This window comes from Leptopilina heterotoma, unplaced genomic scaffold (genome assembly GCF_015476425.1).
Source record: "Leptopilina heterotoma isolate Lh14 unplaced genomic scaffold, ASM1547642v1 Lhet_627, whole genome shotgun sequence".
NCBI classification, from domain to species: domain Eukaryota; kingdom Metazoa; phylum Arthropoda; class Insecta; order Hymenoptera; family Figitidae; genus Leptopilina; species Leptopilina heterotoma.
Window position 1 is genome coordinate 539,305 of NW_025111147.1, and position 72,089 is coordinate 611,393.

Consider the following 72,089-nt stretch of genomic DNA (forward strand, 5'->3'; position numbering starts at 1 on the left):
TATAAATTATCAAAAATTAGGGTAAATTTTTAAAATATTAAAAAATGAAATACACCATTGGAAAGAGGACGAAAAAACCTTTCAAAAACATATTCTAAAAAATTTTTCCCATTACAAGTATGTTCAGAAAAAATTCACAAAGTAGCCGATGTTGGCAAAATTGGTCAAATTGACCCCGCTCTACCCCCTCCAATTTTTCGAAAAAATCAAAAATATTTTTTGGGTCACATTTCTACTTGATAGAACAACAAATTCCTCGAGTTTCAATTTTTTTCAAGAAGTTGAAATTTCAACTTAGGACATTTCACGTAAAATGCCTCATATACAATTCTTATTGAATTTCTAACGGAAATTTCTTAAAAATGTTATATAAAAATTCGTCATTAATTCACACGAATTTTGGGCAAAATTAGTTTCGAAAAGTGGTCAAATTTAAATGGAATAATCTTCTCAAAAACATACATGTGCAATAGTACATAGTGTGAACTCAACCTCATAGATTTGTTGTTCAAAATTATAGTCATGTTTTGTTATTTTATCTGACAATTTGGTTAGATTCACTCGTTTTCTTTCTTCTAACACAAAGGACTAAAATAAAAATGTATTATTTGGTACAATAGTCGACGATTAAAGAAATAAGTGTTGTAGAGAAAGCAGATGTGGTCAAAAATACGAAAAATTGTTCCTTAATAATGTGGAATGGTAAAAGCTACAAAGCGAAAATCATAACGGTCAATGGTATTTATATTTATTATTTATTTATTTCATTATTAATTTATATTTAATATTTATTTTTGTGTCTACATTTTGTGTGTTTTGTGAATGTATTTTGTGTTTTGTGCGTTTATTTTAAAACATTTTATTTTTTATTTATTTATTTATTTATATTTACTATTTATTATTTTAGTAATAAGTTCTGAAATGTGACCTACATTGATATCCCCTATCTATATTTATCCTAGACTGGTCCTAACTTGGTAATAGCTAGGAGATCCAGTTATGTGTTATAATTTTTTTTAGGAAAATAAAATAGGGGAGAGTCTCCAGTTGTGAGACAGTCAATTTTTTTTAACATGCAATATTAAAAAGCCGATTGGTTTATATAAAAACATTTCTTTTTATGTGAGCCAACTTTTTCGTGTACGCCGAAGCGGATATATAAACTGTTTTTGATAAATACCAACACTGTGTGTGATAATCGACTAAAAAGCGTTTTTTCAATAAATGCAAAGTAATTTCTTTCCAAGTTAATTAATTGGAAAAGGTAAATGTAATGCATTTTCTTTTAGTGTTTTCCTTATATTTTGTGATGCAATATTGCATTGTTCCAATCTACGGTTGAAAATAATTTAATTTTCCTTTTTCAAAATAGCGCCAATTTCTGGGTGTAAGACACAGCATATCACCAGTTGTGAGACGGTGTCAACACCCATCTGGGCAGCATAAAAAATACGACTTTGCAGGCATACTATTTAAATGTTGTTTTGATTTCTTTTTCTAGTATTTTTGGGCATGTCAAGTGGAAAAAAGTCAATTGATTCAGAAGAAATCCATTTTAATACTCTTGTTGAAGCTATTAAATTGTGTTTATTTGGTAGTCATATTTTGGCGAATAAATATTATTATTCAGTATATAATAATATATATTATTAATATATTTAATTATTTCTACTAGACATAACGTTTTATGTCAAACTTATTAAATTTTAGCAATTTTTAATGAGTGTCTCACAACTGGAGACATTTTTTTTTTTGAAAAAAGCGATGTGCTCGGAAAATGTATCGTAAAATTTTTTGAGTTCATCGAAACACTATACTTTCTTTTAATAAAAGTTGCGTATTTCTGTTACCTTTCGAACGGTGTATTTTATTTACAATTTCGTTTACCCGTTTACAATTTACGGGTCAAAAATAAAACCCGTCTCACAACTGGAGACTCTCCCCTAATTAAATCCAGGACCATGAATTTATTTATTTGTTAACTTATTAAGGCATAACGGTTTCTCATACATTTAAAAAAAATTTTTAATAAATAATTATTATTAATTACTAACTCATCACACAAAGCACTTTGAAATTTGCATTTTCTTCTAATTTTGCAATAAACTAATCTCAAAAGTATGAAATGAAAATATTTTACGATTTTACCAATTCAGCCATTGTTTAAATAAATAATTGTTGTTATTTACACAAGCCATCTGGAAAATTGGATTTTATTCTAATTTTGCAATCAACTAATACGAATAATATGAAATTTATTTTTCTTTAAGATGTATAAATTGAGGATAATTTATGATATTAACTATTCAGAAATTGTATAAACATACAATTGTTGTTATTTACTAAATTTTCACTCAAATTACCTTGAAACTATCAGTTTTTTATAATTTTGCAATAACTAACTACACTTGACTCTCGGATCTTTTGCATTCAGTTATTTTACACTCTCGTGTCTTTTGGAATTTTTCTCCCGCACCTTTTACCTTTTACATTAAATAAATAAATGACTATCAGAGTGTCAAAACATTTATTTTACGATAACTTTGGTTATCTAAAGTAAATTATAACAGTTCCTCCATTAGGTGATTAAAATTATATTAAAATTTTAATTGTTATTAATGTAAATATTAAAACTAAAACATAAATACTGTCATTAATTTACATATTTGGTTATACATATTTTATTGTTTTGCGTTACCATGGCATTTGTTTTGGTTTTTGTTCACTGATTTTAAGTTTCGTTTAAGTTGGTACAAAACTTTATGAGATATTGCAATTTGAATGTGGGCTAATCCATCCAGAGGCTAGCCAGGTCCTACCTGGACTTCCTAGTTTAATTACCAAATATTTCTACGACCAAAAAACAAATATTTTTTAGTCCAATAAATTAATGTTTACAATGATTTATAACAATGAAAAACGCGTTGTTAAGAAAAATGTATAGACATTTTTTTCTTAATATTATATCAAAATATTGATTCCCTTCGGGTATTTGAATTCGGGCGCATGTTTTCAGGCGAATGGGCGTGACATTTCGGGCGTACACTCGCCCGAAAACACGCGCATGAATAGACATTTGCCCGAATACCTATTACCCGAAAAATTTTACCCGAATGAAAACGCCCGAATTCTATTAAGCCCGAAAATAAATAAAATGAAAACACACATAAATCTTAAACAAATCTTTGAAATTGCGATGTAAATTTATTTATAAAACAGGCTTATGAAATAATTGAAATGTGAATATGATAAATTAAGATAATTGTATGTTGTGTGCTAAATTTTTTAAATAATCCATTATTTTATTATCTTCCTTATAAGTATTGTAATCTTCAGTAATTAAAGAAAAAAGGCGTTGCAGTGCAAGCCAATTTTTGCGCGGTGCTGCTTTTACAGACCGACAAAGACTTATTTCCACTAGAGAAGTTTCTGTATCCTGTTGTTCCTTCTGAATCTGCTTTAGGAACAAATATAGGTCAGGGTGATTCTATTTTGACATTAAAGTTTTTATAAACAAATGATTTGATATTTATTTGTTGCTTTTCCTTTTTCAGGCGAATATATTCAGGTGAATGCTTTTGGGCAAATGGATTCGGGCATAGGTGATCGGGTGACCCCCTTAACTTTTACAAATCTCAACCTTGTGAGCTGAAATTCGGTAGGGATCTTCAGTTTTAAGTGCAGATTACAGGAAAAATATAGCGAACCCAATTGATCGACATATTTGCGAACTAGGAGGAAAAGAAATTGAATTTTTACGAAAAAATTGCAAAAAATGACCCTGTCCTCCCCCCTTAACTTTTACAAATCTCAACCTTGTGAGCTGAAATTCGGTAGGGATCTTCAGTTTTAAGTGCAGATTACAGGAAAAATATAGCGAACCCAATTGACGGACATATTTTCGAACTAGGAGGGAAAGAAATTGAATTTTTTCGAAAAAATAGCAAAAAATGACCCTGTTCCCCCCTTAACTTTTACAAATCTTAACCTTGTGAGCTGAAATTCGTTAGGGATCTTCAGTTTCAAGTGCAGATTACAGGAAAAATATAGTGAACCTAATTGACGGACATATTTGCGAACTAGGAGGAAAAGAAATTGAATTTTTACGAAAAAATTGCAAAAAATGACCCTGTCCCCCCTTATTAATTTTTACAAATCTCAACCTGGTGAGTTGAAATTCGGTAAGGATCTTTATATATATTTATGTATATTTTTTATTATTATATAATAATATATATATTATATATATATATGTATTGAACTGCACTTATCGGGACAAAATTATATGTGTATCTATCATTAACGGGTCATTTTAGACTTATCGGGTCCGACCCGATAAGTCTATACGTGTAACACCACTTATCGAGTCTGACCCGTTAAGGGCTTTCACAGAATATTATTTAAAAAAAGGTTAAAAAATAGTTTTAAGTGAATAATATTGTCATATATGCAATACGAGACCCATTTTTCACTAAAAAAATATGTTTCTATATGAATTCAATTAAATTTACTTTCCATATACCGGGTGTCAAAAAAGTAACTTTGATTAACTTGCAATTTTTAAATTTTCTCGCTCAATTGATATAAATATCTATGTCCCCACCGAAGAAAGAAGTACTTCAGCATAATTTTCTTGTAGTACTTTTGAAATATATAAAGAGTTACTATATTAAAATCACAATTTAGTCAAGGACTCGGTATTGTAAGATATACACATTAAAATACAGAAATTATTTTTTGAAAGCATCTTTTAATATAAGGTCATCCCATTAACCCTTTGAGGGGCACATTATTCATATAGACGGATTTTCTTTACAACTCATGTCTTAATATTTTTGGGGTCGCTGATTACGAATTTGAAGTTAGTTTTTAAAAATTCAAAATGGCGGATCCAATATGGCGGACATTCTTTTTAATTAATCGGATTTGCTTGAAAATGTTTACTCGGGGGTTTTTGGGGTCGCTGATTACGAATCTAATGTTAGTTTTTAAAAATTCAAAATGGCGGATCCAATATGGCTAACATTTTTTTTAATTAATCGTATTCGCTTGAAAATGTTTACTCGGGGGTTTATGGGGTCGCTGATTATAAATCCGATGTTAGTTTTTAAAAATTCAAAATGGCAGATCCAATATGGCGGACAATTTTTTTTAATTAATCGGATTCAATAGAAAATGTTTACTCGGAGGTTTTTGGGGTCGCTGATTACGAATCTGATGTTAGTTTTAAAAATTCAAAATGGCGGATCTAACAAAGCGGTCAATTTTGTTTTAAATTAATTGGATTTACTTAAAAATTGTTATTTGGAAATTTTCGAAGTCACTGACTTAAAAATTTCTCCGCTTATTATTAACCCACAATCTAAATTTAAAAATAAACTAAACATTGGTAAACAGGGACTACAACAACCTTCGAATAACAAGTTTCGTGACAATCTAATAAATTTTTACATTTGTCATCTGACATATAATATTGGATCCGCCATTTTGAATTTTTAAAAACTGATGTCATATTCGTAATCAGCGACCCCAAAAACCCCCGAGTAACAATTTTTAGTCGATTTTAAAATGTTTAAAAAATTCGTGATTTTTAACAATAATTTATGAATTTTTTTAAACTATAGGAATTTTTTTAACATGATCTAGGTTACATATTTTTTAAGCCCTATTCTTCCTGAAGAAAACGCACTAAATTTGACTCAAAAATATTAATTTTTGTCAAAGATATTGAGGTTTTTAAAGGTGGGACGTATACGTCCCACCGCCCTTCAAAGGGTTAAAGCAATTTCATTGACTGAATCGGTAAATTTGTGTTCCTAGCGTCTACTGCACTTTAAGTTCAAAATTAAAATTTTTGGTCCTTCTGAATATTTGATTTTAACACTAGCAGAATATTTCGGACAACTTCTATACTTTTATGCAAATATATTAAATTCTAAAATGAAATGCTTATTGAATTATAAATTTTCCTTGCAAAGACACACTGAGAAAACTGTTTGGTTCCGGTACGTAACAAAAATTTTGTTGTGCCAACAAATTCTTTTATTTGAAATATGTTCAACAAAACCGTTTTGTTGGGCGAACCAAATTTTTTGTCGAATATATCTACTTTTTTCAAAACAAATTTCAACACTAGTATTTTGTTATAAAGATGTAAATTTATAAATAAAAACTAATAATATTATGAATTGATGTTAATAATATATTGTTGTTCTAACTGTTTTTATTAAATTATGAAGCAAAAGAAAAAAACAACGTCAACTGTCAAAGTGTGTATAGTATCATGAGCAGCCATATTTATTAAAACGGCGCGTGCGCAACAGACCATTTAATTCCATTCTGTAGATTATTTAGGTACGGACAAGCAAATTTTAGTAATCTCAACAAAAAGTGCGCAACAAAACGATTTTGTTAACATTACAATATTATTTTTCTTAGTGCATGTTACTCGTTAAGATTATATATACATTTAAGCAAGCTGACCTAAAAGGTCTTAAACTGTAATGTATCTATGATCGTAAGGTCGATGAAACGACATAATTAAAATAAATGCAAATTAGTGTTTACATATATATATATAATAAAACATTTTTAAACCAATTGATAATTAATCAGTCCTAAACACTAAAAAATATATATATATATATATATATGTGTATAAGAAACGTGAATATGTATAATATGTATTTTCTGTATACAATAACATAAGTGTATTTTTGTGTATAATAGTATATATATATATACACTATTATACACAAAAATACACTTATGTTATTGTATACAGAAAATACATATTATACATATTCACGTTTCTTATACACATCTCGATTGCTATGAAAATAATTTAACAAAAAAAAAAACTTGAGATGTCGATTTGAAATTTTATATTTCTTCAATATATGGGTAATTCTCGGGACGATAATGGTAATATTCCATGGTGGTTTGTAACGAATTCATAGTTCGTTAATTAAAAAAATAAAATTTTATAAAATCCCTATGAAGAAATATGCAAATAAATTAATCAATTTAATTGCAAAATTTAGTATTCTCTGAATGAATTTAAATGTCAATTGTTGTACTAGCAAATATGCCACGACTTAACATTCCTATTTAAAACTAATAAGTTCAATAACTTATTAACACAAGGTTATCAACCCTAAGATCACTGAACTATAAAAAAGATTAATAATGATTGCCAAATAATGGAGCAATAATTATTATAAGTAATTTTGTTCGTCTTTGGAAATCATGGATTAATATGCGAGCGACTTGCTCAATACTTAAGCAACGTCAGCAATAGTGATCTAGAAAGATATTCCTCAGAAATAAAGAAATTATAAATTTATTTCAACACAGGGACAATGATCCCTGAAGAATGTCGTGCTTGCAAAATTTCCCACCAAGTGCAGTATAGTTTTGGGTGCGAGGATTGACATGGCAATTCATTCGACACAGTATTTTTCGGTCATTCAAGTAAAGAAGACGCGTTATTTAACTGTCCCTTAATTAGTAAAATATACTAATTAAGGAAAGTTGTTAAATAACTCTGTTAATCGATAGTGGTGATAACGAAGCCACAAACGTAGAATTAACACGAGTTAGTTAAAGTTAAATTCACGAGCGTCAGAATTGTGTGTGTTTAGTTAATAATCGACATTTCAAGCGGAGAATTATTAAAAGAAAACAAACAGCAATCGAGGTGAACAACATTAATCAACAACATTATACAACAACATTAGGCCCATCTCTAAGGAATTGGAGGTGGTAGAAATAAGTTAGGGGTAAGCAAAAATATAACTATTGTACTTTTACGACTAAATTTTATAAACAAAAATAAGAAAAGGGAAAATAAATTTTAAATTTAAATGGGAAATAAATGCTTATTAATCAAAATATCCCATCCTACATCCGCTTTATAAATACTCTTTTCTAAAATAAAAATTTTCTTTATTCGTAAATTAAACGGGGAAAAACGAATCTCGCATTTTAAACAATCAAGGACAAATTCTTGATTGGTTGTTGCGATTCGAAGAGAAACAAGATAAAAACTAGAAAATATAAAATCCCATAAAATAAATAATTATTTTATTAATATTTTTTTAAACAAATTTGCAACAAAGTAATTCTTAGAATTTTCACAATATAATTTTTTTTAAAATCTAAATATCTTTCAATATTTTTAAATAGAAATTTTTAAAAATTAAAATACATAGATACAAAAAATAATAAAAAAGTTACAAATTTTGAGAATTAATTCTAATCCTTTCTTAAAAAAGACATGGAGTGGAAAGGTCGAATGTATCGAAAAGTATCGAAGTAAAGAATGGGCAATGAGAATGTAAAATCTTAATAGAAGGGTGTTCTTAAAATTATTTATTATTTAAAATATAAGCAAATTTTAACTGAAAAAATTTGAATATTATAATGCCTGCATTATAATTAATATTATATATTATTAATGAAATAATGGACTTGGACAATGGACATATAAAAACTAGCACCGTAGACGGCCGCTTGCGGCCGTCGGAGGAGCTAGTATTTTGAAGAAAAGAGACATGTTCAAAATTTTCAATAAAAATTCTTTAAAAAAAATTGTTTTTTAAAATTATACAAAAATTCTTTTAAGGGCCATTATGACGTCACAATTTTGTAAAAATCACCACACGTGAATTTGTGTTGGAGATCTACTTTGGGTGTGTTCGAGGAACTTCATCTTCCCGTAAGATTAAAGTCTTGCTGTATTGCTTTATTACGGACAAAAATTTCAAGTTTCCGTGTGGCGATTTTTCCCAAAGTAAGTAGAAATATTAAGGGATTGTTTAGTAGTAATAACCAATAATAAAATCCATGGTTAATTGATAACTGTAATTTTAGCAAATTTTTCCTCTTATTTTCTCTTATTTTCTCCTATTTTTTCAATTTTTTCGGGTAAAAAATTTCAATTTTCCGTAGGGCGATTTTTTCTAAATTTTGTAGAATTATTAAAGGACTGCTTATAAGTAATAATCAAAAAGAAAATCCTTGGTCAATTTATAACTGTAATTTTGACAATATTTTTTTTTTATTCATAAATATTTTTTTGAAATTGTGAATTTTTGTACGTTTTCTCTGTTTTGCATATTATGTATATAGTTGATATTTTAAAGTTCTAAAAAATGCAGGTTTTTTAGATTTTAAGTTTTGATGTTTTACTTTCGTGTTTGTGTCTTTTTTTTACTGCTGTAACTTAAATCATTTATTTCAATGAACAATTTTTTTTATATTCAATTTTTACCATTTTTTTTTATTTTTTCGTAATTTTTCGATTTTTACATGAAAAAAAGTCGAAGTTTTCGGTTGATGATATTCATGAAAATGTAGATATTTATCAATAATTTCAGTAAAAGTGTAAATAAAATCCTTGGCAAAAGATATCTTTAATTTTTACAATTTTTTCGGATTTTCTTGTAATCTTTTCATTTTTGCGGTCAAGAAAGTCAAAGTTTCCGGGTGGCGATTTTTATAAAATTTTTAAATATATATTAGGGTCCCTAATATATTAGATTATAAAAATTTTGACTCAAAATTTTTTGGCATATTCATCTGGAACCAAATGGCTTTAATTTACACTACCGTCGGTAATTGTGCGAACGCTACTTTTTTGATGACTATTCAAAATCTTTTGACTTTGAAAATAAAATAACTAAAATTTTTTTCTTGTCATTTTCAATAAACGTATAAAATTCTGCAAAAAGTGACTTATTAACAACAAAAAAATATTAATTTTTCAATAAGATATTTAAGAAAAACCCCATTTTCAGTGTATTTACTAATTTTTTTATATCTTCCGAAGAAATTAACGTTTTTTAGCTTTCATAGGCTCATTTTAATCGTATTTTAATGAAGAATTAAGATTTTTCAAAAGATTTGATATATACATACATTTCTCTAGAATATGCAAGTGATTAAAGTTACCTCAAAAAAATTGAAAAAATTATAATTACTATTAAGATGCTAAAAAGTAATTAGAAAAATCCCTTATTTGAAAAAAATGTTTAAACTTTTAGAAAACTTTTCGATTAAGCATATACATGATTTTTAAAAATTATTTTTCAGTTGAAAAAGTACCTTCAAAATTTTTATAATTTTTTCTTTCAACTTTAATCATTTACATATTCCAGAGAAATGTATGTAGGTCAAACCTTTTAAAAAATCTCATTTCTACATTAAAATGAGCCTATGAACGCTGAAAAATGTTAATTCCTTCGGAAGATATAAAAAAATTAGTAAAAACACTGAAAATAGGGTTTTTCTTAAATATCTTGTGAAAAATTAATATTTTTTTGTTGTTAATAAGTCATTTTTTGCAGAATATTATACGTTTACTGAAAATAACAAGGAAACAATTTTAGTTATTTTATTTTCCAAGTTAAAAGATTTTGAATGGCCATAAAAAAGTAGCGTTCGCACAATTACCGACGGTAGTGTATGTAAAAAAATTTATGATCTCAGTACAGGCAAAACTCTTTGCGGCTGAAACCAATTTGACGATTTCGCCGTATACTGCCGTCCAATGTAAGAAGACACATAAGCACCATTGTCGCTTAGGTCGAAATTTGTATAGTGTAAACATAAGAATAAACCTAAGCGACATTGGCGCTTATGTGTCTTTTTACATTGGACGGCAGTATAGAGGTTCATTAAAATGCTATTAGAGAGTGAACGTTCAGGGATGTATCAACCATTTTAAATCATATAATATTTAAATATGAAATATAAATTATGATATTATTAATAACTTTTTTAAAAAATATGCTTGTAATACTGTCTTTCTGATACAGTAATAGTATATTGTGCAACAAGTACAGAAAGAACCTGAAATCGGAAAATCTTTTGGTTTTGGTAAAAAAAAATTGTTTGGAATCGCTATTTGACGCCAACATACGTACTGTTTAGCAGGGTTTGGAACGTATGTTACCGCACGTAATACACGTGGTTTTTTACGCGTATACATTACACTGTAAAAAACAGGTATTTTACAAATAGAAAACAAATACCTATGTACATCACCAAAAAAACTCAAAAGTTTAAGAACTTTGCCGCACTAATGCAGCAAAGTACTGTTTTGCGCCTACTTTACAGGCATGCAAAGAACACAGGAACCCCGCTCGTGTCAATCCCGCTGTTGTGACTATGTTTACAAAGTTTGATGAGAAGGTAGTGAAGCGGGGGGAAAAGAAATATAGAGAGCTCTGCAATGCCATGTGCATTCGTAACAAAATAGTGTTCCGTAAGGGCCCTGATAAAAAATTTAATATAATGTCGAAAATAAAACCAGAAAAAAGAAGCAAAACATTTTTTTTATTTTTCGGAATATTTTAATGAAAATGTTTACTTTTTAAAATAAAAATTCAAGCACATAAAGGAACTTGTGAAAATTAGTTTTAGCAGACCATGCCTCAAAACTTTCATACGGCCATGTTCGACCTTTCAAGGACGTTCCCGCTCGTGTAAACACACTCCCGAGCCGTTTACACGAGCGGGGTTCCAGTGTATTATTTTCCTTACAGGTGTTGCACAAAAAAATTAAATAGTAAATCATATAAAATTAATAAACTTTAAAAAAATGATATAAATAATAACAATAAATATTAAATTTGGAAAAATATAAATGTACTAAGAACACTTCAAAGTCGGGTATCACAGCTAGTTTTAAAATAAAGCTACAATAATTTGTTATTTATTTTCAAAAGTCCTTTTTGAGGTGTATTGGATCAGTGAATCTGATCTTAGTGCTAGGAATCTGGTTTAGTACAAAGTTTTCTAGACATCCTGTAAAAGAGTTGCAATTAAATTATTCTCAACGGAATTTAAAATCATCTATTTTTTTATTATGCAATATGAGATTTTTTTAGTTAAAAGTTTGCTAAAAGAAATTGACTAATGTAAATTTGAAAAACAGTTTTAAAATTAGTGAATTAAGATAATTTAACAATAACACGATTTGTAATTAGACTACATTATATCGTCGGGGCTACCGATATTCTGAGAATATCACACTTTTAAATAAATACACTTATGAAGTTTCTGTAAAGTTTGCTTGTACATACAAGCAGCTGTGAAATACGATACTATTATAAAATGTAAGTATCTCTTTTAATATTAATATTAATTGTAAGGATGAATTGTTAATTATTACACAGGACCACAAAATTTTCTTAGAGAAAATTTACATTTGACAGGACCATGTGTTCTATATGTATTTTGACGCTTTGAATTCAAATCTGGGTCTACTTTTGCCACAACACGTCACAGTTTAGAGATAAATAACTAAAAAGGTAATTGATAAAAATTAATTTTGACTTCAGATTATTGAAATCAATATTTTGTTTATCTGAAACAATTATAATCCAAAAATCGATTTTTTGCTTCTTTGGTGCTTTTCTTCGCGACGCGTCACATTTATCACATTAATCTTTTTTTCTTATTGCAGAATTTGTGAGAAAACTCCAAGAGGATAAAGATTTACAAATATCCAAAGAAGATTCAAATGATTGGGATTATGAAAAAACGAAAAAGTTGATTTTTAATGCTTTAAAAGCAAAACATTTTTATGATCTCAAGAAACAAGGATAAACAATATTAAATTATAATTTAAATTATACGGCTTCAAATAATTTATTTTATTATATTTTTACTGTGATTTTTTAATTATGGATAAAAAATAAAATAAAAATCAGAAAAATTAATAGGATGTGTATGTTAAATTATGAATGTACTTTGTTCTCGTTATTTGCAAAATAAATTTTAGACATATTTGACGCACCAGCGAAAGAAACCCAAGATTGTCACAAAAATTAAATTTTGTTTTTCTCTTTCTTTTTCATGACTTTTAAACGAAATTTTAAAATTTTCTCCTACCCTATGAAGAATATTTTGATTCACTCTAAAAATGTTTAGATACTCAAAAAAATGGTCTATTGCATTTATTTTTGGAATTTCTTTTATTGTAACATTATTCGAAAACATCTATAACTTAATTTTCAAATTAATATTTAATCATTATTATTTTCCGATATTAGGAACTTTTTTTTATCATTTCAATTCATTTATTATTTCTTAATATTTTTAAATAAAATTCGTCTTTAAATGAATTATTTATAATAATTTTTGAAAGAGTTCTTGTTTAAGAATTTTTAAATATATTAGTTTACAATTCAATTTTTCATAAAATTTCAATTTTATTTAATTATGCTTCAGTAATGCGTCTCTGTTAAAGGTTTTTTCGATTTCGTTTATAGATGGAAGAAAAGCTGTAAAAAAATTAGTGTACTTCTGTGTCAGAGAAAAGTTACTTTTTTATCAAAATTGAATTTTATTTATGTCTCAGAATGATTAAGACCAATCCGAATCCGGTAAATTTTGAACTGATATTTATTATTGAATAAAATGTATATAAATAATGTTTCAGAGCAAACGTTTTGTAAAGAAAAATAAAGATCTAAACATAACCTCAAAAATGAAAAATCGTTTTTAATGCAAATTTAATAACAATGTAATTAAAATTAATTTTAAATAATTTTGGGACATATAGTTTTACACATTTTGGAAAAAAATATGTTATGTTTAAATATTTCGTGAAATAGTTATTTTTCATTGATCTTTGTCATTCTAAAATGAAAGAATAAAATAAAATTTCTCTCTGACACTTGAATACATTAGCTTCTTTACAGCTTCTCTTCCATCTCTAAAGAAATCGAAAAAACCTTTATGAGAATTAGATACATGTTCAAATTTAATATACATAATATTCTTATAAGCCTTTATTAGAATAATGAATTAAATTTGACTAAAACTCGATTTCGGTGGCTCTGGGCCATGCGTTTATTATGGAAGTGTCAGTCGCGCCGTGAGAAAAAGTCTCACGCAACACTACTCGACCTATAGGGCGCTCTTAAAGTGCAAGTGAGACACTAAAAAGGCGCGACTGCTGACGGGTTAAGCACAACCGCTTCGCGAACACCGTGCACGAACGCAAAGCAAGAGTTAGAAACGGTCAGAGATATGGGGCCGTCCATAAACTACGTAGACCCATTTTTTGGAATTTTTAACCCCCCCCCCTCGTGGACGCTATTACATGTATTAGCGCCATTTTTTCCTCTTATCGTAGACAATAGCTTGACCCCCCCCCTCCCCCTTGAAGAGCCACGTAGTTTATGGACGACTCCTATATTTGCGTCCTCTTCTATCTTCTGCGTCTCGCAAATTGAAATCACCCAATCACAGCACAATTTTTTCTCACTTTGCGAGTTGAAACAGAGAAAACCCCCGAGAACTCCAACGCCGCAATTATCAGTCATTCTTCTTACGACTCTCATGTGCGAAAGGTGTTTTTGTGTTCGTTTTTAAACATTTTTTTTCAATCTGTTTTTAGAAGTTTTATTCCATGTTTTAATTTTTTGTACGCGGTAGATAAATGTGACATTTTGGACAAAAAAGGTGAGTTAATTTTATAATCAAATATACAATTGAAAATTATTTAGGTTTAACAAATATTTATTTATTTACGTTTTATCGCCTGAGTAGCATCGAATTATTGAGAAAAAAAAGTAATGTTCTGTCTTTTTGCTATACTCGTATACTTATTGTTGTGTACCAATATGAATACTTGTCAAAATCTCTTAAATTACTTTAATTTAGTAAATAAAAATATAATCAGACGCAAAATAATTTCATAGAAAGAAGTGAATTATTTTTCTTGTATAATGCATTTTCATTTTTTCAATCTCGGAGAAACTACTCGCTTGATTTATTTTATACTTTTTGCAGTCCTCAAATTAAATTAAATTTTCTTTAATTTTCTAAAATATTTTTTGTTATTTGAAATTGTTTAGCTAGAATCAAGAAGGTAGTTACAAACAGCAATAGTATATTAAGCAACAAGAGTATAGAGGCAAACATTTGTTTACAATGATTTTTGTGATACGAGTGGAGGTCGAGGGCGCCCCGAGACTAGAACGAGTGTCACAAAAATCATTGTAAACAATTTGGCTGCCTTTATTCCCGTGTTACTTACGATATTTTTTATTCCTAATGCACAAAAGTGGCGATTTCAGATAGCAGATGACAGGGAGTAAAAGTCATTCACTTGTTTTTTTTTGACCTTGGGAAAAATTGTCGTCATTTTCAAACGGTCGGACAAATGAATGACTTTACTCCCTGTCGTCAGCTATTTAAAAGCGACATTTTTTTGCATGTGGGATAAAAACATATTTTTTATACTCTATAAGAATTTACAATTTTATTAGAATAAAATTTTGTTCATCTATTTCGATAATTTCAAGATCGTCATTTTCAATGTCTAAACACGTGGTTAGAAAAGTAAATTAGCATATCTAATGTTAAACTTAATATCTTTTGACATTAGAAACTATAATTTATGTTGTTAATTAGCTTGTATTAGTTTATAAAATTTCCCATTAGAAAAACCATTCCATTAAAAAAACTGATAATCTTATTTTTAAAAAATTAAATATTATTTGACATAATTAATATTCATCATAATTAATATTTATAATTAAATGTGACGCACTCCCAAGAAAGGTACCTAAGAAGCAAATGAATTATAGGTTGGGTTCAAGTTAGATTTATCTTGATTAAAAGTTCATTTTTAATTATTTGAATTTGAAACCAATATTCATTGAATATTTTGAATATAGTGAATTCTTGAAGACCAACAATTTTTAATTAATAATTGATTCTCTTTCTGTATTTTTACTTACAAAATTTAAAACATAACCTCAAATTTTTTGCTTCTTAGGTACCTTTCTTGGAAGCGCGTCACAAATTTATAATTATTAGTCATAATATGCATATAACCTTAAAATTGTATTATTTATTTTATTTTCTTATTTAAAATACTGAAGTTTTGCATAGTAAAAAATATTTAAGGTAATATGATTGTAGACATTTTACCTTTTCCTATTTTATCATCCACATCATGTATTTCATCAATTTTCTCTTATTTTGTAAATTCTTGAAATATTGTAATCAATTTATATTTAAGAAAATTGTAATTTGAATTAAATTTGAATACTTTATAAAATTCCTTTTTAAAGTTAGGCAATAATATATAATAATAATAAAATTATAATTGAAAAAAAATATATTTCACTTATATTAAAATATTCAAAAAATGGTGTTTTAACTTTTTCCTAAATACAAAATTTCTATTATATGAATTGTTATTAAAAGAAAAAAGGTAATAATGTCATTTTTTATCATTTAGGGTAACTAATCATAAAACATAAAATCTTTGATGCAAAAATTCTGCCATTTTATTATTAGTATAAGCAAAAAAAGAAAATATAATTATTCGTCTTAATAAAAAATTTCTACTTAATAAAAAAATATAATTATGTGGGATTCTCTCCCAAGCTCTTTTCAGCTCCGCCAAGTAGTCGACCGTGCGACAGTCTATTGATGGGGCAATTGTTGATGACTCATCCAAGTTTTCTAAATTTTAATTTTTTATACACTAACTTAATTATAATACTCTATAAATATTTAAATCACATTAATTTTTTTTGGTTAAAATTATGATTTCATGCTTAAATTAATAAACTTGCAAATAATTGTAGCTGGAAAGTTCCAACTTTCCAAAAAAATTTGACAATATATTTAGCGATGTTAGTACAAAATAAATTTAAAAAAATTTAATACCTTCCATTGGATTTTCAATACATCCTCTTCCTGGTAATTCGTCAGTAGAGCTTTCGCTGTCAGATATATCGCAAGTTTCTGCCTGTGGTCGTAATCTTTTTATGTTGCTTCTTGTTCTGTAAGTTTTAAACAAATTTAACTGAATCTTTTTTAAAACTCAATTATTTCAAAATTTTTCAGTTTAAATTACATTTGAAATATTTTGTTTTCAATAATTCAAATAAAGTTCTTCAAAATTTTTAATTTCAACAAAATTTAAATATTGCATGCAAATTATAAGAAGTCCTCAGCAATCCAAATTGGAAAAAATTACAATCTTAAGTCTTCTAGAATGTTTGTTTTTAGACATAAATTTATATTTATTCAAATTTGAAATAATTAAATTTTAAGTTTATGGAAACTTCATTTTTTTAAAATTTTACAATATTGAAATTCTCATTTTAAAAATGGAGAAATTAATAAAACGGCTAAAGTAGATTTTAAATTATTACAAAAATTCATAATATAAAAATAAATTAGTATAACACATTTTTGCCGTTCTAAAAATCTTGTCAAATTTTAGCTAACAGAGAGGAATTAATTTTTTTTAAAAATGTATGGATAAATAATTACATGAGGTGGTCGATGTGAGGATCAAGAAATTGAAGGGCATCGTAATACTTCCAATCACTGCAGTTTTCTGTGGCAGCAGAACCCGATGCAACATAAGCTAATATTTTTCTTCGTTCTGCAATATAATCTTCTCTTAACTTCTTCCACGTGCTTTTCGCTCTGTCATCTACATATTTCATTATTAATTAATAGGGTTATAGCTAAATATTTTGATCACATTGTTTCAAGTTTATATTCCATTTAAAAAATAAACAAAAATTTTTCTCGAGTCTATTCATTATATTCCAGACAAAGCCTTTGCGGTCTAATTAAAAAAAATTTATACATGATTCTGTATATATAGGAAACGAAATAAAAAAATATTTAAATATTTCATTATTTATCTTAAAATATAAGTTAAAAATCAAAGTTAAAAAAGTTTAAATAATAGTTTTGTGGGAAAAAAGTTTTAATCATTATGAAAGCATAATTAATTAATTAATTGATTAACACAAGACACTTTGTAAATTGTTTTTCGGCAATAACAAAAATTATAGAATTTTAACCATTTTGAATAATTTTTAATTGTCTCCTAAAATAAAACTGACAAAGTAGTCCTTTTTCAGAGGGACATTCACATTTAATGAAAATAGAAAATTTATCAAATAAAAAATATTTATAATGAAATTTAATATTTTATAAACATTTTTTGTTTTTTAAATTCAAAAATATAAAGCTATTTGTTGATTTTTGATATAGTTTAATTCAAATTATGGAAAGTGACAAAAAGATGTAAAGTTCATCGCAAATATTTTATATTCGATGATTTCTTGTTCAAATAAATACAACAAATTTTTCGTATTCAATTTATAAAATTGCTAAGTTAAATTGACAGGTCAGTTTTGAAAATATAAATATTTTTAAGAATTTTTCATTACTCTTATTATTAATAAATTGTTAATAACTTTATTCTTTCTAATAATTTTGGTAAATTTTCAATGTTTTTTTTTACTATATAATTTTAAGCTGCTAAGAATATGACAGTTTTTCAGATGTCTTTCAATTTTAAACCAATTTTTTTAGATAATATAAACTGGCTACTTTTTATTTGGCCTCTCAAATAGGCATCATATGAAATCATTTTTTAAGTATCATGTTTCAATCACAAAAAAAAATAAAACTGCAAAGACTTTAGGTGCAAATAATGGATTAACTACTGTATATTTCATTTATGTAATATTTGAAATTTATTGTTTAAAATTAATTTTAATTTAAAAATAATAAAATTATTCTACAAATTAGCTGCAAATCGTTATTTTAAGTTTGCACATGAAGTGTTTTTTTTGTAAAAATGTTTCCTACAATCAATTTATAATTCATTAAAATATTCATAGCTTAAATTATGCAATTACTTTAAGCAATAAATAAAGAATTAAACAACATTATTATTAAAAAAACCAGTTTTAACTCAAAATATCTTTCTGAAAGAATTTGGAAAATTAATAATTCAAAATGTATTTGAAAACAAGTTTCAGTTTGAGGTTATGTTATTTGGTTCAACAACCATAAAAATTATAGACATAAAAAAACACACTCCTCATACATAAATATACTACTTTTTTAGTGCCATTATACTTATTTAAAAATAAAAGTTAAAACTTACTGGTAGTTGCAATGTTTGTTACATTTTGCACTTTACGTGCAATTTCAAACCAAGCCTGCCTTCTTGTGTATTTGTTTTTGAATTTTTCCGACGACTTATCATAAATAAATGTGTAATGAGACACTACTTGAATTAAAACATCTTTTTCGTCGATGTCATACATTATTGTTAAAAAAATAGTAATTATCGTTTACAAAGAAAGAAAGCAAAATGTTTACTGACTCACGAATAGGTTAACTACAGATACAGAAAAACGCAAAGAGAGATAGAGACACATTCTCTTCTACTTTTTCACTCATGAAAATTCACCCATAACTTAAAACTTTTAAACTATGTACGAACCTTTATGTTTTCTTTCTTTGCAGCCATCACGGAGTAATAATAAGGAGACTGTACTACCAGTCAAGTGAGATACCGTGCCAAATGTCTGCCTTGGTTCACTGAGTAGTAAAGACTTCTCAAAAATAAAGCGCATGCGCAGTTTGCAACTATCTTCGTCACTCTTGAAAGAACGATGAGAGAGATCATTATTTTGACGTGCGAGTTAGAAAGTGTGGTTATGTTTTATTGTTGACAACAGCAACTATACGGGAAAATCAACATTTAAATAAGAAAAAATATTAATTAACAAACTGCAAAGAGAAGAGTAAGTACAATATATTATAATATTAATAAATTGTAATATAGGTGTGAGTAGATATTAATAAAAAGATTATTTTTGTCGAACCGGAGTAATTCTTTTCTTTGTATGATAAAGTGAATGAATACAATATAATATAATGCTATAATCGCTATAATGCTAATATAATTAATATCTACTCACACATTTCCTATATTACAATTTATTAATATTATTTAATAGTATAATATATATTGTCAACAGTAAAACATAACCACACTTTCCAACTCGCACGTCAAAATAATGATCTCTCTCATCGTTCTTTCAAGAGTGACGAAGATAGTTGCAAACTGCACATGCGCGTTATTTTTTAAAAGTCATTACTACTCAGTGAACCAAGGCAGAAATCTGGCACCAGTTTGACTAGGGGATACGCTGGAGAGCAGTCTCCTTATTATTACTCCGTGGCAGCCATTTGACAGCAAAAACATTTACAGTTTTAAGGTTATCTGCACACGCACTGTATATTAATTTGCATTTTTTCCAGCAATCAAATCAGTTGGAAATTTTTTAATTTTAAGCTGTATCAATGAGTTTTCGCATAATAATTGGCGTTTTTATTTTCTTACTGTGATACTTTAAGTGATACAAATACAAAATCTGCGTTTTCTATGGACACTAATTACAATTCGATATGAATTTCAATGAAGCAAAGGTTGCGGATGCTAACATAATATCTTTTATCCATGTCATAAGGAATTTGGAATGGATATATAATCCAATGAACAAAATTAAAAAGCCGGGGGAAAGAGAGAAAAAATGGGAGACGTTACACGAATTTTTAAAAAACAATGGAATTCGCTTGACAATGGGTAAATATTGGTTGTTTTTTTTGTGTATTGTTTTTCAATATTACTAATGAATTCTTATACTTTATTAAAAATCAATTAAAGGAAATAAAATAGACGCCAATTTGGTATTAAATTTAATGCTATTTCACGAGATTGTATTAATTTTTAATATTTTCGGAAAAAATTTTAAAATACCAAATTTAAATCTACTTCTATTGAACTTAGTACATTTTTTAAAAAATTAAAAAATATTTTAAAAGATAGATAAAATTCTAAAAGGTTTTGTGCACAAATTGTATAATGGTATTTTTAATAGTTTGAAAGTTGTTTATTTAATAAAAATGAGTGCAATTCAAATTGAGATTAGAAGCTTGCTTTCTTTTCGTCTCTGACTCTAATTCGACTTGCAAAACTTTTTATAAATTTAACATCTTTTAAACAAATTGAGATGCCTTTCTTCAATTTGGTAATTAAAATTTGTAGAATTTTAAGCTACCTACTAATAATTTAATTATTTTTTAATTTCTTAAATATAGTCGAAGTTTTAAAAAAATGTATTTCAATTTTTTTACGTAAACATTAATATAATCGTAAAATTTAGTGCAATTGCTTGAAATAAATGTTAAAAAGTAAAATTTGACAAAAAATTGAGTTGACAGCTTTTTGAAATTGAGAATTTAATTAAATTTCTGTTTTCATAATTAAAAATTGTTATTTTCATACTTTATACAATGCAAGTTTTGTTGGTAGATGCTAAACAGCAATGGTTTCAACTGCGGGAAGTTTATGTGAGAAAACACAAGATTAATAATCGAAATTGGCCGTATTATCAGCATATAGAATTTCTAAATCCATACATTATACACAAAGAGTAATTACACTTTAAATATTTATCCTTTATTTTAACTGTACAAAGTTTTTGCAAAATGGATAAGTATATTCAAATATACAAATTTACATATTTCAGAACTTCGAGTGGTAAAAATGTTCGACAAAACGTTCTTTCACAGCAGCATGTTGTGAATACATCGGTACCTCAATCTGGAATGGAAATTGTGTATCAGGATTCTGGTATGTGTCTAAGTAAAAGAACTTGAATTTATAAAAGGAATGGTAAATTTTTTAAAGTACATTTATTTAATTTTGTACCAAACCTTTAATGGACTGAGTTTTAAATTTTATATCCTTTTGTATTAACTAATATAATATTTAATTATATTTCTACACACAAAGTTAATAAATTTTCTAAAGAATTTTACTTATATTTAAACAATGTATCTCATTTTTCACTAGCATCGTTTAAAGACAGAAATATTTTTTATTATTGCGCACTAGAAGAGTCTTGTCAATGATTTTTTATGATTTTTTACACCTATAATGTTAGTTAATATTTATATACTAAAATATATGTTTCAATGTAATAGGCATGTCATCATGTGGGTCCATGAGTAATTCCTCAATAACTGAAAATATTCCATTCACTTCTGTGACTACAGAGCAACGGAATTCATTTGAATTATTGGACATGGAAGTTAATGAAACGATAGATGTAATTCCTGTTGAAGCTGATGAGTTTGAGGATCTTCCTTACGATTGGGAAGCTGCAACATTAATGCCTTCAACAGTAAATTCATCATTGTCTCCATCCTTTTTGGCACCTCATGTTTCTGCAGCATCTGGAATTATTGCTTCAACGGCACCGCTGATCACTTTATCAACAGGTTTACGAATACCTTCGCAAATATCAATGTCTCCTTCATCCACATCTGCAGTAACTTTATCAACTTCAGCGCCTCAGATTTCCAATTTGTGTACGGTTTCTACTTCTCCTTTATTACCTAGCAGTTTGAGAGCACCATTAACGAATTCATCAACAATCTCTACATCATCAGAAAAATCCATGTCTTCTTCAGAAAGACCTTTTTTGAATGTTTCCTCACCAATTTCTTTCTTCAACCTGGTTACAATTCCTACTGCTTCTTCCAAAAGCACTGCTGAAATACCAAAAAGTTTAGCCTCTTCATCGGCTGCAGCATCTCTGTCAACAATAAATCCTCAGTCTTCGTTTTCATCATCGGCTCCAAACATTTTTCAATCCCCTGCTATAGAAATACCATCGTCTTTGCTGTCAGCGACAAATGATAATTTGACATCATCAAGCAAACATTCCACATCGATGCATTCTAATATCAATTCAGGAACAAAAAAGAAAACAATGTATAAAAGAGGATCGCCTGCTGCAATTTCCAGTAGAAAAGAAACATCAACAGGGAAAATTGCTCCAACTTGGGACTGTTTTGCTTTGCGGAAGAAGAAAAAGGAGGATTCATTACGTGAAGAACTTGCAGATTCAATGAAATCTGCAAATTCAAATCTTTCTCAAGCAACAAGTAAGATATCAGAATACATAGATTGGAAACAATCTCTCGGAAAAAATGAGACTAAAGATAATTCTGTTGAAAAAGGAAACGACTTAAGATTGAACGCAGATGGATTTTTCAATATAATTCAAAGGCAATTTGTACTTCTCTCCATACAACAGCAAAGAGAGATACTTCCAAAAATTTTAGATGAGATGGAATCTTTTGAAGAAGATGATCGTATTTAAAAATTACTTTATTTGTCGTAAACTAGTATGAAGAACTAGTTCTAATTCAGTTGTGTGTCAAATTCGAGTTGCGGCAACTCGATGTTAACTGAAGTAAATTAAACGCACATCCTTATTGTGATTTTTAAAACGCATAATTTTTTAATAATTGACATAAGATAAAAGATAAACGCTCTTAGTAGCGTACTTTTTTTAATTTTATTAGTTTCTTATTGTAGTCATGTTTTACTTTATCCATATTTATTAGAAGTATGCAAACAGTCGGGTCAGGCTGACTATTTTTCGGATCGGGTCAAGCCAAGCAACCCGAAAAATTGCAACACCTAAAAATTTTCGGATAACCACAAATTATTTGGGTTTTTGAATCCACTAAAGTGAACAAAATTTTGCTTTCTTCAAAAATTTCGAGTACTAAATCTATCTAGCAGTTCCAGTACTCAAAGAGTCTAATGTTTCTTAATGATAAATTTAATTCATTTTTCACAATGAAAACTTTCAAAAGCCCAAATGTATTCAAATGCCCGAAATTGTATGGTCGGGTTTAGGACTTTTTACAGAACTGCAATATTTATTAATACTTTACTTTGTTTTTTGCAATGGATCAATCCAGCGAAAATCTTAGAACTGGTCGCTCGATGATTTTCAAAATTCCTAAAATCATGTCTCGTTATTATTTTACAAAAACTAGAAAAATGTGTAGATTTAACCTGATTTTAATAAATTTTTCGATTTAATTTCGGAACTGAAGTTATTATTAAAGTGAATAACTTTAGTTGACAGTAAATCGAAAAATGCATTAAAGTCACATTTTTCAAATGTAAAATAATAATGAAAGATATACGAAAAAAATTAGCACTTGCAGAAACGCAAGAATTGCAATTAAAATATGTAGGTGGGTAATCTTAAAAAAATTTACATTCATTCAGATATTATAATAAAATCTATATTATAAAAAATATATATCATATACTTTTTCTAATTTACACTAAATTTTTCTGTATCGTTGTTAAATAGACTATTTATTAGCTCATAATTTGTTGAATTTTTTAAAACGCTTTAAAAATAGTAAAACATACTTGGCGGTGAAAAAACTCTAAATGATAATTAAATTGTATCCCAGAAAATTATATATTGATTGCAGACATTTTAAAAATCATCGTGCAACCAGCTCTAAATGATTTTCGCTGGATTGACACCAATAAGAATGAATAAAATTGTCGCGTGTTATAAAAGATGTCATATATGCAATGTTACATTAAATTTTTTAAATTTACATCAACAGATGAAAATATTCTCATAAAGAGTAGAGTTATACGTAGATTAGTACAAAAAAATGTATAAACATGTTGTCTAAAATTGAAAAATTGTATTAGGAGAAATGTCGTTCTAACTACATCAAAAATGCATATATATTTTTATGTTTCGTTTTTTCCCCTTTAAATGTTTGGGTGTTATAAATTAATATATTATTTAAATGCACTTTACATTGTGCATTAAAAAATTCAAAAGCAAATGAAAGAGTTGCAAAGAAATTTTTAATCAAAAGAAATGTTTGAAACGAATTATTGTATGTTGAAAAAAAAAAAACATTTTTAATGTCGTTTAATATTTATTTACTTATTTTATTCGTTACACATTTTAGCAAATTTCTTGTACACAATTTATAAAATATACCTACATTTACATAATGCTAATTGTCAAATAATGTACAGTAAAAAGAAAAAAATTCAAATAATTCAAATTAATAATATATTAATTAGGCACAAGATTTCGTTTCTTTATCTGATTAAAGTATTGCCTTATTGCATTACTATACATGAAAATATTGTTAAATAAAAGGTAACATATAAAAAAACAAAACTTATTATAAAACTAAATTAAATATCACAAGGACATTGGAGGACAGTGACAGAATTTTTAAAAATTCCAAAATGTTCGAATTCCCATTTCTCAGAAATTCAAAACGCCGAATACGAAATTATTCGAAAAGCCAAATCTCCGAATGCCCATTTATCTATACGGATAAATGATTATGAGGATATTTGGATTTTCAAATAAATAGGAAATAGGAAAATAGGACATTTGACTATTCGGTTACATTGGAAGTTGGTCATTTGGATATATTCTGATAAATGGGAATTCGGAACATTGGTTTTTCGGAACAATGGTCATCCGAATATTTTAGCATTTTAATAAATAAGAATTTGGACATTTTGCTTCTCGTATAAATGGGCATTCGGCTATTCGGATAAATAGGAATCGATTAGGTATCAAGATGAACGGGAATTTAGACATTTGTCTAATCGGATAAGTAAGCATTCGAATATTTGGGAATTTGGAAAAATTTAGACACGTCAAAATTGTTGCTACCCATTAGAAAATGAAAAAATAAAATTAATTTAAATAAAATTTGTACTCGTAAATAAATTATGAAAAATATATAAACATTCCAAAACAAATACATCAAAACAAAAAAGTTTTATTTCTTAATTATATTGGTTTATTTTTTATGAAAAGTGCGTCTTCTTTTGACCTACAATTTGAAATTCACATAAAATAAACAATTAATTTTTTTGTACAATATTTTAATTATTAAATTAATTAATAAATGATTGTAAAATAAAAATTACATGTAAAGGGTGAAAATTACATTTTATCTTAAAGCACCTTCCTCTGAATTAAAATAATCTGCTAGTAAATTTCTCTGTGCAAAAACATTTGCAGGAACATTGAAGTCTTCAAAAATTGGTCGACCATCTTCTTCGTCATTTCCTCTAACATCGCGATCAGCGTACATCCGGTTTTCTTCATCTAACAACAATTCGTCTGTTATTAAAAAATTATGCAAGCATACTAGTGCTTGAACAATTGTAATAGAATTCGCCAATTTGAAGTCCATATCATTTTTTAAAATATTCCATTTATTTGCAAGCAGACCTAATGAATTTTCGATTGTGTTACGAGCCCTGGATAATCTAAACAAAAAGTAAAAGAGCATTTAATGTCATGTTACTAGGTCACTTTTATTAATAATAAATAATAAATTTCTTTTAATAAATAGAATATTAATAGAATGTCAGGAAATTTTGTAAAACCTAACCAAAAAATATAATATTTCTCGAAATGCTACAAAAAATATTTTTTTTTGGAAAATATGAATTTAAAGTCTCACTTAAAAATTTTAATTCATCATTTTCTCATTTTCTTTGATTTTAGCATGTCAAAAACACGAAATTAAGTTTGCAAATCACCTAAAAATAAAATTGTCCTGATCAATACGTAAAGGATAAAATTTTTTATGTTTCTTTTTTTATAAAATAATCTCAGGGTGTTTATATGAAAAATTTAGGCTTACACAATGAATTTCTAATAATTTTAAAGCTTAACAAACTACTGATTTTGAACAAAAAATTCAACATTTTTCACAATTTTCTCTTTAATAAGTATAAAATATTATACCTTATTTTTATTTTTTAAAAATATTTTACCTTCAGCAATTAACTATTTAAAAATTTTACATTTTCGCAGATAAAATAAAAGAAATTTTTTACAGTATTCAAGATACAACTGTAAACAGTTGTATGAAAACCCTGAATTTGGACATATATCTATAAAACTTTTAACTTGTATGCCCCTAGCATATATTTTGATAATTTTAGTTGGTTTCTGTTGAAAATATTTATTTTTGATAAGATCAATCATTTGCAAAAGATTTTATATTAATTAATAATATAAATAAATAATTAATCCAATTTAAAAACAAGATTTTTAACAATGTCTACTTGTCTCTAACTATAATTTGTAATGTTTTAAACGATTAAAATTTGATTTTTATAAAACAATAATATTATTAATATAGTAATATTAATTAGTATTTATTTATATTAATTAGTATTTATGTACATATCATTTAAACAGAACTGTTTCCACTGAATGAAAATTATGAAAAAACTTTTTCAGAAAAATTTTTTTAATTACTTGATACATTATCATTAAGGAATTCAATTTAAAAATAAATAAATAATAAATCGGCGCTTTTAGGATAATTATAAATAGATTCCCCGGACTGTATATTGTATATTTCTTTTTCAATCACCTGTAATTGTAGTAGATTTGCCTTTCAGTCAACCTATGGTTTCTGTCAAATGGCTTCATGAGATAGTTTCTGAATGGAAATATTGCATCCCCAACAAATGCATAAGGAACTACTATATTCGTTCTGGGTATAGCTGCAGCAGGTGGCAAGTCCAATTCATTATGTTCAAGAGCAGTGTATAAATCTGTATAGAGGAAAGCTGATGCATCACTTACGGATCCTAAAATAATATATTATTAATTATAACAATGAAAATAAAAAGTATTGTACATTAAGAATTAATTTATAAAATTATATTACCATAATCGCCAACGTCAATCCAAGTGAAACGAAGGTGTGCATCACATGCGGCCAAAAGTTTGAAACTGAAAAACTTTTTGTAGTTCCAAAACAGAGATCCAGAGTGAGGTGGCTTTTTAATGCGAATTTCTTTTCCATCAATGGCACCCAAGCAATTTGGAAAATTCCATTTCTCGAAATAACTGCGTGCAACGATTTGCCAATCAAAAGCGTCTTTTACTGCTAAATATCGAGGAGATAAGCAATCCCAGATGACAGAACAAACTTCGTGCACTATTTTATAAGTAGTTGAACGACCAATATAGAAAAGAGTTGAAGTAGTTTTGGTGCTGTCACCATGCGCTAAAAAGCTGCAGAATAAAACAAATAAAGTAAAAATTTTTTTTAAACGCTTCGCATGAATTAAGTATAAAATTTATTTATTAAAAGTTCTAATTGACTATACTTAATACTTATTTAACTGTAATTAATTAATTTATTTCAATGTAAGAAAATATTTTTTTATTTTGTGTAAGAAGAATAAGTATTTATTTTTAAATTCATGAAAAAAATATTTTTAAAATAATATTGATTAAAAAAATTTAATATTGTGATTTTTAAAAAGTAAAAGTTTTTGAATTTTTGAATATTTTTTACACAATTTGGATAAACAAAAAAAGCTTTACAAAATTAAATGTTTCTTTAATCATTTTTATGTAATTAAATAAATTATACTTCCCAAAATTCTATTTTGTTATATGTTATTTTTCTATTCTATTTTCTATTTGTTTTATTCCATTCAATTTAATAATTTGTTAATACAGAATCACTGAAAGATTTTTCTTTTAACAGGGTTCCTACAGAATCTGGAAATCATGGAAATGGTATGAGATTTTTAAAAGGCTACTGGAAATCAGGGAAATCATGGAAAAGGCCTGGAATTTTGAAAAGTTTCTAAATTTTTCCTTTTTTCTATTTTTTTTCTTCAAAAGAAATTGAATCAGAAATTTTAAGATAATTTTAGATTTTTTACTAAAGGGTGGAGACAATTAAATAAGTAAAGTGTTTTTGAAGAGCCCAAAAATATTTATGTTAAATGCCATAAAAAAAGAAAAAGTGTTGAATTTTAAGAAATTCGGTTTCTCGAATTTTTGATAATTTTCGATAATTTTAGATTTTTTACCAAAGGATGGAGACTATTAAATAAGTAAAGTGTTTTTGAAGAGCCCAAAAATAATGAAGCTAAATGCCCTAGAAAAGAAGAAAAAATGTTGAATTTTTGATAATTTTCGATAATGTTAGATTTTTTACCAAAGGATGGAGACTATTAAATAAGTAAAGTGTTTTTGAAGAGCCCAAAAATAATGAAGCTAAATGCCATAAAAAAGAAGCAAAAATGTTGAATTTAAAAAAATTCGGTTACGATGTGGAAATTAAATTTAAAATTTCACTGGAATTTTCTAAAAATTTGACCTGAAAATCATGGAAATGATATGGAATTTTAATTTTGGATTTCTGTATGAACCCTGTTTAAACATTATTTGACTAAATGTTCGAGTATTTCTTGGTTTATTCTACTTTTGTGCTAATTATATTAATACTATGTTACATTGTGTCAATATTATTTATTATGTTATATAGAATTAAAATTTATAAAATTATCATGATAATGGATGTTAAATTAATAAATTAAGCGAAAGATTATGGAACCCATGCAACTTTCTTCTTGATTTCAATTTATATTAAGCATTTAATTTTTCAATAAAAATAGAAGTTCTCTTTTATTTTAAATTTTATTAGTCTTTAATATCTAAATAAACTGAGTTTTAATTCGCGTTAAAATTTATTGTTTATAATTATAAAACTTAATACATCGATGATTGTATAGAAGGATCCGGCAATTATTTTAATGTTTGTTTGAAAATCGATCATTTACACTGTAAAATAAATAACATTAAAAAATAACTACATATCAGCACCTTTGAGATAAATATCTTTAAAAATAAACATGCAACTATAAAACCTTGAAAAAAATTCATAAATGCTACACACATTTACTTTAGTTAGTATTTCACTTACTTTAACGTAAGAATTAATCGAAGTCTTTTTGGTAAAGGTCGTCTCAAACTGAATTTTTGAAGTCTATGTTCAATCATGCTGTATAACAAATTAAATTGATCTGGTGTCATCCGAGCCATTTCGTAAAATTCTTCATGATCATTGTGCAAGAAATAGAAAAACAAAGCGTTGTATAGACCATGTATTTCTCGCCATTGTTCCCTAATATGAGGCTTAACCCACCACCGACGAAAATTTCCGTAATCAATTTCCCGCCATCGAATATACAAATTAATAATATTCATCCACTCGGCAGCAATTGTAAATAAATATATGGCAAGAATAATCATTGTTAAGTTATTGAACAACAATTATTTTTTTAAGTACTATTTTTCAATATAATCTTCTCTATTCACACATAATATTTTGCAGATGAAAATCCAAACCAGATTATTTGTAACAACAACAGATTTTTTTACCACAATTTAAACACCTTTGATTGCTTAAACAAAATTGCAAGATAATAAAACAGGGTATGCACATAACCTCAAAACTGTAAAGAACGAAAACATAAAGGTTCTTTCATAGTTAAAATTTTAAAGGCTAAGGGTGAATTTTAATGTGTGAGAAAGCAGAAGACATATATATCAGAAGGCATATCTGAACAATACGACTTTTTAAATGCAGCATAAAAATATTCTACACTGTAATTTCCTTAAGAAAAATAATTAGTAGATTAATTACGGAAAATATTAATGGAACCATTAATGGACTAATCACAGAAAAGTCCAGTGATTATTTAGCTATATAATTGCTGCGTACTAAATTTCTAATGCTACTTCTACAACTACTGTGAAATAGTTTTCTATGTTTTGCAAATTAAATTCACAAACATATACTAAACTCCAAACAAAGATTTCATTGTCATTAAAAAAAATTATTGTACTTACGCAGAATAGATTTTTAGAATTTTCTGTTCAAAGTATAAGATATCTTCTTTTTGTTGTTGTTTTAATTAAAATAGATAAAAAATTGTTTTTTGTGTATATGTTTATTATTTCAATTTTATTATAATTTACAATAAAATTACAATAAAATACCGTAAAATGGGGTTATATCGCTGATGAAGTATAGAATTACTTACTGGTTTTTATTGCTTCCAATTAGCTTTAAACTAAAATATAATATTTTTATTTAAAAATTTAAATATTTGAAGTTTAGAAATATTAATAATTATAAAAAGACTAAATATTTTTAATATTAAGTATTCATTTACAAAATTAATTCATGACATTTGGAATCGAATTAGTTTTATGAATTAATATATAAACACAATAAATAAACATAATTTAAAAACTATATTTTTACCATACTTAATTCAATATACAACACATTTCACTGCTCATTGATTAAACTACACTGTTAACGCGGTCAAAAGTAAATTTACAAGTATAAATTGCAATTTATAATTACAATTTTTTATTTCATACATTTCGATATCACGCTGATGACAAATTTCAGCTGCAAGTCAAATCAGTTGGCAACACTTGCTTTCGTGCTCGTAGCACAAGCGCGGCACGTCGATCGTGAACGTAGAACTTGCCCATTGTAGAAGCGACATTAAATAATTATACGAATTAGTTTTTTAAAATATTTGCGATTGTTCACAACTGGAGGCGGGGTGGGAGTCAAAAATTGATGAAAAATTGTCCATTTGGTTTATGGAACAACGATAAAATTTATACCTCTCACTCATACTTCGTTCTCGATCTGCCTTTCTTTTACTCCTTAATCTATCTGTGAGTGAAAAAAGAAAAATAATTAGCCAATAAGGAAATAAGACGACCATTTCCTTTTTTTGCTTGAAAGTAAAATTCCCCACTTTTCCTTCCCCTATCAAATTCTGTTCCTCTCTTTCTACCTGACACGGAAAATGGAGAAAACATGGTACCCCCTTCTAAACCCAAAAAGTGGGAATTACTTTCTTAACTATTCGTCTCTCTTTCGCTCCTACTCTAAACTAAAAGGAGAGACAATACCTCCCTCCCTCTCTTTCTCTCTCACTGTGAACAGAGTATATAAGGAAAGACTAACTTAATATATATAGATATAATAATAATATTCGCCTCTCTTTCGCTCCTACTCTAAACTAAAAGGACAGGCGATACTTACCTCTCTTTCTCTCTATCAACCTTTCTCTCTCACTGCGGACAGAATGTACACGCTCTGGACAGACTGAATGAAAGAATACGAAGATTATTATAGTTAATTATTAATAACAATAGTATTAAAAACAATAATAAATATCAAATATTTATAATATATTAATGTAATTTAATAATATAATAAATAATTATTACTGTATAATATTAAAAAGACATTTTCCATTCAATTATATATATTCTGTAAATTGTTTATAAATTATTTATTTAACTAATTAATATAAAATTTAATGTGCTTAATTAATATATTAATACCTAATTATTATTATTATTATTATTTATTTTTTTTGCTTAGGGACTTTTAGGAAATCTGCCTACAGATACCTTGGATTCCGCACTTGAAGGTTATGTGGAATTGGTAAAATGAAACAAAAGGAAATATTAAAAAAAGATAAATAAATAAATGTTATAATAAATTTAATAAACTGGCGACCTACTACCAGCCCGACCCACTAAAACCCGTAACCCTTCTTCTGGAGCCCTTTACCCTCCCTCAGAACTGTCGTAAGACTTTAGCCTTCGAGGGTGGCGCTCCAACTCTGTCGCTAATGCGACTTTCAGCTTTTCTCTGCGGCTATCCTGCGTTAATAGTTAAAAATTTAAAACTATTTCAATATAAAAGCAGAATTAACAGCACAACAATAATAAAAAAAAATGTTTAATTAAGTGTGAAAAGTCAAAAGATAAAATTGTAAACGGATATATAAAAAAAAGAAAAATAAACGCGTATAATTTGAAGAAAATAAAACTGCACAAAAATAAATAAAAAACACAAGACAAATTAAAAAATGTATAAGGACAAATAAATCACAAAATAAATTAATAAAAAAGACAAACAAACAAATTAAAAGCTGTTTAAATTACGCTTTTTGGCGGCCGTCGAGATCCTTCCTCGACATAACCGAGATTATGAAGTTCTCGACTTGCCGCCAATTCTCTTCTGACTAGGTCATCAGCGATACCATGTTCTCCGGTGTAACTTGACTGTTTACACCTTCAAACATGGCCCGCCTCTCTAAGTCCCATTTCTTGCATGAGAAGAGGGTGTGCTCCGCGTTGTCCTCAGGGAACTGGCAATATGCACACACCTCGTCCTCGCGTAATTAAAAGCGACACAGGTACGAGTTAAAACACCCGTGACCTGTGAGCGCCTGAGTCATATAATAGGAAACCTGACCGTGTTTCCTATTTATCCAGGTGGCGAGTGCCGGGATAAGGCGATATGTCCATCGACCTTTTTCCTCACTATCCCATCTTTCTTGCCATCTTTCTATGAGCCTGTGCCTCGCTTCTTTGCGGATCAAACCCTTGCTTGGTCTTATTTCCTCATCCAAGGAACTGCTTTCTTTAGAAAAGAGAAACATTTCTTCCCTTTCCCTCGCCAAAAGATCTGCTGGCGGGACACTTGCAAGGACCTGCACAGCACTCGTAGATACCGTCTTATATGCAGAGATGATACGCGTTGTTATCGATCTCTGCGCCGACAGTATCTTTTCACAGATGGTCACACATCTTTTGCACCTCAGGGGTGGGGCCCACGCTGGTGCTGCATAGAGCATTTTAGCGTGGGCGACACTTGCCACCAGTCTCCGTTTGTGTTCACGGGGTCCGCCTACATTTGGCATTAACCGTGAATGATTAGCCGCACACTCGATCGCCTTATTTAAAGCCGTAGCCATGAGGTGGTGGAAGTTTAACCTTCCATCCAACTCCACACCAAGATATTTAATTTGCTTACTCCACTTGACCTCGAATCCGTCTATCACGATTCGTAAGAGCTCATAACCACGTCTGTCTGTGACCAGCAGTGCCTCGGTCTTTTCCAGGGCCATTTCAAGACCTCTGGTATCCAGCCAGCTTTTAGCTAGTCGCAGACATTCGTTCACCAATGTCCCAAGAGCCTCCTCACTTTCGTCAGTGCACACGAACAACGCGTCGTCAGCAAAGCCGATGATCACCGCACCTTCAGGCAGATCCATTCGCAAAAAATCATCGTAAGATACATTCCATACAAATGGACCCACCCTCGAGCCTTGAGGAGCCCCACGCTGCATCTCTTCCCTAAGAGTGCAGGTGTCACCCTCATATATAACCCACCTGTCGCTAAGATAATTATCCATTATCCGCAACAAGTAGGGCGGCATGTTTTTCTTTTTTATCGACTCGATAAGATCTTTCCATCTTGCGGAATTAAACGCGTTGCGTATGTCAATTGCTACCAACGCGCAGAAGCTCTTCTTTTTCCCAGGTCCCAATTTGTTTTTTCCTGCTTTGGCTATGTCCACAACTGCCTGGATGGCATCAACTGTGGACTTGCCTTTACGGAAACCAAATTGGTGATCCGATAGACTATTCTCTCCGGTCAAGTGGCTTTGCATTCTCTGCAGAACCATATCCTCTAGAAGTTTACCTATCGTATCCAACAGGCATACAGGCCTGTATGATGAAACCTTATCTAAAGGTTTTTCACCTTTCCTTAGGAGGACTAACGTCTGTCGCTTCCAGTCGCGAAAGAACTCTCCTCTCTCAAGGCAAAGATTGAAGCATCGAAGCAGAATCTGGGGTAAAGTGTCGATTACCAACTTTAGGATCTCGTTACTTATCCCATCGATTCCAGGCGCCTTGCCTGTTTTCAATCTTTTGCCTGCTTTTTGCAGTTCACTAAGTGTGAAGAGTTCTTCCTCTTCGACTTTGCAATAACTCCAGTTCCTTCTAAGGTATGGCTCTGCAAGATGAAACAAAGAATTTATTATCTTTCTGACCCAATCGGGATTGTCCAGGCCGGGGGTCTTTTGCCTCGTCGCTAATTTCTTAGTAACGATTTTAAAAGCCAGACCCCATAGGTCCTTATCGACTTTCTCGATTAGGTCCTTCCAGCTACGGCGTCGCGACTTGCGGATCTCTTTCTTGAGGTTCTTTTTCGCCTCCTTGAAAGCCTCTTTCAGCAAGGGATCTCCCTTAGATCGGGTATATGTCCTTCTTGCTTTGAGGCATTCCTTCCTCAAGGAGGCTAGCTCCTCTGACCACCAGTGCAAGGATCTTCTTACGGGAGTGGCGCCTTTGCGTGGCATTGACGCATTGCAAGCGGTTATTATTATAATTATTATTTTTTTTTTTGCTTAGGGAATTTTGGGAAATATGCCTACAGCGTTCCCGGTCATTTTTCCGAAAAAAAATTTTCCGCAAGTCTAATTTTCCGAAAAGATAATTTTCCGAAAAAAAAATTTCCGAATTTAAATTTACGAAATAATTTTCCCGAAAATTAATAATTTCGAAAATTCGCTATTTCCATAAAAATATTTATGGAATTTAATTCAATGTCATATTTTGTTTATTACGGATATTTTCCTTGCGTGTTTTTACGTTTAAGGAGGTTGTTTATAGGTATGCAGACCTTCAGAAAAAATATTAAATTTACATTAAAGAATATTATCATTATTATTGTATATATTAATGAATATTAATATTATTGTTACTCGTATCTTCTGGAAGAACAAATTTCAATTTTCAAGAAAAATATTTAAAACTTACAAAAATTGTTTATTTAGTCATTTTGCATATGATCAAAGTTTTCTTTATATTAAAAGATTAAACTTTTTTAAAACTGATTCGATTTAAGATATTTGTTCTGCAAGCCTTTTTAAGTTATTTCTCAGATTGTCTCGTATATTGGTTAAGAAACAGATTTCAATTATTTTTTTTTAAATTTCTTTATTTGGCAAAATTTTTTACTAATTTATATGCGAAGAATTAGATACGGAAAATTTTTTTCGGAAAAGTTTATATTCGGAGAATTGGATTCGGAAAAATTTTTTCGGAATAAATGATTTTTCGGAAAAAATAACTTGCGGAAATTTGCTTTCGGAAAATTTTTTTCGGAAAAATGACCGGGAATCGCCTACAGATACCTTGGATTCTGCACTCCAAGGTTATGTGGAGTTGGTATGATAAAACAAAAGGAAATACAAAAAAAGAAAAATAAATATATAAAATAGTAAAAATAAACTAGCGACCTACTACCAGCCCGACCCACTAAAACCCGTAACCCTTCTTCTGGAGCCCTTTTCCCTGCCTCTTCTTCTCTCTGCGGTTTTCCTGTTTCTGTAGTTAAAAAAATGATTAAAACTATTTCATAGTCTAGCGGAATTTACAGCACAACAATAATAAAAAAAAATTTATTTAAGAAGTGTTAAAAGTCAAAAGATAAAATCGCAAACGGATATAAAAAAGAAAAGAAAAAAAATGTAAACAGGTATATAACGTTGAAAAGACAAAACTGTACAAAAGCGAATAAAAAAAACAACACAACACAAATTAAAAAATGTAGAAGGACAAATAAATCACTGTCGTGTCGTTTTCACTTTTAAACTTTTATTTTATTAATTTATTTAAAAACTGGGTTTTTACGCTGACTTTAAGGGACTAGCAAGGAATGAATTAATTAATAAGGATATAACATAGAATAATTCTTTATTCTTATATAGTTGGAAGAGCAGTAGTGCTTCCAATCGTTACATCGAGTACTTAAAGACAAGATTAAGACTAACTTTTTAGTATAGACCCTTCGGTTTATATACCGTCACCGAAATCAAAAATAAGGTCGACGAGATGTGCTTTCTATTTTTAGGTATTACAAAAAGATGTTTGTACTTTCTATTTCTATTTCTTACAAAATATATGTTTACAAATCCATATTTAGAAAGTGGGTTTGGAAAAGAGGTATTATATTTAAATATTCTAATTTAGTAAGTAGTGGGTCACTTGACACCTCACCCCTTAGAATAGTTTACAGAATTCTACAGATGGTTCGGAAACTGGTACATTTGAGTATCTATCCCTAAGAAATATTGTGGGTTGCAGGTTAATTTGAGGTTGCGAAATGGTAGTTTGTGTAGGTTGTTCATTATATCTGAATTTAATACAACATGAAAATGACATCCATTGCAATATTTTCCAAAAAGAGAAGAGCTTTGATTGTGAAGAGATAAGTGTACCTAAATCAGATGCCATTTCATCTAATGTTTTTGATGATTCTTTAAGGTCATCGAAATCAATATGTCTGCTTGAAAATGTGGGTAATGTTAGTAATTTATTTTGAAGAAGTGTAGTTTCAAGATGTGTAAATGTTATGTTAATTTTATACTCTGTTATACCTGTTAAATTTGTGTGACTTCGTGGTAGATATATATTTGTTTGGAAAGATCCTCGGCAATGTGGTGATAACTCAAAAATAGAAGGGCTAGTTATGACAGCAGTTCTATCAGGAGAATTTGGACAGAATATCGAGATAGTTTCCGTATTCCGAGGTAAGATATACCAACTGTAACCATTCGCAAGGGATAGTATAAATGTATCTAATAAGGAAAAGTATTTCTTTTTACATTCTGTGTCCGTTTTATCCCTTATTAAGTATGAATAGCAGCTACTTTCTATAGCTAATCGATGAATTGGATTCGTTATTTCGCAAATCCTAAGTGCATTAATGATAGTACATTTTTCTAAGTCTATTAGAGTATAATCGGTTTGCTCAATATTGATCGCAATTGGTTTTGTGGCAACATTTTCGTAAATATAATATTTCGTCCAACTAGCTATAGGTACAGGTATAAATTTAAAGGCGTGATATAAAGGTTCGGTTGGTATTGGCGTGCGTATAACATATGTTAATCTATTATCAGTTATCATTATTTGAACTGTACTTAGTTGTATATACATCGTATAATACTGAGGTACCAGAGGAAATGGAATTGCTTTTATTTTTAATGTATTACTAATAACTTGTAAGCTACTTAGAAAATTTTGAGGTGACACCAACTGATGTGAAACAATTCCTGTTTTCCCTGAATTAATGGCTTCAAGGATTACAGTTGTCATTTCTACTAGATCATCTAAAGCAATTTCAGTTCCTGCTATGCTTTCCATTAGATTAGAATTGAAAGTGTTAACATTTGTTGCCGAAGTATTATTTTTTACCAAACTTACTAAGTTTGTTATTTCTTTGTGTTGAGTTACACTTAATTTTTCGAATATTCTAATATCAGTTTTTATAATCGAAGTTTGATTTTTTAATAATTTGGCTATACCTGCGGTGTTATTATAGACATTGGTAATTTCGTTATTTATTACGTTAGCATCATCTTCCGTTAGTGTCCCAAAAATATATCTTAATATTAATCCCCCGAGATTAAATATCCCTCTCTTGCGTTTATGACTATTTAAACTAATTAAAGTGTCCATTCTATCTTTGATTTTATTATTTCTTGAGTAAAGTTTGTCTATAGAAACCTTATGATTGCATCCTTCAAATTTTGTACATACGTATGACAAATTATCAATGTGTTTCTCTATTTGTTTTATATCTTCAATTATATCGCGGAGATCAGCAAAGTGTACCGTGGTCCATACTTCATGGTAGAGTCGTACGTCGAATAATTCTTCCTGGAATATAGGCGTATTGATCGGAGTGACCTTATAGTTTAATCCAAGACAGACTGGAAATAGTAATATTACAAGAACAGGCAACATCTGTAACAAAAAGATTATCCATCGAATGGTTTTGTTTCATTAACATGTCTCCTATATTCCTTATTTTTAACTTTATAGGTTATGGTATGCGTTTCTGGGTTGATATTCGTAATTATATACGGTCCACTGTAAATTCTTGCTAAAAGTGTACTTCTTAAATTTTTTACAAGTATTTTATCTCCCACTTGATAACATTTTTAACAGGTATTAAAGTTAAAAACTTTGTTAGTTGATCCTGAATGCTTAAAATGGATTTGTTTCCTCGTTCCGTTACAGGTAAGGGTCCTACATGATCGATGGCGATTCGTTCATTTATTTGTGTAGGTGGATAAATTAGTACTCCATCTGCTGTAATGTTGTATTGTGCACGTTTTGTGAGTTGGCAATCCTTAAATGATTTGACATAGTTTTCCACGTCCTTGTGTAAATTTACACAATGGTATTTTTTGCTAATTGCTTCTATTGTTTTTTGAATTCCTAAATGACCATTAATAGGTCCGTGAAAGGTCCTAAGTATCTGTCTTTGCTCACTTGCATCTTTTATTTCTTTTCTATTCTGAATTATAATTTCAATAACTTTATTGTCTGCACTAAATTTTGTAAGAATATACTTAATCATTCTGATGAGTTTGAGTCGAATATTTTCGTCTAAAAGTAACAAGTCGTAGCAGGTGTTTTCTTCGATTGAAGTCATATGTCCTTTTAACTTCAAAAAAGCGATTTTTGGTTCTGTTTCACCGTCAATTATTATATCTTTATCCGTCCCAATAACAAAGGAGAGGAACTTAGTCTTACACACTTCCTTCAAAGGTCGAAGATTAGTATATCGGTATTGTGTAAGATACTCTTCAAAGTCGTCGTCTTCGTTTTCTGAAACTTGCAAAGCTCGTACCTGTCGAGATAGGGCGTCAGCATTAGTGTTGAGACTTCCCTTTTTATAATCTATATAATAATCAAATTCTTCCAATTTTAGTCTCCATCTCATTAAGCGTGATGATGGATCCTTTACGTTCATAAGCCATTTTAATGGTTTGTGATCGGTTAGAATTTTAAATCTTTTACCATACAAAAAGTTCCTAAAATGTTTTGTGGCCCATATAATGGCTAAAAACTCTTTTTCTATAGTGCTGTATCGAGATTCTGCATTATTTAACGTACGTCATGCGTATGCTACTGGTTTATCAAATCCGTTGACTTGTTGAGACAAAACGGCTCCTAGTGCGAAATTACTGGCGTCTGTAGTTACTGAAAATTCCTTGGAGTGATCTGGATAAATTAAAATCGGTTCCTTAATTAAAGCTTGCTTCAGATGTTCAAAACTATCATGCTGCTTTCTAGTCCAATTAAACTCTTCTCCATTTTTTAAAAGATTTGTAAGCGGTTTAGCAGTTTTACTATAATTTTTTATAAATCTTCTATAATACCCGGTAAGGCCTAAAAATTGCTTAATTTCATTTTGGTTGGTTGGAGCTTTAAAATCTTCTATTGCACTGATTTTATTTTTATTAGGTTTTATACCATCCTTTGTAATAATGTGACCTAGGTATTCCAATTCCGGACGCAAATATTCACATTTATCAGGTTGTAATTTGATACCGAATTGCCGTAATCTCTCTAACAGTGTTCTTAGATTTTTATTATGTTCATCTAAAGTTCTGCCAAAAATTATGACGTCATCTAAGTAGACATAGCATATTTTACCTACTAATCCTCGCAGTACAAAATTCATTGCCCGTTGGAATGTTGCTGGAGCATTCTTTAATCCCATTGGCATCCTATTGAAGTGGAAATGTCCATCTGGCGTTGAAAATGCTGTCTTCTCTTTTGATTTCTCGTCTAGAGCAATTTGATAAAATCCGAAAGATAAATCAAAGGCACTGTAATAATGTATTCCTCCAATGCTTTCCATGATTTCCTCAGTATTCGGCAAATGATAACTGTCTTGAGGTGTGTGTTCATTGAGTTTTCTATAATCCACAACGATTCTCCATTTTTGTATTCCTGATGCATCCTTCTTCTTTGGAACCAAACCACAATGGACTTCTATATGGACTATTTCATTCTTCTATAATTCCTTTTTGTCGCATTTCCTGTGTTTGTTTCTTAATTTCATCTTGATGAACAGGTGGATATCTATATTGTTTAGTGTGTACAGGGATAGCAGAATCAAGGTGAACATCGTGCGTAATTCCATTTATTAAAGGCAAATCGTAAACATCTGTAAATTCTTCTATAATTTCTTTAATTGTTTCACTTTCTATTTTTTTCAAATGATCTAGTCGCGTGTTAGAGAAGAGTAATTCTCTTCTTTGTAAAATATCAACTGTTTTGAGAGTACGAATTTTAACACTTTCTGATAGTTCCATCAATTTAATAGGCTTAACAGTCATATCAGATTGATAAATGTATTGATAATCCAAAGTAGGATTATAGTGATAAATTTTATCTTTTTGTTTCCCTAAAATTATTCCAGGACTAATATCCTTCCCTTCTAGTAAGCATGGTTGAGAATAATCTTTATCTAGAGTAATATGAAAGACTTTTGCAGTAAGGGGAGGTATTATTGTGGGAGTTTCATTTAGTTTGAAAATTTCATCACTCAGTGTAATAGTGCGATCTTTTATGTTGTTAATGGCATTGTGATTTTCCATAACATCGATACCTAAAATTCCATCATATTCGATGGGAAAATTATCTCTTGCTACTAAATATGTATCTTCTTTGTCCAAAATGTTTAGTTTGCATGTACCTAGCATATTAATCCTACTATTTCCCATAATAACGTTTCGTGATTTATCCTTTATGGGTTTACAGGTTAAGAAATCCAAAGCATCTTTTTTAATAATACTAGCTTCTGCTCCTGAATCAATTAGAAGTCGGACAGTTCTTCGGGTTCCTGTTGGTCGGATGTAGAGTATTTGCTCAGTGAGTCCGCATCGTCTGATTCGTATGGATCGGATGTTGTTGCTTCTTCGGTGTTCCTTATCGGAGGAGCGTAGATGTTCCGGCCTTCCTAAAAATCTGGCTTGTGATTTTTCTTCCAGCATTTTGACTCGGTATGACCTTTGAGATGACAGAAAGAGCATGAATGGTCCCTTGTTTCATATGATTGTCTTGATTTTTCCTTTTCTTGATTTAGTATTTTATCACGCGCAGAAGAGTGATAATTTTTATTTTCGGGTCGATGAAAACTTGATTTATTTAAATCAACTCGTTTATCAAGGGAAACTTGAGCCATTTTTCTGCAAAGCTCTCTTTCTCGGATTGTGCTTTCTGAATTTAAAGGTAAAGCCATTGCTAAAGCCATTCTTTCAGGGTGCGTGGCGCTTGCTGCTCTACTCTCTCACTTATTTTATCTGTGAGCCCTACAGTAATGTGATGCCTTAACTGCATCCGATTTTTGTCCTGCTGATTTCATAACTTTGTTATGTAAATCAAAAAATCTTTTAGAATACGTAGATACTGATTCGTTATGCCTCTGCACAATTTTATTTCTCTGTTCTTTTACATATGGGGCAAAATTCCTCAATTGTCCTAACTTAAAATCGAAAGTCTTCAAATCGGGCTGATTTTTGCACAAACTTTAATACTATGGGAGAGAACTTTACCCATAAAATATTAAGATATTTTATTAAAAATTGTAGGGGGGAGAGGGGGTTAAAGTTTTTGGTAACGTGTGGACAGTGGATTCTTTTAGATAATATAGCTAAAATACAGTAGAGTGGACAAAATTTTGACCTATATGTTTTCGAAAGGTTTTTTCCTCCTCTTTCGAATGGTGTAAAAATTTTTTTTTTTAATTAACAATTTAACAAATTTTTTTCAAAATTAAAAATGTTTTTCACTTTTTTTTAAAAAACGGCATTTTTTTTCTCTTTTTTTTGCTTTAAAATAAAGCTTAATATGTGTACTTTCTATAACTGATTCTGAAAAAATGACGTTTTTTTTTGTTTTCGAATTATTAATTAATTAATTAATAAAAATCAGTAAAAAATTACTAAAAAATGAAATATTTTTTAAGCAAGTAAACTTTTCTGAATTATGAGATTATCATCGTAAAGCTTACCTAATTCCGCATCCAACAAGTATAATTACGCACCTATTTTTACAAATAATTGTTAAATAAATAAATAATTGATAATTTATTTATTAATTTTTTGAAATTGTTTATAAAAAATAGTTAAAAATAAACTTGTTGGGTGCGGAAGTTGGTAAGCTTTACGTTGGCAAGCGCAAAATTAAGAAAAGTTTATTTCTTTGAAAAATAATAATTTTTAAAATAATTTTTATTAATTAATTAATTAATAAATAATACGAAAAGAAAAATGTCATTTTTTCCTAATCGCGTATTAAAAGTACACATATTAAGCTTTGCTTGAAATAAGAATAAAAATAAACAACTTGTTCATTTCATGACCATTTAGCTTCCTCAACATATAAAATATAAATTCGTGACGTAATTCACTTACAAAATTCTAGCAAACTCCATCTAAACATATGTATAAAATTAAATTTATCCCATAAAATCGGGAACATACACACATTCATACAAACATTTATCAATTTTGTTTAAAAATAAAAAATTTATATTAATTTATTTTTATAACAATGTTTTTTTATGTTTAAAACTTTATTCTAATTTTAATCAAACATTATCATAAATAAATGATTTATAGATTCTAGTAATTTTTTCTTGTAAAAAACCTTTGTTATATCAAAAAATTTTAAAATGAAAAATGAAAACCAAATTATGATTTTTCAAAAGCATAACAATCAAAGCATACATTCTTCTTAAAAAAATTTCTTTTTGATGCAGCAAAATATATTCATAAATTAAATGTAATTATATTGCGGTTTGCAAACTTTTGCAATTCGAAATGATTCGAATTTTCTGTTGTCGAGTCGATTAATGTTCGGTTCGACTCGATTAAATGCACACCTCTATTTCATATGCAAATTGCTTCTTTTTTTATGATAGAATAATCATTTAAAAATATTAATATAAAATAAATTACGAATAAATACAAAATTTGAATTTTTTGTGAAAAAGAAAAATTTCTATTAATTTTATAAATTTTGATAAAAAATATACTTTGTATACATCAATCGATTCGTTTTCTTGTCAGGAATGTAATTTTGAGAATAATTAATTAAAATATTAACAGATAAAAAAATTATTTACAAAAATACAAAAAAAAAATTTTTTTGAATTTAAAAAAAATTGTATAAAAATTTTTTTTTTAGATATTTTTGAAAATCCTTGTGTCAGATTTTAGGTATTAATGACTGCAATAAACCTGCAAAATTTCAAAACAATCCATCAAAATTTGTTTGAGATAATTTGTACACAATTTTTGTGACATACACACACACACATACATCTGGACATTTGCTCAGAATTGAATATACATATGTTATAGATGAAAATGAGTCCATATAACCTTCTTTTGAAAAATTGAAAATCGTCACGAATGCAAAGCTTTCTTATGAGGAAGCAAAAATGTCATTTTTCCAAAAATAAATAAATAAATAATCAATTATTTATTTATTTAACAATTATTTATAAAAAACAGTTTAGTTTATGCTTGCTGGATGCGGAATTTTGTAAGCTTTACGATGATAAGCTCATAATTAAGAAAAGTTTATTTGCTTGAAAAATATTTAATTTTTTAGTAATTTCTTACTATTATTAATTAATTAATTAATTAATTAATTAATTAATTAATTAATTAATTATTCGAAACACAAAAGAAAACGGCACTTTTTCCTAATCGAGTATTGAAAGTACACATATTGAGCTTTATTTTAAAGCAAGAAAGAAGAAAAAAATGTTCTTTTTTCAAGAAATTAATAAATAAATTTTCAATTATTTATTTATTTAACAATTATTTGTAAAAATAGGTGCGTAATTATACTTGTTGGATGCGGAATTAGGTAAGCTTTACGATGATAATCTCATAATTCAGAAAAGTTTACTTGCTTAAAAAATATTTCATTTTTTAGTAATTTTTTACTGATTTTTATTAATTAATTAATTAATAATTCGAAAACAAAAAAAAACGTCATTTTTTCAGAATCAGTTATGGAAAGTACACATATTAAGCTTTATTTTAAAGCAAAAAAAGAGAAAAAAAATGCCGTTTTTTAAAAAAAAGTGAAAAATATTTTTAATTTTGAAAAAAATTAGTTAAATTGTTAATTAAAAAAAAAATTTTTACACCATTCGAAAGAGGAGGAAAAAACCTTTCGAAAACATATTGGTCAAAATTTTGTCCACTCTACTGTATTTTAGCTATATTATCTAAAAGAATCCACTGTCCACACGTTACCAAAAACTTTAACCCCCTCTCCCCCCTACAATTTTTAATAAAATATATTTTATATTTTATGGGTAAAGTTCTCTCCCATAGTATTAAAGTTTGTGCAAAAATCAGCCTGATTTGAAGACTTTCGATTTTAAGTTAGGACAATTGAGGAATTTTGCCCCATATATATATGGCAAATCTTGAATATCATAATAACTTAATAGCAAATCCTTAATTTCTTCCCAATTATCGGCTTCCTGGGAGCATATTAAATCTTCAGCGGGGCTCGTTACACGACTAGCTAAAACCATACGTAGAACACATTTTTTATCTATCCACTTGTACATTTGGGATAGCACGTCCTCGATTTCTCGTACAAAAAATTCGCACATTTCCCGATCCGTCAAAGAAAGAAACCCAAGAAATTACATCCTTTCGTTTTAAGAAGGAATCTGCTTCTGTCGGGGCTGATGCTTGTGGTGTTTCTTCCTTTATGGACTCGAGTAATGCTTGTTTGTCTTGAATTTCTTCTTCCAAGAGTTTAATTTCTTCTGCACGGGATTCTGGTTTTATGAAACTGCCGTCTGTATTAGTGTCAGGCTCTTTCTTTGGACCGAATATATTTTCAAGGGATTGTTTTATTATTCCTGTTTTTTGTTCCATTTTATTTAGATTCTTTTTTTTTATGTAAGATATTGTAAAAAAAAATGCTTTGAGAAAATATATTTTTCTCACCTTCCTATTTGTCCTTTCCTTTCAGTTGCTAGTAAATTCCCTTCCATCTAACTCCACACCAAGATATTTAATTTGCTTACTCCACTTGACCTCGAATCCGTCTATCACGATTCGTGGAAGCTCATAACTACGTCTGTCTGTGACCAGCAGTGCCTCGGTCTTTTCCAGGGCCATTTAAAGAACTCTGGTATCCAGCCAGCTTTTTGCTAGTCGCAGACATTCGTTCACCAATGTCCCAAGAGCCTCCTCACTTTCGACAGTGCACACGAACAACGCGTCGTCCGCAAAGCTGATGAATTATTATTATTATTATTTTTTGCTTACGGACTTTTAGGAAATCTGCCTACAGATACCTTGGATTCCACACTCCAAGGTTATGTGGGGTTGGTAAAATGAAACAAAAGGAAATATTAAAAGAAAGATAAATAAATTAATGTTATAATAAATGTAATAAACTGGCGACCTACTACCAGCCCGACCAACTAAAACCCGTAACCCTTCTTCTGGAGCCCTTTACCCTCCCTCGGAACTGTCGTAAGACTTTAGCCTTCGAGGATGGCGCTCCAAGTCTGTCGTTAATACAACCTTCTTCTTCTCTCTACGGTTTTCCTGCGTCCGTAGTTAAAAAAATGATTAAAATTATTTCATAGTCTAAGCGGAATTTACAGCACAACAATAATTTCAAAAAAAAAAAATTTTTTAAGAAGTTTAAAAAGTCAAAAGATAAAATCGCAAACGGATATAAAAAAGAAAAGAAAAAAAAGTAAACACGTATATAATGTTAAAAAGACAAAACTGTACAAAGATGATAAAAAAAACACAAAACAATTAAAAAATGTATAAGGACACATAAATCACAAAATATATTAATAAAAAACAAACAAAACAAATTAAAATCTGTTTAAATTACGCTTTTTGGCGACCGTCGAGATCCTTCCTCGACATAACCGAGATTATAAAGTTCTCGACATGCCGCCAATTTTCTTCTGACTGGGTCATCAGCGATACCATGTTCTCCGGTGTAACTTGTCTGTTTACACCTTCGAACATGGCCTGCCTCTCCAAGTCCCATTTCTTGCATGAGAAGAGGGTGTGCTTCGCGTTGTCCTCAGGGAACTGGCAATATGCACACACCTCGTCCTCGCGTAATTTAAAGCGACACAGGTACGAGTTAAAACACCCGTGACCTGTGAGCGCCTGAGTCAGATAATAGGAGACCTGACCATGTTTCCTATTTATCCGGGTGGCGAGTGCCTGGATAACGCGATAAGTCTATCGACTTTTTTCCTCACCATCCCATCTTTCTTGCCATCTTTCTATGAGCCTGTGCCTCGCTTCTTTGCGGATCAGGCCCTTGCTTGGTCTTAATTCCTCATCCAGGGAACTGCTTTCTTTAGAATAGAGAAACATTTCTTCCCTTTCCCTCACTAAAAGATCTGCTGGCGGGACACTTGCAAGGACCTGCACAGCACTCGTAGATTCCGTCTTATATGCAGAGATGATACACGTTGTTATCGATCTCTGCGCCGACAGTACCTTTTCACAGATGGTCACACATCATTTACTTCTCAGGGATGGGGCCAACGCATAGAGCATTTTAGCGTGGGCGACACTCGCCACCAGTCTTCTTTTTTGTTCACGGGGTCCGCCTACGTTTGGCATTAACCGTGAAAGATTAGCCGCACACTCAATCGCCTTATTTGACGCCGTAGCCATGTGGTGGTGAAAGTTTAACCTTCCATCCAACTGCACACCAAGATATTTAATTTGCTTACTCCACTTGACCTCGAATCCGTCTATCACGATTCGTGGGAGCTCATAACCACGTCTGTCTGTGACCAGCAGTGCCTCGGTCTTTTCCAGGGCCATTTCAAGACCTCTGGTATCCAGCCAGCTTTTTGCTAGTCGCAGACATTTGTTCACCAATGTCCCAAGAGCCTCCTCACTTTCGGCAGTGCACACGAACAACGCGTCGTCCGCAAAGCTGATGATCACCGCACCTTCGGGCAGATCCATTTGCAGAAAATCATCATAAGATACATTCCATACAAATGGACCCACCTTCGAGCCTTGAGGAGCCCCACGCTGCATTTCTTCCTTGAGAGTGCAGGTGTCTCCCTCATATATAACCCACCTGTCGCTAAGATAATTATTCATTATCTGCAACAAGTAGGGCAGCATGTTTTTCTTTTTCATCGACTCGATGAGATCTTTCCATCTTGCGGAATTAAACGCGTTGCGTATGTCAATTGCTACCAACGCGCAGAAGCTCTTCTTTTTTCCGGGTCTCAACTTGTTTTTTCCTGCTTTGGCTATGTCCACAACTGCCTGGATGGCATTAACTGTGGACTTGCCTTTACGGAAACCAAATTGGTGATCCGATAGACTATTCTCTCCGATCAAGTGGCTTTGCATTCTCTGCAAAACCATATCCTCTAGAAGTTTACCCATTGTATCCAACAGGCATATAGGCCTGTACGATGAAACCTTATCTAGAGGTTTTTCACCTCTCCTTAGGAGGACTAACCTCTGTAGCTTCCAGTCGCGGAAGAACTTTCCTCTCTCAAGGCAAAGATTAAAGCATCAAAGCAGAATCTAGGGTGAAGTGTCGATTACCAACTTTAGGATCTCGTTACTTATCCCATCGATTCCAGGCGCCTTGCCTGTTTTCAATCTTTTGCCTGCTTTTTGTAGTTCACTAAGTGTGAGCCTTGCGGATCTCTTTATTGGGGTTCTTTTTCGCCTCATTGAAAGCCTCTTTCAGCAAGGGATGTCCCTTAGATCGGGTATATGTCCTTCTTGCTTTGAGGCATTCCTTCCTCAAGGAGGCTAGCTCCTCTGTCCACCAGTGCAAGGATTTTCTTATGGGAATGGCGCCTTTGCGTGGCATTGACGCATTGCAAGCGGTGACTATCATGTTCCTCACCACTCGCACCTCCCTATCCAGACTGCTCGGCCTCTTCACCCAGCCCAAGTCCTCAATTAAAAGGGCTTCTCTTAGGGACCGGCCGAACTTTCCCTTGTCGAGTCTCTTCATATTCCACGAGGAGGTTTTGCGACAAGGAGCATCCTGTCTTTTTCCTCCTCGTGTGTTTCCCATCGAGACTGAGAACTCAATGTACTGGTGGTCACTTGCGGTATATTCCTCAGAGACCCGCCAGTCGCTTATGCGGCTAAATAGTTTAGACGATGCGATTGTTAGATCTATAATTGATCCGATCGCACCTCGTCTAAAAGTCCATGTATTGCCTCGGTTTACAGCCAATAAGTCGTTTCTGGAGATCATTTCTCCAATACGAATTCCTCTCTTGTCGCGTCTCGTCTCACCCCACTCTGGCCACTTTGCTTTAAAATCGCCAGTGATGATGACATCCAGCCTGGATTCTGTGAAGCTCGCTTCTAGGTCCTCGATATTGGCTTTGAAGTTTGTCAGTAGGTCGTTGGGTGAGAAGTAGTAGCTATACATACGTATATTAGCCACCTCTATCCACACGAACCCACTGCTCGTCTCCAGAAACTTGTCAACCCGCAATTCTGGGTTGCACAGCTTTATGGCGGCTCTCTTCGCCTTATTCTGATACCAAGGGGCGAGGTCGCTTCCTTGATATTGCTCACTGCAGAACAGGATATCGACCTCATTTTCCCTTGCTGTTTGCATTAGGAGCAGCTGTGCATCCTTACTTGTATGCAGGTTGACCTGCAAAAATTTTAAGGATTTGCCCTTTTAATCTTTTGCAGTTTTTTCCTGTAAACCGGGCAGGCTCTCTTTCCAGACTCATGATCCGTTTCTGGCTTTCCCAGGTCCAAGCAAGTAAGGCATTTCGGCTTAACGTTACAGCTCTTCGCGAGGTGTCCCTCTCTGCCGCATCTCCGACAGTTTTTACTTCTGTCGGAGCCTTTGCAGGATAGGGTTCTGTGTCCGTAACCTAGGCACTTTTGGCACCTAGCTACTTCAACATGCTCGCGAATTGGAGAATTTATCCAGCCGATTTTCATTTTACCAAACATTAGCAGAGTGTTACTTTCTGCCTCTGTCAGACGTACCAGAGCAACCTTAGTTCCTCTGTAGCGCGGCAAAAGTGTACACTCCATCGTCAAGTCAGGTTTACCCAGCTTTTCTCTCAGTGCTGAAGTCACCTCATCCTCTGTGGTGGCTTCATCCAAATCCTTAATCTCTAGAGACCTTCTATTCACTAGAGGTGTGACCTCAGCTTTGCCATGCAGGGCAGAAGACAGTGCATCTGCAAATTTTAAGGTCTCTCCACCATTTTTCACTATCACGAGAACCTCCTGGTTAAAAGTTCTCCTGATTTTCCGGATCACGGCACCCGTATCTTATGGGTTTACCTTTGCTTTTATCAGCGGCAAGATACCCTCATACAAACTTGGGTCTCTTGCCGTGATTTTAACGGCTTCCGTGCTCCTTAGCTTCAAAGGGGGCTTCGGAAACTTTTTTCTCACCTGAGGGCTTCTCTTTTGGAGTCCGTTTCTTCCTGTTTCTAACAACTTTGAAGCCGTCCCCATTGTCCGCTCCGTCCTTCAAAACGGTCTCAGCATACGACTTGCCAGGACTATTTGAGGGCGCCTCTTTCTTTCCAACTAGCGACTCAGAACCACGCTGTGGAGCATCCTTTCGCTTAATTCTCTTCCCGCCTTGAGTCGTCCGTTGCGGACTCGCATATGGGCTTGCACCTTCCCTCGGGCGTTTATTAACGCCTTTTGCCTTATTAGGGCATGTCGTTGCGCCGTTCAGAGCTGCAGTAGTGCTCTCCGTCTGCTGTGGAGCTCCGACAGTTGGATGTTGCGGCTCTTGGTCTTTAAAAGGCTCGGGGATAAAACGTAAATTCTTACACACTATATCGAACGCACTTTCCAAAACCGTCACGCCACCCTGGATGTCACGACTGACGTTTTTTTGGTGCTTGAATCCGTGGCGCAAGCTTTTAAAAATTCCTGGAATTGCCTTTGTGGTTCTAATTTTGGGGGGCGCTTCTGAAGTCCCTCCCTCTCCTCCGCTCTCTTCAAGGCCTTTCTCTTACGGGCCTCCCGTTTCCAATTGGAGACGGTTTCAAAGTCTTTTTCGTTTTCAAACTTATTTTCCACAGTTGCCTCCGAATAAGAAGCAACCCTGGCAGAAGCAGCCTTACTCACCTCCGTCTCCATAGCAGTAGGGTTTGCCTTGGTCTCTTTGCTCTTAACTCTCTTACCCTTGGGAGTGTTCACAGTAGAATTAGTCTCCGGACCTTCATACTCTCTAGGGCGCTTCCTTGGGTCAATGGCCTTGCACTCGCTGGATGCGGCGTGCGACATCGATCTAGGAGTTCCTGGATTTGGACCTGGCCTGCTTGGGCTAATGTTTGTTAGCTCTGGGATTATAAAGGGCTCGGGGATAAATCGCATGTTACTGCGAATTATTTCGTGCACCTTTCCTAACGCCACCATTCCGCCTTGGACGTCCTTACTAATGTTTTTCTGCTTTCTGCAGGCACGCCACATGCCCTCGAGTATTTTAGGCATTAGTTCGACCTGCTCTACAACATTTTTTTGGAAACTGTTCAGTCCCTTATCCGCAGAATTTTCGTTTTGGCTCCCTCCAAAATTCTTGGAGACATTTACACCGACTACCGGGGCTTGCACCCGATCAGAATCGGTGGTGGGATTACCCTCTTCTGAGGTACCCACTTGGAGTAAAATATATATATTTTTGTCCATTTCATTTTTTTAATTACTGTGTCCCGTGTCGAGGAACAATCGGGACTAAACAGGGTACTAGCATCTGGCCAGAATGGGCCCTGAACCGCCTCCGTTAGTTACATAGACGTTATAGCATTGCCGGAGCATTGATGCGACGTCTATGATATCCAAGGGCACGTGAACATGTATGTTCGGACGTGGAGGTCGATGTGTCTTTCCAAGATAGCAGGAAGTTTCCGCAAAGGGAGTGCATCCTGGTATCTCTTTACAGAGTTTACCCTCATTATTATTATTATTATTATTTATTTTTTTTTTTTGCTTAGGGACTTTTGGGAAATCTGCCTACAGATACCTTGGATTCCGCGCTCCAAGGTTATGTGGGGTTGGTATGATAAAACAAAAGGAAAATAAATCTATAAAAAATTCAATTTAATAAACTGGTGACCTACTACCAGCCCGATCCACTAAAACCCGTAACCCTTCTTCTGGAGCCCTTTACTTTGAAAATATTTGTTAAAGTTATTAGATAAATGGAGAACAGTGGAAGACTTAAAATGACCACTGAGTGAATAATCATCCATATGGCACTTGAAGAATTTTGACTGGTATAAAAGTAATAATGCAAATAATAATTTTAAAAAATTGTACTTGATTCTATGTTTTTTAATACCTTCATCTCCTTCAATTGCTTCATGATATTCGCTCTCATCTGATGAATCATCACAGCTACTATTACTACCATCGTTATCTATAGTCTTTGGTCGTTTAAAAGAACTATGTGTTCTGTGGGATAAAAGAATTTACAATTATATCTTATTGCATAAAAGTATTGAAATATAAAACATAGAAATATAAATATATATAAAATTTATGAGGCATTATTCCTGAACTGCCCCAAAAATAAAAAAAAGTTTTTGGATTTCCTTTATACTTTGGAAATATGTTACCCTAGTAGGTACAAGTTACTACACCAATTTACAGGTCCAACCCCCCACCCCAATCGAAAGGGTGGGGGGTTGAAATTTCAGCTTCAACTCGAACATGCATTCTTTAAACATTTGTAGTTTCTACTTAAATTATTCAATTAAAAAAAGTAAGTAGTGTTTTAGAAAGGTTTTTTTGTGTACTTTCAAAATATTTTATTTATATAATAAAAAAAAATTTTTTGTTGCAAAAATTTTTTAAAATAAATAGTTTTTTGCAATTTTGTGCAAGTTCGGTAGTTTTTATTTTCTTTTTAATAATCTCAAATGAAAGCTTGGGAATTCCCCTAAAAGAAGATATAAGTCTGAAAATGGGCCGAAACAATTTGCCAAAGATATAGTGTAATAAGTAAAATTTGTCCGTCCGCTCGCGCACTCCAGCGCGATGAACAGTGGGATTTTTTTTCAACTTACTATTGAAAATTGTCTAGAAACTACAAATTTTATCTGATGTTGATGTTCTTGATTTAAAATTACTAAGAGATCCATCAAAGTCGATTTTTGAATTTTTAATTGTTTATTTTTTTCTTGTTACTCAAAAATTTGACAAATTACAATATTTTTAGAAAAAATCATGTTAGTTTTTTTATTTTTCTATTACACATGATCGAAATCAATTTAAATTAGTCTAGTATGACCACCGGACAATTAATAAAGCATAATATAATTTATTTAAATTGTTGCAAACAATGTTAATTAACAAATAGATTACTTCGGAACTTCTTCATAAAAAAAATTGGTTTTTTTGCAGACAAGTTTAAATTTATGTCTAATTTAGTAAAAAACTATTTTACAGTTAAAAATTATCATTAATATTAACAATTATATAAACAATAATCAACTTCCTTTTGTATTTGTAAACATTTTCGTCATTTTTCAAACTTTAAATATTTATATCATATGTACATTCTTTCAAAAACTTAAAAAATTTATTTGCTTAAACAATTACATTTGTTATAAACAAATTTTTCATTTTTAAACAAATAATTAGCTTTTTTCATGAAACAAAATTTTTCCCTTTTTTATATTTACTATCATAAAAAAGAACTCCTTAATGAAATGGGAATACTATAAATTATTCATTTAATTTTAATAAACATTATAAGTTAACAAATATTTAACTTCGTTCTTTATTCACAGAAAAAATATATTTATTTATATGCATTTAAATGTAAACTGTTTTAACTGAATAATGGTTTACTTCATTAAAAATATAAATATTTCTTAACTTATAATGTTCGTTAGAATTAAATGAATAATTTACAGTATTCCCATTTCATTAAGGAGTTCTTTTTTATGATAGTAAATATAAAAAAAAGGAAAAAATTTTGTTTGATGAAAAAAGCTACTTATTTGTTTAAAAATGAAAAGTTTGTTTATAACAAATGTAATTGTTTAAGCTAATAAAGTTTTTATGTTTTTGAAAGAATGTACATATGATATAAATATTTAAAGTATGAAAAATGACGAAAATGTTTACAAATACAAAAGGAAGTTGATTATTGTTTATATAATTGTTAATATTAATGATAATTTTTAACTGTAAAATAGTTTTTTACTAAATTAGACATAAATTTAAACTTGTCTGCAAAAAAACCAATTTTTTCTATGAAGAAGGTCCGAAGTAATCTATTTGTTAATTAACATTGTTTGCAACAATTTAAATAAATTGTATTATGCTTTATTAATTGTCCGGTGGTCATACTAGACTAATTTAAATTGATTTCGATCATGTGTAATGGAAAAATAAAAAAACTAACATGATTTTTTCTAAAAATATTGTAATTTGTCAAATTTTTGAGTAACAAGAAAAAAATAAACAATTAAAAATTCAAAAATCGACTTTGATGGATCTCTTAGTAATTTTAAATCAAGAACATCAACATCCGATAAAATTTGTAGTTTCTAGACAATTTTCAATAGTAAGTTGAAAAAAAATCCCACTGTTCATCGCGCTGGAGTGCGCGAGCGGACGGACAAATTTTAATTATTACACTATATCTTTGGCAAATTGTTTCGGCCCATTTTCAGACTTATATCTTCTTTTAGGGGAATTCATAAGCTTTCATTTGAGATTATTAAAAAGAAAATAAAAACTACCGAACTTGCACAAAATTGCAAAAAACTATTTATTTTAAAAAATTTTTGCAAAAAATTTTTTTTTTATTATATAAATAAAATATTTTAAAAGTACACAAAAAAACCTTTCTAAAACACTACTTACTTTTTTTAATTGAATAATTTAAGTAGAAACTACAAATGTTTAAAGAATGCATGTTCGAGTTGAAGCTGAAATTTCAACCCCCCACCCTTTTGATTGGGGTGGGGGGTTGGACCTGTAAATTGGTGTAGTAACTTGTACCTACTAGGGTAACATATTTCCAAAGTATAAAGGAAATCCAAGAACTTTTTTTTATTTTTGGGGCAGTTCAGGAATAATGCCTCTTATATAAAATATAAATATCAACTGAAATATAAAGAATTACAAGAAGTTTGTTATTTTACAACACTACTCAATGAAAGTATTTAGTACTTACTTTCGATGCTTGATATAGGGTTTAAGAAATTTCATACATTCAATGTACTTGAAAGTAATAAAATCATTTGTAGCAGCAGATCCAGATTGATTATACCTCGTTACTTTTTTGTATTTGTCAGTAAACTTTTGTTTTAAATTCTTCCATTTGCTTATGACTCTAGCGGCTGTTGATTAAAATTAGTATGTATTATTTGATTGTTATTAAAAAAATAAGTATAATTTTTAAATTATATATTCTTCTAGTATTTCTTTAAAACACTTTTCCAAGATAATGTAAATATAATAATATAATTATGTGACGCGATCTGAAGAAAGAAACCTTAGAAGCAAAAAATTACAGGTTATGTTTGCAATTTTTAAAATATAAAATATGAACAACATACCTGTTAGTGGAATTTCGTTGTTAATGGACAGTTGTTGAGCGATTTCCTTCCAGATTTTATTTTTTTTGTTTTATTTTTATAATTATAACACGATTTATCGTATAAAATTCGCTGTTCCTAAACTAGTAAAATAATAACTTCGTCAATATCAATATCGTTCGCTTGAGCCATTTTACCAATTAAATAACTTTACTTAATTGCAACAAAAACACAATGAACAAACAGATATAATAAATAGATTGTTGCTCTAGGAGAGGTTAAACCTAAGGGTACATCCATATGCCAAAGCCAATATGCAAAGTCCAGAAATAGGTAAGTATATTTTAGCCAATCGAAATGCAACCTCTTCTAGTAAAGTGTATGTACATCCACTTCCACTTACTTACACTCTCGAATTGAATGTGCAAAGGGATTTCCCAATAAAACTTTTTGATAGCTTGTTTTAAATATTTGACAGTTTTATCAATATTTTGTGATTTGTGTGCGTTTTTACTATCATTACTGAAGTTATGATGCTGTTAGCACTTATTTCTCAATGGCTAACTGTTGCAAATTTATATTTGACGTTATGCCAAGAACCTTCAAACCTTCGAGGATGGTGGGTAAAACCACACATTGCAGAGGAGATGCGAAATTTATTTGGCGCTTACCAAACTCTTTACATGTATTTTGCTGAAAGTGAACATGATGAATTTTATAAAATGACGCGCATGACACCAAATCAATTTTATTTGTTGTACAATCTTATAAGACACAGGCTTATTAAAACCAGTCGTAGGAAACCACTTTTGAAGAAACTTAGATTGTTTATTACCTTAAAGTAAGTAAAATTTTTTTTATTACATTTAAAATATAAATAAAAATTGGTAAAATCGTTTTAAAATAATTGGATTTTAAAAAATATATAATAAATAATTTAATTTTTGAAGAATTTCAATTATAAGAATTTAAATATGATTTTTCCGAAACTTTAATTTAAATTTAAAATTAAATTTAAATAAATTTAAGTTTCGAAAATAATTGAATTTATTAGAAGAATTTTTGTACCATTTAAAAAAAACTAATAAATTTTTTGAAGAATTGTAAAATGAAAAATTTTCGCAATGATTGTTTTCTCTAAACTGTTAAAAATAGTTCTAAAAATTGTTACAAGTGCAACTGATAAGCTAGAATATTCACGCAGAAAAGCTGAAATCCAAGACATTTTGTGGAAGACATTGGGATTAAAGCTGGACATGCCTAAAGCTGGAGGCTGTGGAACTAGTAATGATGGTAACACAGCTCGCCGGGCATTTCAAAATCCAGAGGTCTTTGCTAACTGTTTAGGATTGAATGTAGAGTTAGTTCGTAACTTTTTAACAATCTTAATTGCTCTGTTTAGCCACCTTCCGATAGATCCTCACAAATTTGAAGTGTTGTGTCATCAGACTGCAAAAAATTATGTACCATATTATAAGTGGTATTTAATGCCAGCAACGTTACACAAAATTTTAATTCATGGCAAAGCGATCATTGAAAACAGTATTTTACCTGTAGGGATGTTTGCAGAAGAAGCTTTAGAAGCTAGAAACAAAAGTTACAAATCTTTTCGAGAACGAAACAGTCGAAAATGTAGCAGGAAAGCTACAATGGAAGATATTTCCTTCCGTTCCATGGATTCATCAGATCCACTTATAGCATCGCTTAGCTTATCCTCACGATTACAAAAAAGAAAAAAGTTGCCACTTCCATCTGCAGCAATTGAATTACTTGCATTGCCAGAAATTCCAAAAGAAAATATTTCTGATGTCACGAATAAAGAATTTGACCAAATGAGAGATGGTGATGTTGATGAATATGATAACCCAGAAATGGAGAGATTTTATGACAACTTAGAAAACCTAGAGCTGTTATTAGAAGACTAGTATTGCTAATTATTTATTTAATCAGTAAATATGTTTTTACAACAATAAAAATAAAAAACAAAAAAAATAAAAAAATTTTAAAAAAATTAAAAAAATAAAATAAAAAAAGATCTTGAAAACCTGTAACCTCCACGTGGTGAGCTCTGGAAACTGCAAACAATTGTAAAAGTTAGCAGGCTAATGGCAGGTAAAGGATATTGAATTCATCGTCTCCTATAGTAGATTCGTCATTAAAAATTTTGAATTTTAATCGTCAATCTATAATTTTTCATCCGCCATATTGGATCCGCCATTTTTATTTTGTAAATCTGACATCAGATTTGTAATCAGCGAGCCCACAAACCATAAAATACCAAATTTCATGAGAATTATTTAAGATTTAGATTTTTTGACACTTTTTTGTAATTTCCTCCCATAGTGCAGCGTACTCATGAGACTAGCTTAAAGCATCAGGTTTGTCGCACATGCGCTGTCCATTTCATGTATAAGATTTTTCATACGAATATACCTTCAAAAAATATATAGACAAAACCCTCTAAAATTTTCAAGTATGTGGCCCTTGATCAAATTTCAAATTCTAGGAACACATAAACAAATCTGTCAACATCATAGAGATGTAATGAATGAAATCAGTATTAAAGCGATTTTGAACTGAAATAGTATTTTTTTGATAGGAGAATTATTTAATTTTAAATTCTCGTAAATATTATTGTATTTAGCATTAAACATTTATAATTGTTATTAAAAAAATATTCTTTTATTGTTAAAAATTAAAATTATTATAAAAAATTAGAGTTACTATTTAAATTAAAAAATGGAAAGAGGAAAAGTGACTGTGACACACACTGTTTTAAAAGATCCAAGAAAATCGGGAAATGGATACAGAGAGGTAACACAGCCCCACAAAAAAAAGTGTCGTGCGCGGCAGACCAGACTAGTCATTTCCTATGTATTTTGACGCGCTGAACACGAATCCGAAGTCCGTTTTGCTCCATCACGTCAGGATTTTTTTCTAACCTCAAAAAATCTGTCGGATTTTGAGAGGTAGGCTATTTTTTCTTAAATTTATGAATTTACTTCAAACTTGGTATCTAGAGGTTTTTTGGGTCGCTGATGACAAATTTGAAGTTAGATTTTCAAAATTCAAAATGGCGGCTCCAATATTGCGGACGAATTTTTTAAAAGTTAATGGATTTACTTTAAACTTGGTAACTAGGGGTTTTTTGGGTCGCTGATGACGAATTTGAAGTAAGATTTTCAAAATTCAAAATGGCGGATCCAATATGGCGGACGAATTTTTTTAAAAATTGATAGATTTGCTTCAAACTTGGTATCTAGGGCTTTTTCGGGTCGCTGATTACGAATTTGAAGTTAGATTTTCAAAATATAAAATGTTGGCTCTAATATGGGGGACGAATTTTTTAACTATTGATGGATTTACTTCGAAGTTGGTATCTAGGGGTTTTTTGGGTCACTGATTACGAATCTATAGTGAGACTTTCACATTTTGAACTTCCTGCACGGAAAAAATGTCCGTGCACCGCTTGTCTCACTTCCAGTGCAGTTGATGCAGAGGTTGTCCGATGGAAGTGCGTTTGCTGTCTCTAAAAAGGGCCGTATATGATCCCTTTTCAAAGTGTAAGATTTGTACTGTAATTAAGGACCATTGGTGCACATATAGAGATAAACAGTGCTCAGAAATTTTTTCCGTGTGGCTGCTCCGAAAGATTTTTTGGTAGAGTGTTGTGTAGCGGGAACTGTAATTTTTTTTTATCTTCGATAAATGTAGTAGGCGATGACAACTGCCCCGAAAGGGGATGTGTAGAATGATTCGCTTCCTGTTTATCGAAGTAACAAAGCAAGCGTAGGCGCGCTGCCCTGCAGGGGGACGTTAGGGTGTCAGGATGATGCCGTAGTGTGTCCGACGTCGAGTTGACTTTGTCCTCGTCAAAGTCGGAAAGCTCTCATACTTAGGCCTGGGGAGGTATGAGGGTTATCACCCCTAGGACGGCGGACTCACCTGCGATCGGGACAGGATCACTAACGTGCAGGTTTTCACATAAATCATGGCTTCTCAAAATCAAAACAATAATAAAACTCCAAAGGCTTCAAAACTTAATTTTGCAGTAACAACGTCGGAACACTTATGCGACAGCAATGCAGATGCATTTTGTTACATATGTGGACAATTCGATGTCCCCAAAAATCGTAAATCAATAAATGAAAATATCAAACAGATCTACAAAGATTATTTTGATCTTGAGATAACCAATCAGGATAAAAATTTTGTTCCACACAAAATTTGTAGTTCCTGTTACACAATGTTAACTCGTTGGAATCATAAAAAAGAGGATAAACTAAAGTTTATAAAGCCAACTTTGTGGGAAAAACCATTAAATCAAAAAGATTGTTATTTTTGCAACACCAATGTGCAAGGATATAATAACAAAAATAAAAAGAACATATTGTATGCTAATGTCGCCACTGTAAAAAAACCAGAAATTTCATGCAATCCACCTTCTTCTCCCAAAACCTTGGAAATTGACAGTTCAACTGAAGATGTTCTAGATTTTGAAAATAAAGACATGAGAACCGATGATGAGGACGACTATTACCTTCCGTATGATGAACAGGAGATAAAGATTCGACAAACGTTTAACCAAGACGAACTTAGCAATCTCATTAGAGATTTAAAATTGCCGAAAAATTGTGCAGAACACCTAGCATCAGTGTTGAAGAAGAAAAACTTGTTATCAAAAGGCACAAGAGCTAGCTTTTATCGAGACAGAGAAAAAGAATTCCGACAATATTTTACAAAAGATGAAAATCCGTCGTTGGTATATTGCTCAGATGTTGTCGGACTCATGAATAAATTAAAAACAAATATATACAAAGATGAAAATTGGAGACTATTTATTGACTTTTCAAAAAGAAGTTTAAAAGTAGTACTACTACATAATACTAATATTTATGCTCCAATTCCAATAGCGCATTCAACGGAAATGAAAGAAAACTATGAATATATGAAACTAGTTTTGGATAAAATTAGATACCGAGAACACAACTGGCAAATTTGTGGAGATTTTAAGATTTTAAGCATACTACTTGGACAACAATCAGGTTTTACAAAAAAACCATGTTTCCTGTGTTTGTGAGACAGTAGAGATCGAGCAAATCACTACATTAAAAAACAATATCCAAAAAGAAATTCTTTCGAACCAGGTTCAAAAAATATAATAGAAAATCCCCTAATCGACCTTTCAAAGGTGATAATTCCATCCTTACACACGAAACTAGGAGGAATGAAACAATTTGTCAAAGCCTTAGATAAAGAAGGAAACTGTTTTAAATACCTGGAACAAAAGTTTCCAGAAAAATCTGATGCGAAACTAAAAGAAGGGGTTTTTGACGGACCACAAATTCGCAAATTGTTAAAAGATGAGCAATTTATCACCAAGATGAATAAAAAGGAGAAACCGCATGGCTTAGTTTCAAAGCAGTTGTCGAAAATTTTCTGGGTAATCACAAGAGTGAAAATTGGGTGCAAATAGTTAGTGATATGATTAAAAATTTTGGTAAGTTAGGATGCTTAATGAGCATAAAGATGCATTACTTAGACTCGCATCGGGATCGATTCCCTGAAAATTTGGGAGATTACAATGAAGAACAAGGAGAACGATTCCATCAAGATCTTAAAGAATTTGAGCGTCGTTATGAAGGAAGATGGGATGTAAATATGATGTCCGACTACAGTTGGATGCTGAAAAGGGATATTGTACCTGGAGGCACCAATTTGAAACGAAAACCATTACACAGATCCTTTGAGGACAAAAGAGTGCGCTACCATAAAAAGACGTGAATACCTTACTTATGTATATAAGAATTTCAATTTCGAGTTTTGAAAATCTAACTTCAGATTCGTAATCAGCGACCCAAAAAACCCCTAGTTACCAAGTTTGAAGTAAATCCATTAACTTTTAAAAAATTCGTCCGCCATATTGGATCCGCCATTTTGAATTTTGAAAATCTAACTTCAAATTCGTCATCAGCGACCCAAAAAACCCCTAGTTACCAAGTTTTAAGTAAATCCATTAATTTAAGAAAAAATAGCCCACCTCTCAAAATCCGACAGATTTTTTGAGGTTAGAAAAAAATCCTGACGTGATGGAGCAAAACAGACTTCGGATTCGTGTTCAGCGCGTCAAAATACATAGGAAATGACTAGTCTGGTCTGCCGCGCACGACACTTTTTTTTGTGGGGCTGTGTAATGGATTTACCATTACCAAAATTTTTATTTGGTGCTAATGTGTTGTCAATAACAACTTTACAACAAGAATTTCAAAGGAGAGCTCGAGAAGTAAGTATTTAATAATTATTTTTATAGTGTAACAAATTTTAATAAACAAATGAAAAAAATGTATTATTAATTTTTAACAATTTTTTATAATAATAATAATAACTAGTGTAAATATAAGAAACATTATTTAAAACATAAATATTGTAGATTCCTTAGTAACTGCGACAGGAGGAAATTGGCAGGTATATTTCAAAAGCACCGCGCATACCAGACCTGAGAATATTGCCAATGCACATAAACTCAGGAGCTAAAGCATTTTCCTACATCAAAGAAATTGCAAGTAAAAGATTTTTTTTTAAATGTTAAATATATTTTAAAGTCAATAGTATAAATTATTAAAAACAATAATTGGTTTTTCTAAATTCAAATTTTTAAAACATAGATAGTGTAACATGTAGTGAGTAGACTCTTATGTTGTTTGACTTAAGGTGCATTCAGAACTTGGCAACCGCTTGCATGCATGCGTGAGCAATAACAAGCTGTGAATGTACCGTAAAGTACCACGCATTGGTGTGAGGGAGACAGAGAGACTCTCTCTCTTACACTCGTTGCGCTTGCCTACGGAAGCGGCGTCCGAGCTGTAAACGTAAGACTGCACAACGCGTTAGAGAGAGAAACAGTCATCTTAAGGTGTTTTCTTCTCTCTCACTCTTACAGAATAATGGTTATTTTACTGCAATACAGTGAAAAAACCATTTTTTTTCATGCTTCATACAAAATTTTTTTTTTAAAACAGGACAAGGACCAGTTTCCACCAGTTGCAGAACCTGTTGCACTATTTCCGATGCCAGTAAAAGGTGAATTTTTAAGCCAATTCCCGGTGAAATGGCTTCATCTTTTGTTTTCTCGAGGATGGATCATCATCGCACAAGACTGATTTTACATAAAAAATTAATTTTTAATGTTAGCAATACCCAGACAAAACCGGAAACTACACAATACACACCACCACCAAAAAATATTGACTGTTCTTATTTACCAATGTCACCACCACTGTCGGAACAAATTGGCGACACAACAAAATTAAGATAATCCTATGCACCCATGAAACCAACGCCATCTACATCACAAAAAACACAAACACCTTCAACATCAACTCAATTTTATGACATTACAAATCCAAAGCCATCTACATCACGAGAAACACATCAATTTTATAAAAAAATACAGACAACAAAGCAGACAGAATCCAAAAATAAATTAATAAAACTATCTGAAAAACAGTTAAAAGAATGCAAAGCCCGACAGAAAAAAAAATCAGATGACAAAATGAACTCGACTACTGCAACTTTACAGACAAAAAAAATTAACTCCTTCACGAACACCAACCAAAGAACAATTAGACACTTTTGTTCTATAATTTTGTCCTATCATACCAACTCCAGAAAAAACAGAACCGACTGATGAAGAACTTGACAATATGATTCACCAAATATATTGCAATTTAAACATGACAAACTGAGATGACTTTTTTCCACTTTTTTAGCAGTATTTAATAGGAAAATAGTATTATTTTTTACTTGATAGTATTTTTTATGACAGTTTTATTTTTATATACCAAATGTGTACTTATTAGGTTAAAAGATACTATTTTTATATTAATTTTAAGAAAAATCTACAAAAGACTTACATATTTTTATGCCAAATGTGTGTGTTTTTACTTATTAGGTTAAGAGATACTATTTTTTTATATTATATTAAAATGTATTATAATTACTATTATTTACGCCAAAATTAAATTTAGATTAGGATAAAAACTGTATTATTGTTACTAAATTTAAACTGAAATTAGGTTAAAATAATATTTTCCCATTAAAATGCTGTTTATATATAGAAAAAAAATATTTTATTGAAATAAATTTTTATATTTAAATGTTTGCTTTTATTATTAGTAAAATAAGATTATGTTTAGGTAACATAATAAAAACATTCTTAAATTCATAGTTTTTGTTTATTAATTGACATTAAAAAATTGAATTTTTTTTTACATTCAATGGGTTATTTGAATTTAATATTATTATAAGCTCCTCCAAGGTAGACCAATGTTAGAGTATTGTTCACCGCTGCATCTTGCATTGCTATCCAGGTTGCGCTCTCAACTTCAAATACTTTGTAAAATCTGGAAAGCAGGAAAATGTTGAAACTTTTGTTTAATTCAGCAACAATCCTATCTCCATACTTCGATTGAACTTTTTTAAGTTTTGTGACAGTGAATTCGCTTCCTGCAGATAGCTCGGACAACGGCTTCGTGGGCAAGAATTTACTCTCCATCCGTCCAACAGCATTGATTTTTTGGAAGTCCATGTTGTTTCTCAGGCTTGTCCTTGGAGGTGGTTGCCGTTCAGCTTAGAGCAGTTGAATGAGAAATCGTCTTTTCGCGTTCCCTTTTAAAGGCTTTCGTGGAGAGATATCCCCACCAATTCATTTTCTCTCCCACTCTAAATTGCGCAGAATTATATGCTCAAGAGAACTAATCCCCACTTATCACGGTTACCCCCACTCTATGAAATATCCCCTCTTTACTTTTTTCTCGGTGTTGGCACAGGTTTTGGTGGCCTTGGCGCAGGCTGTGGCTTTTATTAACTTGGTGCTGGCACTGGTTTTTGTTGATTTGAAGAATTCATTGTTATTGTATAAACTGACTAACGATTAATGAGCATATATACTGAAGACGACTCAATTTATACCTTCCTTTTATATTTTGCGCATGAGCAATAGTCTTAAACTAATATGATGGGATAAAATTTATAGACAAATTCTTATAATTTCTTTTAAAATATTTTTTTATTAATAAAAATGTTTAGAACTTTTATAATATTCTATAAGCGATTCAGTAGAACTCGTAGTAAAATATTCACTGTCATTATCGACTTCATCAACACCTTCATCAACATTTCATACAAAACATTCCTTTGCAGATGGGTGATTTTCACGTAACTGTGCAATTTCAAGATCAGTTTTAAAAGATAAAAAATTTTGTTTTTTAATGTTAAATATCACTTTTCCTCATCATTAGGGCATAATATAGTTGTAATTTGAACGGTTTTACTACAGCTATAATTATAAAAAAATTATAACAAATTTTCGAAAATTGGTTGCCACGGGGCTGACCACCCTATGCATTGAATAATACTGCCGTCAACTGGGGCTACTTTATGTACGAGGTATATTTAATAAATAAAATTATTAAAAAGAACTTCTTTGTCAAAAAACCAAAAATAATTTAATTAAAATCCTTAAAACTATTAAAACTTCAACCGGTGAGGAACATAACGGCAAAAAATTAACTTTAATTAATATTTATAAGTTTTTCAAATTAGTTTTAAAACTATTTCTCTCGTTTCTCTAATACCTTGAAAAGTGTATTAGATATTAAATTGTTATTCATTTAACCTTAAAATATTAATTTCAAGTTTTTGAAAAATATCATATTCAAAACGTTTAAAAAGGCTCCTATTGAAATGATGAGATTCAAAGTTATTTACATGTGTTTAAATGATAGTATTATAATTATCATAATGTATTATTGTAAAATGTATATTTAAAAAGAAAAAGTGTTATTTATTTTCTGAATAATATAAAATTTGAAGAAAGGTTGTTAATTTTTAATAAATCATGATTTTAGCAAAATCTTATTGTTTTTTTACATTTTGTTGTATAATATTTACAAAATTTTTTGTTTAATATCTTATTCTTTTTTAATTTACTCTGAAATATCTACACAAAAGATTTAATGACTACAACTCTGACAAAAAAATTTATTTCATTGACTAACTCATAGGAAACCTTCAGAAGGAAGTATAACATAAGCAAAAGTTGATTTTCTTTTAATTCTGAATTTGAATAAATCACTGAGTTAAAAAAAGCATTTTAATGCACAAAATAGCGCGCTATTTTGTAAATATTTACTATTTACTATCAGCTGGACATAACCAGAGAATTTTATTTTCATAACATTATGAAATTAACGCATAAAACTAATTTCAGAAAAGTATTTACAAATGAAAGCGTTACGATCAACAGTAATACTGTGCTTCTGCATGGTTGACATAAAGACATTTTAAATTAAGCACCAAAAGTAAAGGCGTGTTTTTTCGAATATTAAGGTGTGTTTTAATAAGTCAACGGTTGCCTGAAATATATATATATAATAATAATACGGTTCACTGAAATATAAAAGGACACAACTATGTCTGTCCTCTTCTATAATAATAATATATTTATTTGCTTGTGGCTTATAAGCCAATACAAAGAAATTGCCGCAGGATTTAATTACATTCATTTTACATAAAAATTTGAATTATCTTTTTCGAAAATTTTTTTTTATAAATAAGTATAAGTTAGAGACTGAGACAGATTGTGGTGACTCAATCATACTGACGAAGGCGTTTTTTATATCATTTTCCGCTAATGAAGTACAAATGTGAGCTTTTCTTTCTTCCGAGTGACATGGACAATTAATTATTAAATGGTAAAAAACATCAGCCGTCTCCAAACCACAATCGCTACAGTATCCATGGGCATTTAACCAATAAGTATTCTTTTGAATTGTAAACTTTAAGCGAAAAAAATTGAGTAATCGGATTTGACACACCACTCGAATATGTTCGATTGGGCTATTTAATTTAAAATATGGTTGTGGTCCACGATAAAGGGCCACATGCGGCAGGATCTGCAGCGATTCCGATTTATGGAGTCTACAGATATCATTCGTGAACAAATATTGTTTGTATTCTTTCACCCATTCATTTTTCTTTTCCTTCAAAAGCTCTAAAGTAAGGTGGTCCCACTCATACGTTTTCCCTAAAATTTCGAACCAGTTCCTGACTTGTTCCCACCAATTAAATTTTTTAGAGCTTTTTCCACTTTGGGCTAAGGTTTTTAAACGCAATAGACAAATTTTCGGGTAACGATTGTCACTCATTGAGAGGATTTTTTCAATTAAATTTAATGTTAATTTAAAAACTGTACAAGCTAATCTTGATAATCCAAGTTCTAATCTTATAGCGTAAGCTGCAGTGTTCTTCGGAAGCGATAATATTTTTTTATAAAATGAAGATTGAATAAATTCAATCTCATCTAAATATCGAAGCCCCCACACAGGTATAACATAAAATAGAACGCTCGACACCAAGCTTTCAAAAAGTTTGCTTACAGGATCCCATATTTTTAAATTTAGTCTATTTATCAGCGCTGTCGTGGCACCCACAGCCAGGTTCGTTTTACTAATGACGGAATTGGTGGCATTAATAAAAGTTGCCGAGTTCGAAAATGTTACTCCCAAATACTCGTAGCTTGACACTACCTCCACTTCCTGATTGTCCCCCAGTAAAAATTGCCCGTAATTTTTATTGTGCACATGTCCGCCCTTTCTGAAAATGACTAATTGCGTCTTCTTTATATTTATTTCCAATTGGTTAAGATTACAATATTTTTTTAGTGCCCTTAATATTTTCTTCATGTTTATACTTGAATCAGCAACCAAAGCGATATCGTCAGCATACGCGAGTAGGAGGATTTCAATTAGGTGGTTTATTGCTACCCCTCTAATTCCTTCCTTAAGAAGAAATTGTTCAAGGTCAGCTATAAAAATCGCGAACAAGAGTGGACTCATGACTTCTCCTTGTAAAACCCCCTGAGTCACCCGTGCTTTTCCGGATCTACCACGGGAGTTTTTAACTGCTACATTAGCATTGGTGTATAAATCTTTCAAAATATTAATTAATTTACTACCTACTCCAATTTTGAATAATTTTTTCCAAAGTAAATCATGGGTGACTGAGGGGAAGGCTCCACGAAAATCGACAAAGAGGACAAAGAGTTTGCCTCTCTCCAGCGATAAACGGGCTTGTATGATCGCATTTAGAGAGAATATATTGTCCACACATCCCCTTTTTTTCCTGAATCCTGATTGCCACTCTGGTAAAAGATTACTGGATTCTAACCAGTTTCCCAGACGATCGGCGAGTATCTGCATGAAGATTTTAGAAATGCAATTCATAAGTGCAATTGGACGGTAATTCGACAGGTCCGTTTTATTGCCTTTTTTATATAGCATCTTTAAATCTGTGTCACCCCACGCTTTCGGAATCTTCTCCTTTTCCATTAGTTTGTTAAAGAGATCAGTTAAATAAACAATGCATGGATCTGGGAGATTCTTCCAGAATTCGTAGGGAATTCCATCCGGACCTGGGGACTTACCCTCCTTGCATCTTTTCAAACTTCTATTGACCTCCCCAATCGATATCTCTGCATCTATAAAAGGGTTACTATTTACTATAATTTCCGTTGTGACAATCGCGCGACTGGAGATTGTAGATTGCAAATAAAAGAACCATTCATCTAAATCAATTTCATCTCCTGAACCCCCCCGAAATTTAAAATTATTAACTATTTTCCAGAATGTGGAGGAGTCTCTGGCCACAGCAAGTTCATCGAGTAATCGTTTTTTATAATTTTCTTTTTTTAGATTTAGTAAATTTTTATATTCCTTTTTTTTCTCTAAATAAGTATACACCAATTCTGTCATTTCAAAATTATTATTCTTACATATTTTTAATAACTTTTTTATCTCTTTTTTACAATTTAAACAATCTTTATCAAACCATTTTTTTGAGGCTCCTATTTTATATTTATTTTTAATTTTCATTCCTAGGTTAGTCGCGGTATCAAGAACATGTGATCGTAAATTACATTCCATTATATTTATGTCATCAGACTCTACAAAACATTTCGGAGGTTGACTCATCAACATTCTATACTCGTCAGTATGGGTTTTATTCCACTTGAAACGTAACATTTCGATGGTATTATTATTATTTTGAAATTCGCTATTTAATTTTAGTACCACTGGAAAATGATCGGAGCGTGAATATACATTAAAGACTTCTAAATCCCTTATCCAATCCAAGCCCAAAAAATTCGTCCAGACTAGGTCTATTGTGGATTTACCCTGAACGCCTACAAATGTGAATTTTGCCGGGCTGTCTCCGCGGGATCTCCCATTTATGACAATAAACCCAACGCTTTCCATAGTCGCAACAAGTTTTGTTCCCCTACTATCGAGTTTCTTATCTAAATTTGATCTTTTACAATTCACCGATAAGCCTCTCGGAATTATTTCGTGATTCAGCTGATTTAAATTAGAAATTCTTGAGTTGAAGTCCCCCCCCATGAAAAAAGGTAAACTGGGAAATTTATTTATTATATCAGTTATTAATTCTTCTATTTCCAATAAGAAAGGTACAATGTCAAGAGATGGTGAGAAATAAACAAATCCCAAAATAAATTCCGAGGTACCACTCAATAATTTGACAAAAATATATTCCCTTGTTATATATAAAATATCATGTTTGTATTTACTCTTATCAAAAGTGATTAGAAGGCCGCCTCTTGCTCTTCCTTTAATCGCAGTTTTCGTTGCTTCACTAAATATGACCGTGACATTGCCAAGTTGACTCACTAATATTGACGTTGGATCCCTCACGAGCCAAGTCTCACACAGACACAGGACATCTACACTTTTAGCTGTTGAAATCAAATCTGATAAATTGCACAGTCCCTTAACGTTCCAGAAAAAAATTCTAGGCAGGCTGATTTCACCATGGCGCTATTTCACATTATTTCCAGACTTATTTTGAAGTAAGGGGTTGCCCTTAAAAAAATCTTTAATTGATTTATCAGTTAAAGAGCTCTTGGTCCTTTTAGCAGTCAAAGGTTTTTTTTTTATTTCTTTCTTTCTTTTTCGGCTGTCTGTAGATATAACTGAGCCCGATGAATCGTCGCTGTCCTCATCGTAGATCTGGTCCCCGTCCTTCGGGCGATTCTGCATAGGAAGCAAGTACTTCTGGATGGCCGGTAGATCATATGAAACGTTCTCCATTATAATTTTTGAACCTTTAATTATGGCCTTTTTTCCTTGTTGTTCCAATATGTTCTTAGCCTGACGAAGACCTAGATATTCCGTTCTTCTTTTTTCCCTTAGTTCTTTAGTCATATCATTCGCAAAGCCAATATCTAGACCTTGGAAATTTTTAGCGTTTCGGAAAATGGATGCCTTGACATTTTTGTTAGAGAAGGATATAAGGATTGGCCTTGATCCCTCCCTAAATCCTATTCTTTTTACACTTTCGATCTCCCCATCCTGAATGTCAACCTCGGCTTTATTAAAAATTGATTTCACTGTTTGGCGTAGATCACTATTCTCTTCAGGTGTGTCTTTAACTTTAAACAGGATCAAATTATTTTCCTTCTCTTTATTTAGGAGATAGTCGAGTTTCGATTCACAGGTATAAATTTTCTCCCCAAGAATAACATTTTCGGCTCTCAATTTAGAATATTTAGATTTATAGTTCTTGATTTCTTTCGATAGAATTACATTTTCATTTCTCAACACTTTAATTTCACTTTCGATATTATTCACTTTATCAATGACAGACGACGTATCACTTTGGATTTTTAATAATAAATCTTTTAATTCTTCATTTGAAGTCATTTTAGTTTCGGAAGCAATAATTTATGTCAAAAAAATTAGAAATGTAGTATTTGAACGCGTGAGTCATCAACTGCGGAGCGATTTCAAAACACGTCCGTACTCTTTCAATGCCTGCGAGCATCTCCATCTCTTCTATAATATGTGTTATTGTAGCAACTGTTGATCCATGAATTTGCACCTTCACACTGTACGCCACAGGCGCCACGGAGCTGATATTTCATCTGACACCACGGAGCTGAAATTTGACATTTAAACTAACCTAACTCCGACATTTCTGCAAAATAATTCTTTTCTTTGGGCAGATAATTTGTTTCTATTGTAATCTTCAAAAAAATCGTAATAATTACAACAGCGAGTGTTTAGATTAAGAGAATAGTAATACCACGGTACTGATCACTTTTTTTGTGACCTTAACATTTTTACAAAAAAAATTGTTTTTGATTGTAGAACTTCCAATTTTTGAACCTTTTTTTACTGATATTTGTTGCTAATGGATCTTATTTTAGATTGTAATTTTCAGATAACATTAAAATGTGCTATAAACAGTTAAATTATAGGAAAAAAATCTTATTACAAAATTGAAAAAATTTGTGGACAAAACTATTTTACATTTTATAATTTTATAAGAAGTATTAGAAGATGCATTATATTCATATTACAAAAATTCTCGTTCCCAGTTTCGGTGTTTTCAATAAAATTTCTGAATTTTAACTTAAAATTTTAAAAAACGGACACGCCACGGAGCTGAAATTTTGGAGGGAATTCCGCAATTTATCAAAAAATATAATATCAATTTGTACATATTTGTGGTTGCGAATAGGTTTTATATACCTGTTGTATATACCTGTGAAATGTATCCATACCCAAGCAAAATTTTTTTATTTTGAATGTGTTTTCTGTGACGCCGCCAAATATTACAGTTACGTGCAAATCACCCAGATTTAAGAAACCAATTTCGTAAAATTAATCTATTACTTGCTACACACCATTTATTACATAGAGTATGATAGGTACATACATATACCGATGATTCCAATTTAATTTTTTTAAGCGAAGGACAATTAAAATTTTCAATGTTTCGTACATTAATTACATATCTTTCAAGCAATTTCTTATTCTCCAATCCCTTTACATAAATCGTACGAGCACCAGCTAACAAATCTTGTAGAAGTGATTGTAATTGGTCATATGGCACATCGCCGGCAGTCCATTTCAGTCCATGATAGTTGTGCGTCAACCACATATTTTCACTCTTATATCGTCCAGGTAGAGAACTCCAACTACATGGTGGTTCAAACAGGAATATCATCGGTTGAGCATCTTCTTCGAGAGGAATAATGGCCAGCTCCTTGAAGATGAAGTCGTTGTATATAAGTGGATATTCATACAGTTCCCATGATCTAAAACTCATACTTATAAGTGGATCTTTTTCAATGTATTTTAACAATTCAATTTTTTGACGATCACCAACAAACAAATATGTAATCATCTATTCAATTTTATTAATTACAATTTTAAATTCTTCACGTTCTACTCCAAGAATATTAACCGCAGCATTAAGATCTGTACGAGATCTTGTTAAAATAGGTTCATGTTTTGCATTTACAACAATTTTTCGATAATCTTCAGCAAATCCAAGAATCATGCTTAATGGTATAATCACATCAAAATATCCAGCATCATCCGTTACTCTACTAGTATCTTCAAAATTTAGATGGCCAGCATTCTCAGCATACATAAATTGATTAGGTGTTTGTGAAATGTAAAATTTCATGTTGGTTGAGATACCAACATTTATACAACCATCAATTTCAACACCATTAAGTTCATAACGTAAATCATTAAATAAATGGCAAATTCCATTGCTAGTTATTTTTGTGTTTATCTCATTAGTATTATTAGATTTTGAAATTCGTCCATGTATATGTAATGTACTTTTACAGGGTAAAATATACAAATCTTGATGTTGTACTGCAATTCTAATCTCATCACTTTGTTTACATAAAAATTTGAGACACAAATGACCACAATTAAAAGTACCATAATCTTGATAATTTTCATAATTATATATTATTAAAATATCATCACCAAAATAGTTGACAAGCTCCAATGGTGGTTGAAGATTTCTAAAACTGTCAAAGTACACTACATTGTTATTAACCTTTTTATATGCTACCCAATGTGTTCCAGGACCATTTTTATCGTCAAGGTTAATAATGGCTGACTCAATCTTTCGAGGTCCTCTTTTGGTAATTCATTTCGCATAAAAACACCTCGAAAATAAGGAATATTTAACTCCTTAGAGTACTTGAGTGAATCATAGTTTGTTAATGCACGTTAAGAAATTTTTACGTTTTTTTTTCTTATTCCTTGTCCTCTTTGATAGGATTTTAAGTTTAGTCCTAACCCTTGTCGATACGGTTTTAAATGCATTCCTTGTCCTCTTTGATAGGGTTTTAAGTGAAGTCCTATCCCTTGTCG

General features: G+C 30.7%; 2 protein-coding genes across 2 annotated transcripts; both read right to left on the reverse strand.

The window, feature by feature from the left end:
• Window positions 1–27,076: 27,076 nt before the first annotated feature.
• On the reverse strand, window positions 27,077–29,606 carry LOC122509765. The gene is made up of 3 exons (XM_043624006.1): window positions 29,488–29,606; window positions 27,430–27,779; window positions 27,077–27,349 (listed from the first exon to the last, which is right to left on the reverse strand). Exons 1-3 carry the CDS (start codon window positions 29,604–29,606, stop codon window positions 27,126–27,128), a joined length of 693 nt encoding a protein of 230 aa, XP_043479941.1. The 3' UTR covers window positions 27,077–27,125.
• A 6,700-nt stretch (window positions 29,607–36,306) lies between these two features.
• Window positions 36,307–45,385, reverse strand: LOC122509757. Its single transcript, XM_043623998.1, has 2 exons — window positions 45,254–45,385; window positions 36,307–38,213 (listed from the first exon to the last, which is right to left on the reverse strand). Exon 2 carries the CDS (start codon window positions 38,211–38,213, stop codon window positions 36,465–36,467), a length of 1,749 nt encoding a protein of 582 aa, XP_043479933.1. The 5' UTR covers window positions 45,254–45,385; the 3' UTR covers window positions 36,307–36,464.
• Between the last annotated feature and the right edge of the window lie 26,704 nt (window positions 45,386–72,089).

What these genes read in the sequence shown, in the direction of transcription:
- LOC122509765 (XM_043624006.1), bottom strand. Translation starts at nt 29,606, where the DNA reads ATGGCTCGGATGACACCAGATCAATTTAATTTGTTATACAGCATGATT. An exon ending in CGATTAATTCTTACGTTAAA is followed by an intron (nt 27,780 to 29,487) that starts GTAAGTGAAATA and finishes TTTATTCTGCAG; the next exon opens with CTTTTTAGCGCATGGTGACA. An exon ending in GATTGACGTTGGCGATTATG is followed by an intron (nt 27,350 to 27,429) that starts GTAATATAATTT and finishes ATATTATTTTAG; the next exon opens with GATCCGTAAGTGATGCATCA.
- LOC122509757 (XM_043623998.1), bottom strand. Translation starts at nt 38,213, where the DNA reads ATGTTGCCTGTTCTTGTAATATTACTATTTCCAGTCTGTCTTGGATTA.